The sequence below is a fragment of the Homarus americanus genome, unplaced genomic scaffold (genome assembly GCF_018991925.1).
Source record: "Homarus americanus isolate GMGI-L3 unplaced genomic scaffold, GMGI_Hamer_2.0 scaffold45698, whole genome shotgun sequence".
NCBI lineage: Eukaryota > Metazoa > Arthropoda > Malacostraca > Decapoda > Nephropidae > Homarus > Homarus americanus.
The window spans coordinates 16,198,600-16,270,688 of NW_024735554.1; the positions used below are offsets into that span (position 1 = coordinate 16,198,600).

A 72,089-nucleotide genomic window follows, 5' to 3' on the forward strand; every position below is an offset into this window, starting at 1 on the left:
TTTTTTTTTTTAGAATACATATTGGGATTTAGTTTTTATTCATCTGAAATTGTAATTTTATTTTATTTTTTATTATATTTTGGCCGTAAATACGATTGAAATAAGGATGAAAATTGAAATGGGTCCTAAATTAATTAGGGTTTTAAATATGAAAAGTTGTTGGTCGAACCATTGTTATCGGAGGCTTTACTGTATATGCAGCAAGGACTCCCTGCAGTCAAGCTGAGAGCTGGATGGTACTGTTACTGCGTGGTACTGTACTGTACTTGCTGCTGCTTCGCGTCGCTGGCCCTCCCCCTGCCCTGACTGAGAGTCTTAGAATAAACAAAGCATTGTTTTTTTTTTTAGTATTATGCTAAAACAAACACTCATAAATCAACACAGCTAAAATTACGGGACATGAAATGGTCTGTATACTAGCGATAAGCTGATGTGAGAGGGTGGTCGCACTGGCTCCTCATACCGCCCGCCTCTCATCTGCCTCACTCCATCCCTACCACTCGCCATGCACTTTCACTTTCCTCTAAAAAATAGATTTTCACCCACCTCTAGTGAGTCAAGTCATCCTCTGAAGATGCAGAGCCCAATTCGGCCATGCTGCAGTGCTTCTCTCGCCTTGTTTTTCTGCTCCAGTGTAATTGCTTGCCTTGATTTCGTGGTCTTTGGGGTAGTTAATGATGTAGTGGCTGGCGTCTTGGACATAGTGGCGATGGTTGATGCACGTGGTAGAAGGAGATAGTGTCACACTATGTCCGTTCACTAGAGCGTCAGTGTGAGAACTGAGGATGCGGGAAGGTGTGAGAGGGTGGCGGGCAGCCTTGTAGCATGCTTAGAGAGGCATCTGGTGGGAAACGTTAGGTGCGAAACTTAAAATAGTGTGTATTTCCATATGATGCGCCAGATTTGACTCGCTTAAAATAGGAAAGATTCCCTTTAAATTGATACATTGTCCTTAATTGTGGGTGTCACTTTAAATCTATAATTTTAAATCGTTTCATGTTAAATCGACGTCCTACTGCATTACCATATGGCAATCTGTCACTACACAGTAGACAAACGGAGCTGTGAGGGATGTGCCACCCTTCCTTCTTTCCCTCTCATAGCTAGCTATCACACACATAATACAGCAATACAATATCTCCGTTACCCGGAATCCCTCAAACCTGGAACTCCCAAATAGCCGGAATGGAAATTTGCTCGGAAAAGCATTCCCAAAGCCAGAATTTAAAAAAAAAATTCCGGCTTTGGGAACAAATTTTCTGAGGTAGAAAATCGAGAGCATTTTCTGAAAATGTCTTGAAGAAAGACAAAAGCTAAAGTATTTTGGGTGGGGGTTTAGTGGTCTCATATTACTGACTTTCTGATGGAATGTCAGGTCACCCTTTCTTGGGTAGGGGATTACAGTAGTGGGTTTCATGACCTGAAGATGTCTTGAATAAAGACAAAACCTCAAGTAATTTTAGGGAGATTATGATAAGTATAAATGAGCAAAGTTGTATCCCTTCAACATTATATTACATAACATTTTAAAATGTGGAGTAAGAAAGCAGAAAGGTGTGGGTGATTAGAGAGATGGAGTGGAAAGGAGTGGTAACATGCACCAGTGTTGCCAAGCGATAAGCTCCTCAACAGCTGATCTTTTAATTCACCTCCATGCAGTCACACAACAAGACCCTCACTGTGATGCTTTTTGTCTTAATTCCTGTGTGTGTGTGTGCGTGTGCGTGCGTGCGTGCGATAAATAATAATAATAATAATTAACGGTTTATTGAAAGAGCTTGGCAGCCAGAAGGCTGAAAATATACAGTTACACATTTGGGGAATGGGTTACGAATTACAAATAATATACAAGTAACATAAGTGACACAAATAAGACATATAATAACTAGATGGGGAAAAGCTCAAACTACAGTTCATTTCAACATAGTGACAGTGCAAGGAGTAGTGTTTACTGGGAGTGAATACACTGATTTATTACAAGTTATTGATAATTTTTACAATGGTTGGTACTGGGCTGTTCTTATAGCGATCAGTTCGTGCACGTATGGGCTGGATGCGGTTGTGGTGTCGAACAGCAATTCTCGACTAGATCTCAGGTGGTAGTAGGAGCCGGTGTCGGGATGGTGTAGAAGCTTCTTACCAAATTTGCAGATGAGGTCGTGGTGATGGTCAGTGAGAGTCGAAGGGTCAGTGTGTTGAGCGCTTCTTGATATGTGGAGTAGGAAGGGGAGAGAATAATCCTGCATGCCCTCTTTTGCACTTTTTCTAGGTGTTTACGTTGTGTGGCATTTAGGGAGGAAGACCAGGTGGGGGAGGCATAGGTGAGCTTGGGAAGTATGAATGTTGTGTAAACACTGAGGAGCTCGTGTGCAGGAACTCCGAGGGACTTGAGTCGGCGGAGGAGGTGGAGACGGAAACTGGAGGATTTGATAATTAGTGGGTCTTATGACCTGAAGATGTCTTGAATTACTTTTTTACCTATAAGGTATATACATAATACTATACTGTATTGTACGTGAAGGATACAGGTACAGTATTAATAAGCACAGATTAGTACAGTAACATATCTTTACTAATTAATGAAAAACAAATGAACAATACAGTCTTGTATCATGAAAGACTCAGTGAGGTGACCCTTTGGGGGAGGGGGTGGTGAAGTCACTTTCACCCCCCAATGACCCTTCTCCCTCTGGCTGTGATTAAGGGGGGAGGTGGAGATGTCGACAGCCAGGATTATGAAAGGCAGGGAGGTTTAATATTTTTGCTTATGTGTGTGTGTGTGTGTGTGTTTTTTTTTTTTGAGCTTGCCAAGCACATTGTAGGATTTGAAGAAGTTGATGAAGAGTTTGTTCAGGAGTCAGGTGGTGAGGTGACATGTCAAGACACTTAAACAGCACACACATTAACAGCACTACTAAAGCATTGTCTTATAACATTTTACATTATAATTTATATTTTGAAATTAATTGATACATGATAGCTCAACTGGCCGACATTTGCGCTTAGACAACTGATCAATGAATAAACCAGTGCATAATATGCTAGTGATGTCACAAAGCTTCGAAACTGCAACCACATAAATTATCACAACCTGTACTCAAATGTACTAAATTAATTACTCAAATTATTATGTCTGGTGCAAAATAAGGGATGTTTACTTTTAAATTAATTGATATCTTACAAAAATTACAGCAATGCAAGTTATATTCTCCTAAGTCAAGTCAATAACATTTTATAAGCAAAAATATTAAACCTCCCTGCCTTTCATAATCCTGGCTGTCGACATCTCCACCTCCCCCCTTAATCACAGCCAGAGGGAGAAGGGTCATTGGGGGGTGAAAGTGACTTCACCACCCCCTCCCCCAAAAGGTCACCTCACTGAGTCTTTCATGATACAAGACTGTATTGTTCATTTGTTTTTCATTAATTAGTAAAGATATGTTACTGTACTAATCTGTGCTTATTAATACTGTACCTGTATCCTTCACGTACAATACAGTATAGTATTATGTATATACCATATAGGTAAAAAAGTAATTCAAGACATCTTCAGGTCATAAGACCCACTAATCCACCACCCAATACTGGGTGACCTGACATTGCATCAGGTCAGATTAGTAACGTGACCCAATAATCTTACCACCCAACCTTCATCACAAGTGTTACGACATGATTAGTTATGTATTACATTCAAGTGAGTGAAGTGTCTGCCTATTCTAGGCTAAAGATAACAGGATCAGCTGGATTACAATACAATCGGTCCCTGACTTACGACGGGCTTAGGGACCCAAATCCAGGTCGTAAGTCGAGGAGTACCTGTATATACAGTACACAAGAACACTTGCCAACAGTGCGTAACAGAGATGTGACTGATCGCCCAAGAGGATAAAACTCACAGCTCTATTGACGCCTGCATCATGTTGAGCTTTTTTTTTTAATATATTTATTTAACCAAACTTTTAGATAAAGTATTGAGGATTATTTTCACAAAAAAAATGCTGAGTCTAATGAAAATAGAACTTATTTTACTGACTCCAATATCAAAATTTCTTAAATTTTTTTTTTTATAAAAGAATGGAATTCCCATCACTACAGTATATCATATAGAAATATTTCGTTTAAGGATATCTTATTGGAAACGTTTGGTAGAGAATTTATTAAGGATCATTAGTGTATCAAATTCATCTCCCTATCACAATTAGCCTCGCCTGAGTGAAGAAGGGGTGGGGGGCGACTTACCATGCGACCCTACCCCCCAAAATGGTTTGTCATCTCCTTAGGCCTGCCATTCCCATTGTAAAAAAATTTATTTTTTTTATTTTTTTATTAATTAATAAAGATATGTTTACTGTAATAATCTGTACATAACAATACCTGTACAGGATACACTTCATATACAATACAGGTGCTCCTCTACTTACAAACGAGTTACGTTCCTGAGGCTTGTTTGTAAGTTCATCTTTACTCTTGTAGATACCAAACATATTGTAAAAAATGAAAAGATTATGAATATTTAGTACAGCTATGCCTTTTAATACAGCCTTAAAACCTGGCGCACTCTCTCCTCTTCGGTAATGTTCGTCTTATCTGGAATTATCTTTAAAATAATCCAGTCTCATCCACATTAAACACCATTTGCCTTTTTTTTTTACTAAAAAATTATATATATATATATATATATATATATATATATATATATATATATATATATATATATATATATATATATATATATATATATATATATATATATATATATATATATATACATACACAGTTAACCCTCACTTTACGCGGTCCCACATTCCGCGTTTCCACGTTTACGCGGTGCCCTGCCGGAACCCAGGATGCTCACATTCCGCGGTGCGTGTACCCCTTTACGCGGAGAGCGGCTGGCGAGCCGCGCCATTTTTGGATCCAAACCTCCCGCCATCCGCCATGTTGTGTAAGCTGCGCGAACATGGTGCGCACAAGGTCGCCCAGTCATCAAAACATTACCAGTTCTTCACCCGCCACCCACCACAGCCGGCCCAAGTCAGTGATAGTGATAATTATGGTGAGGATATGGACTTATATGGACTTTGGGGAGTTTGACAAAGAGGCCCTGCAAGCCTCTGTGGTGGATAGTGATACAATTGATACAAGTGACACAGGTGAGGGCCAATAATCTGCCCTCTGCCTCGGAACCAACCGCCCATCCCCGTGTGCCCAGCCATTTTTTCTACAAATGTAAGTGTTAAAAAACCTAATATTATTGATATTTCTCTTAGTTATTAATTGTGTGTGCATACCATCATAAAGTTAAGATAATATTTTTACTACAACATAGTTGTGTGTTGTCAAAAAGTGGAGTTTGGGGATCGGCCCGGACTCCATTTCAATTAATCCCATATGTTATGTTATTCACTTTACGCGTTTCTCACTTTACGCGGGACCCTCCGGGTTACATTAACCGCGTAAAGTGAGGGTTAACTGTATATATATATATATATATATATATATATATATATATATATATATATATATATATATATATATATATATATATATATATATATATATATATATATATATATATATATATATATATATATATATATATATATATATTTATTTATGAATCCACAATGAAAACGTGGTCTTGATAAATCTGCGGGAAAAATGGAGACTCCTTTTCGGCCTTATTCAAAGATCTAGCTAAGGCACTGTTTTATTTATATATATTATATTTATATATATATATATATATATATATATATATATATATATATATATATATATATATATATATATATATATATATATATATATATATATATATATATATATATATATATATATATATATATATATATATATATATATATATATATATATATATATATATATATATATATATATATATATGCTTATAACCATAAGGAAAAAGAAAACACGAAGTTCCCAAACGCTTTCGTGTAATTCACATCTTCAGGGGTGAGTACAAACTAAGTAGAAGTCCAGAACAAGTTATATACAGTATTACCCCGGTTTCACTTTCCGCGATGATTTCTCACTTACGTGGCACCTTGCCAGAACCGGACTTTCACTTTCCGCGGTGCATCTACTCATATACGCGGTGAAGTATAATTCATTTTTTATTTTTTTTTATTTAGCTCATAAAATTCGTACAAATTACCCGGCCAGAATATAATTTACATTGCTGGAATTCTTACAATATGATCATCATTTTGAATATAAACATCATGGATTTTGCATTACACATACAAATTTTAGATCTTATGTAATAATTTGGTTTACACAAAGCAAATATTTTATCTTTTGTGCAAAATATATGAAGTTTACATTCAAAATATTCCCTGACCTGCAAGGAATCCAGAAATTTCAATTATATTATCCTAACTTTAGTCTGAGGTATTATTTATTACTAAAAGTTAAAATCTAGTTTTTTCACCCAACATTTCTCTGGTAGGGAGGGGGGGTGGGGGGGGAGGATTGGGACCGACCGACCCAGCTGGCGTGAGTGTGAGGAGTGGGGGAGGCAAGTTGGGGTACTTTGATTGACAGATAGTGTCGTGAAAAATATTTTTTTTTTTATTTACTGAAGATATTTGTTTTAGCTCATAAAATTCATACAAATTACTCAACCAGAATATAATTTACATTGCTGGAATTCTTACAATATGATGATTATTTTGAATATAAACATCATGGATTTTGCATTAGACATACAAATTTTAGATCTAATGTAATAATTTGGTTTACACAAAGCAAGTATTTTATCTTTTGGACAAAATATATGAAGTTTACATTCAAAATATTCCCTGACCTGCAAGGAATCCAGAAATGTCAATTATATTATCCTAACTTTAGTCTGAGGTATTATTTATTACTAAACGTTAAAATCTAGTGTTTCACCCAATCATTTCTCAGAGAGGTAGGGGCCAGTGAGCTGGGAAGAGGGGGGGGGATTTGAGTCCATTATTTGAATGGACATTAACCTGGCGACTGTATTTCTCTTAAATATTAATTGTGTGAGCATACCATCATAAAATTTAGATGTTATTTTTACTACAACATAAGTATTGTGTCGGAAAAAGTGGAGTTTGGAGGTCGCGCCAGTCTCTATTGGAATTAATCCCATATGTTCTGTTGTTCCATTTACACGGATTTCACTTAACGCGGTACCCTGTGGTTTCAATTGACCGCGTAAATCGGGGTACTACTGTATATATATATATATATACACCTAGACCCCGACTTACGACGGGGTTAGGGACCCAAATCCAGGTCGTAAGTCCGACATGGTCGTAAGTCCGAAATAGATAAAAAAAAAATCTACAATGAAATACAGTACAGTAAAAGTAATGAATAATGATGAATGGATACAGTACAGTGAAAGTAATAAATAATAAGGAATGGATACAGTGTGACTGAGCACTTAACCTTTAATGTAGTCAGCTGAATGCACATGGGGCCCCCATAATTTTCTAATTATACATGGAGACTACATTAACTGGAAACGTTTCGGTATAGAAAATGCGTGTCATTTAAAAAAAAAAATTTATTTTTTAATTTATTTATTTTTTATCTATATCTGAGCGGTCGTAAGTCCCGACGGTCGTAAGTCCACGTAGTCGTAAGTCGGGGTCTAGGTATATATATATATATATATATATATATATATATATATATATATATATATATATATATATATATATATATATATATATATATATATATATATATATATATCCTTTAAAAACAACAATTTAAATTTCGAGCCATTTTTTATATTCCCCTGTGCGGTACGGCAAACAGACGCCACCCTTTCCCCCCTCAGACACCCGCTGCTCCTAGAAGCCTCAGTCCACACGTGCCTACTGTACTGTGATTACCTCTTCTGTTTGTCCTCCCACATAGCTCCGGGATGTAAGCCAGCCTCATCAAAGGCAAATATTACTAGCAAAGACTCTAAACTGACCAAGAGATCAAGGATAGTGATGACCTTAACAGAAAAAAACAGTTTTATTGGACAAGCTCAGAGGTGGTATGAGCTATGGCTCGAGATTTGGCGAAGACTGACAATTCATTTGTGTCTTTTGTCAGAATACAAGTCTTCATGTGGAGGAATGTGGGTGGAAGATGACTGGCCGGCTGGCGAAACTGCGTGGGGCGGGCAGACGCTGGGACAGCAGGGAGAGGCTGGCAATGCAGGTGTTGCCGACCTCAGCGAAATGTAACATTTTTTATATACTTGTAAATAACTGTTTACGTTTTTCCGTTATTATACTACAATATAATTAGTTTCAAATAATGATGTTAGTAATTGCCAGTAAAGTGCATAAGTGATCAGTGTGACCACTGGGCCGTGAGTGGAGAGCATGGCGTGGTTAAGTGCATGACCTACCTGAGCTGTTTGGTGGCCACAGGTACTATACAGTGATTCCTAAAAGCGTATTCGTTGTTTTGGCTTTTCGTGGGGGCTTCAGGAACGTAATTCCCGCAAAAAACACGGGATTACTGTATAATACTTTTTATAATTTATCAGTACTGTACTGTAATGATTAAATAAAACAATGGTAAATTTGGCAATGGCTAAGCTTACCTGCCATCTACCCTCCTCCCAGTGGAGAGTTCTGGGTGAAAAAATTGCCTTATTATTTGGCTTATCTTGTAATTTTGTCATCAAATTGATAATTATACATCGTATTTTTTCTAATGTTTAATATTTTATATTAACCACCATGATGCAACATACCACACACCATATGAGGCTGATCATTGGTAAAAAGGGGAGTACCTGCCTCCCCCCCTGCACCTTGTGTCCTCCCTGCCTGCTCCCAGCCTCCCACCAACTCGCAGTGTCTCACACAAAAGATTATATAAATTATATGGTGTTGGGGTATTAATTAAGGAATAATAAACACTATTGTATTGTTAATGACAGTACAGTAGTTCAATGAATAGTAGTAACAATTGTAGTTCGCTACTATGTATTCATCAAACGATTGTCGTTGACGATGCAATATTGCTTATTTAGTAATTAATACCACAACATCACACCTAGACACCCTAACACCACCCACACACCCCCATATTGTATGACATAAGTTTATGCCTGGTTAACTGTGTGGTGGTGAATTAAAAGATCAGCTGTTGAGGAGCTTTGTGCTTGGCAACACTGGTGCATGTTACCACTCCTTTCCACGCCATCTCTCGAATCACCCACACCTTTCTGCTTTCTCACTCCACATTTTAAAATGTTATGTAACGTAATGTTGAAGGGATACAATGTGATAAGTGTAAGTATAAAAAATACTTTACTTTAGCTTTCATGTTTATTCAAGACATTTTCAGGTCCTGAGCACATAAATACCAAAAAATGCCGAAGTGAACTGAAAAAAAAAAGAGAAGAAAAACAGAAGACAACTCTAAAGGGCAACAGGGGAGGTTAAAACCAGCAGAGGGCAGCTAAGTATTGTTCTTTTTTTCTCTATTTTTAAATAGGTGTAAATCTATACAGTCTGCACCCCCCCCCCCCATAACAACAACAACCGTGAGTATGATATGTGATTAGTGCTGGGGGACGTCGGATATGGAGGATACAGGCCTGACTAATGCAAGGTTTAGGATGATGCAAACTGCCGTAAAGCATGAAGGCTGTTGCTGGTATTGCCCTGACTGCGTAGTCAAGGTGAATGAGGCGATTGCAAGCCATAGGGGAACGAGTTCCCTAGGGACAAATATAGATGAAGCTAGAGCCATGCTGGTTGCCAAACTAGAACAAGTTGGGAAAAAGATCCTTGCTAAGACTGAGGAAGTAGCCGACAGAATGGAGGTGGTTGCGAAGTGGAGTTACGCTGAGGTATTAGCAGGGCCACAGGAGGTGGCGGAGAGTAATGCAGGATCAGAACAGGTTCTACAGCAGCTAGGGACTCAAGAAGTGTGTCGAAAAAATGAAAATTAACGGACTTACTGTTAAGGAAGAGGAGGAACAACGGGAATGTTTCCGGCACAGGAACACTGTATTGTAATAGTTTTTGGAGTCCCAGAGAGCCCGGCGGAGAGAACTGAGAGTAAGATAACACACAATAAGATGCTGTTTAAGAATATTTGTACAGAGGTTCTGAAGATGCCATCAACCCCTCAGGATGTGAGGAGGCTGGGACAAAAGCGTAGGGGGGCGGACAAGCCTCGCCCCCTCAGGATCACACTAGTGAGTGAGGAGGAGAAATGGGAGGTTATTCGGCAGGCAAAAACTTAGCAAGGAGCAAGTCATTTCGGAGTGTATTCATTCCTCCAGATCGCATGGTAATGCAGAGGGAACAGCACAGGAAGCTCTTGCAGGGCTTGAAGCAGAGAAGGGAGGAGTCGAGGAGGAGCGGGGACGGGTGTACATGGGTTGTATTCAGGGAGAGAGTGGTGGAAGCAAGTATGCCGACACAGAGGCGGGGGACAGCAGCGCACCCTCCACCCTCTCTACCCCCTGCCCAGGAGGTGGCACCAGCGCCACCTATCAGCCAGGAGGAGGCGAGCGCCTTGTAAACAATGACATTTCTAACCACACCCTGCAAATACAGTATACTTAGCAAATGCTGCAGCTTCTGAGAGTGGGGGGGGGTTACTACCAAGAGCAGAGACGTTACCGAGAACTAACTCCGGCTTGAATGTCATGTAATTCTGACATGTTTCTTGATAAGAGAGAGGAGTTTGAAACACTACTGAAGGTACACCAACCAGATATTGTAGGAGTTGTAGAACTGTTGTTCAAGAACAGGAGAATCGACCCAGAGGAATGTGAGTTCAGTATTGCTGAAAATGACTCATTTACAAACCTTTCTCAAGAAACTTGTGAGAGGAGTGTGGTTATCTATGCTAGGCAAGACCTTAGAGCCAGCCAGCTGAGGGTACAGGGAGAGGATGTCTTTGAAGAGTCCAAGTGGTGTAAAATTAAACTAAAGGGAAGGGACTTACTTATTGTCGGGTGTATCTGCAGATTCCCAAACTGTGGCCCAATGCGGCAATGTTCAACCCTGGCCACCTCCTTATCATGGGGGACTTTAAATATGGCGACATCGACTGGAGAAACGAGTTCACCCCAAATGACTTGAATAACCCTGCTTCTCTTTTTTAGAAACTCTGAGAGATAATTTTCTGTTCCAGCATGTTAGAGACCCGACACATTACAGATGGGAGCAAACACCCAAGCCACTTGACTTCATCATAACAAACGATGAGGGTATGGTGGCCAAACTGGAACACCTTGCCCCAGTTGGCACCAGTCACCATAGAGTGTTGTCATTCAGATTTAACTGTTACCTAGTTCAAGATAAGGCCAGGCCAAGGTGCAAATATTACAAGGGAAATTACAATGGGATGAGGGGAGAGAAGAGGGGTATCCACTGGCCTGACTCATTAAGACACAAGAACGCAGACACTACGCTGAATATCATGACTAGTAAAGTGACCCATTTGATTGATAAATATATACCCTAGACCAAACCCAGTGCTTCTAGGAATACGAGGGGATCCCTACACATGAACCGTGCAGCGGTCGACAAAGTTGAGAATAAAACCCAGAAATTCAAGACGTGGGTTGGGTCAAACGATGAGCAGGACAGGAGGATGTATGCAAAAGCGAGAAACCAAGCAAAGGCAGAGTGTAGAAGGGCTGAAAAGGAGTTTCAGAGGCTGGTTGCAAGCGAGGTCAAATCAAACCCAAAGGTGTTTTACCGCTATGCCAAGTCGAAATTAAAAACGTGAGGAGGAGTATCAGACCTGAGGCTTGAAGGTGGTAGTTACGCAGATTCTGACCAGGATAAAGCTGAGGCACTGAACAGCTTTTTTCCTCGGTGTTCATAAGAGAGGATGCGATTAACCTTCCTGAGTTTGAGGACAGACGGTTCAACACAGCACTAACCCACATTGTGTTTACAGAAGAGGGTATTAGAAATAAACTGTCAAAGCTAAAGGTCCATAAGAGTGCTGGATGAACACAAGGTCTCCAGTGAATGGAAAGTGGCTTATGTCAGTCTTAGCTTCAAGAAGGGCGATCGTCACTCCACGAATAACTATAGACAGATGAGCCTGACCAGCATAATATGTAAAGTACTCGAGAGTATTATCAGAGCTGCTGCGATGGAACATCTACTATGAAACAACCTTGTAAAGGATTGCCAACACGATTTTATGCCGGGGCGCTCCTGCTTAACACAGTTTTCTCAAGGTATTGGATATTTGGACCCATATTCTGGAACGGGGTGGAAATATCGACATTATTTACCTAGATTTTGCCAAGGCTTTCGACAGTGTATCCCACGAAAGGCTGAAAATCAAACTGGAAGGGTATGGAATTCGGGGAAATGTCCTAGCTTCTTTTTGGCACACTTCCCATCTGAGAAAGTTCCTGCAGGCCTTTGTGACATAATGTTAGGGGGTATATAAAAGAGAGGGATAAATATGTAGCGGAAGTATTATGCACAGGAAGCATACAGTCAACCCTTGCTTTACGCGGTTCCACTTTACGCGTTTACGCGGTACCCTGCCGAAACCGGAATGCTCACTTTCCGTGGTGTGTGTACCCTTTTACGCGGAGAGCGGCGCAAGCAGGGTGCGCACAAGGTCGCCCAATCATCAAAACATTACCGAGTTCTTCACCCGCCACCCACCACAGCCGGCCCAAGTCAGTGATAGTGATAATGATAGTGAGGATATGGACTTTGAGGGGTTTGACAAAGAGGCCCTGCAAGCCTCTGTGGTGGATAGTGATACAATTGATACAAGTGATACAGGTGAGGGCCAATAATCTGCCCTCTGCCTCGGAACCAACCCCCCATCCCTGTGTGCCCAGCCATCTTTTCTACTAATGTAATTGTTAAGAAACCTAATATTATTGATATTTCTCTTAATTATTAATTGTGTGTGCATACCATCATAAAATTAAGTACAGTTGTACCCCACTTAACGCGGTCAATAGAACCCAGAGGGTCCCGTGTTAAGTGAAATCCGCGTTAAGTGAACAACAGAACATATGGGATTAATTCCAATAGAAACCGGCCCGACCCCCAAACTCCACTTTTTGAAGACACATAACTATGTTGTAGTAAAAATAACATCTTAATTTTATGATGGTACATGCACACAATTAATACTTAAGAGAAATAGAGAAATACAGTCGCCAAGTTAATGTCCATTCAAATAATGGACTCAACTCCCTCCCCTCTCACACTACACTGCACGGCTCTTTCTCTCTGAGAAATTTTTGGGGGAAAACCACTAAATTTTAATAAATAATACCTCAAACTAAAGTTAGGATAATACAATTGACATTGCTGGATTCCTTGTAAGACCAGGAATATTTTGAATATAAATGTCATATATTTTGCACAAAAGATAACATAGTTACTCAGAAAAATTTTTTATCTAAAATTTGTATGTCTAATGCAAAATATATGATGTTTATATTCAAAATGATCACCAAATTATAAGAATTCCAGCAATGTAAATTATATTCTGGCCGGGTAATTTGTATGAATTTTATGAGCTAAAACAAATATCTTCAGTTAATAAAAAAAAAAAAAATCTTCAGGACACTATCTGTCAATCAAAGTACCCCACCTTGCCTTCCCCCTTCTTCCAACCGCGCGGTCAGTCCCAACCCTCCCCCCCACCCCCCACCAATCATCCCTTCAAGAGAAGAGTGGGTGAAAAATTTAGATTTTAACATTTTGTATTAAATAATACCTCAGATTAAAGTTAGGATAATATAATTGACATTGCTGGATTCCTTGTAAGACCAGGAATATTTTGAATATAAACGTCATATATTTTGCACAAAAGATAACATTCTTACTCAGATTAAACATTTTATCTAAAAATTTTATGTCTAATGCAAAATATATGATGTTTATATTCAAAATGATCATCAAATTATAAGAATTCCAGCAATGGAAATTATATTCTGACCGGGTAATTTGTATGAATTTTATGAGCTAAAACAAATATCTTCAGTTAATAAAAAAAAAAAATAAATATTCTTCACGGGTAACAGATGGTCGGTCGGTCCCTCCCTCCCCCCCACCCTCCACCAACCGTCCCAAGGAGATGTGTGGGAAAACCAGAATACTTAACTTTTTTGTAATAAATAATACCTCAAACTAAAGTTAGGATAATATAATTGACATTGCTGGATTCCTTGTAAGACCAGGAATATTTTGAATATAAATGTCATATATTTTGCACAAAAGATAACATAGTTACCCAGAGAAAAAATGTTATCTAAAATTTGTATGTCTAATGCAAAATATATGATGTTTATATTCAAAATGATCACCAAATTATAAGAATTCCAGCAATGTAAATTATATTCTGGCCGGGTAATTTGTATGAATTTTATGAGCTAAAACAGGCAGTCAGGCAGGGTGGCGGGTGGGGCAAATCTAAAAATAGCATCTCGAGCCGGACACTCACCGCGTATATGTGGAAAAAATCCGTGTTAATTGAAAGTTCAGCTCTGGCGAGGCACCGCGTATATGATAAAACGCGTTAAGTGAAACCGCGTTAGGTGGGGTAATACTGTAGTTATTTTTACTACAATGTAGGTATTGTATCTGAAAAAGTGGAGTTTGGGGGTCGGCCCGGTCTCTATTTCAATTAATCCCTTATGTTATGTTGTTCACTTTACACGTTTCTCACTTTACGCGGGCCGCCGTGGGTTGAATTAACCGCGTAAAGTGAGGGTTCACTGTATATAGTATACACTTTCACCAATGCTGGCTGTAACTGGTGACAGTGGCGTGACTAGTGTTGGTGAGTGCCATCAAAACAAAGCGGTGGCCCAGGAATTATTTGGCGCTAATTTTAAATTAATTTGTTTAGGAATGTAACTGGATAAAAGTTCCAGAACTGTACAGTAACAACTTAGTCTTTTACTGTTTAATCATTATAAATGTATACAGGGCTGCCTCACTTATCGCAAAGGTTTTGGGCATGAAATTCGTTGCGAATATCAAAATTGCTAATAGTGGAGCAATTTCTCCCATAAGAAATAATGTAAATAGGGAGGATACGGGTATTGTGGTGGTCACGGCCATGAAATTTTAACACTTGTTTTGTTCAATACATATAGAACATAAAATAAGGAAAGAAACAAGTGCATGATATCAAATAAACATCATTAACAAACACTTTGAGTTTATTAGGCGTATATGTTTACAAGTACAGTATACTTTACATGTTTGAGTGTTTGAATGTTTATGTGCGTAGGTGTGTGAGGCAAGTTTTAAACGTAGACTGTTAATTTACCTCTGATGTGCTGTGTTGCTTGCTTGCTGAAGTTGGCTTTAGGGGAGAGGGTGAAGGTTTACTGGGGTGAGAGGAGGCTGGGGTCGTCAGCCACCTCACTCTCATCATCACTGCCAGTTTCGTCAGCCACCTCACTCTCATCATCACTACCAGGGTCGTCAACCACCTCACTCTCATTATCGCTGTCAATTTGCACTGAAAGCTGTTGTTCTCCGCTGGTTGAAGGCTGTGGTTCACTTGTTGAAGGCTGTGGTTCACTTGTTGAAGGCTGTGGTTCACTTGTTGAAGGCTGTGGTTCACTTGTTGAAGGCTATGGTTCACTTGTTGAAGGCTGTGGTTCACTTGTTGAAGGCTGTGGTTCACTTGTTGAAGGCTGTGGTTCACTTGTTGAAGGCTGTGGTTCACTTGTTGAAGGTTGTGGTTCACTTGTTGAAGGCTGTGGTTCACTTGTTGAAGGCTGTGGCTCACTCGTTGAAGGCTGTGGCTCACTCGTTGAAGGCTGTGTCTCACTCGTTGAAGGCTGTGGTTTTACACTGGTCTTGAACAGCTGCCTTATAGCTGTGTTCTGTTTGGATGTACGTGGGGTAGTTGGTGCACTGGGGGTTGAAAGTTTGGCCATGATAAATGCATCAAGAGTCATTTGTTGTGCATTCTTCCTCTTCTCCTCAAGCACCTCGTAGTATGTTCGTATGTCTTTTTTGACATTGCAGATGATAGTGCAACATTAGGGTCCATTTCTAATGCCATATCCATTGCCATCTTAAATGAAGAAATCAGCTTCCTTAGGTTCCATACAGTGAGGAGTTGTGTTGGACTTTCATCTGCATCTTCTCTCGTAGCAAGTCATTTCTTCCTGCTGAAGCCTCTCCAGTTCTATCAGGTCTTCATTGTGAGAGTCGAGGAGGTCTTTTACGTCAGTGTCATCCACTTCATCGAATCCAGCCTTCTTCGCAAGAGTCACAATAGTCTTCCTTATTGCAGGCACCGAAGGGAACCAACGAAGTTGTGCACACACTCGGGCCACAGCTTACTCCATACACCGTTCATGTTCTGTTGTGTTATTGCTTCTCATGAATCACTGTTGTTTTTTATGGCTTTCCTGATGTAGTGCTTTTCCAAAACTCCCTGATTGTAGGTTTCCCTTCTCCACCGGTCCCCTCAATCAGCTGCTCCATGATACTCTGAGTGGAGCGCCTTGAATGTAGTGATGACGCCCTGGTCCATGGGTTGCAGCAAAGCTGTGGTGTTGGGAGACAAAAACACAACCAGTCAACCATAGCTGGTGGATGACCTGGTGCGTTGTCAATCACCATCAGAGCTTTATCATCAATATTATTTTCCTTATTATAGCGACTAATGTTGCCGGACACATAGTTGAACATGTAGTCGTGCATCACAAACCCTGTCACCCACGCACGGTTTTGAGCGTGACTGACAGAAGTTATCTGGAATATACCACCCATAACAATTGTAGTTCTGACTGTAGGACTTCTCTCTGCTGCCTCATGGTCGGCACTAGCTGATTTTCTTTGTATTTTTAGGTTGTGAATTGATATACGTTTCCTAAATCTATCAAACCATTCATGGCTGGCACTGAACTCAGGTACGTTGGGTTTATCTTTAGTTATATCTTTCCACAGGCCTCTTCCCTTCTGTTGAATCATGCGTTGCGATAAAGGTGTTTTAAGGCACTGGGTTTGGTCGTCAATCCACGTGCTCAACATCCGCTCCATACTCTCCATCTCAGCATCACAGAACCCCGTCACCTTTTTAGCCTTCAGTGGTGTTGCAGACCCGGCCATCTCCTTGATCTTGTCGGCGCTTTTAACTATAGAATGCGCCGTGGTGAAAGCATTTTGCTGTCTGCCTCACAAGACCACAGAAGGGCTTGATACCTTGCTCTCAATACATGATACATGTACTTTAGAGTTGCTGCAGTCGGTGGTAGTTTTTCAACCTCTGCTTGAATTTTCTTAAAGAGATGCCATCTAAGTTTTGACATTTCAGTGAAATTCATTTGTGGACAGTAGAGCTTACATACAAATTCTTCTAGACCGATATATAGTACATGTCTGCTGGAGGGGCTTTTGGTCTATTCAGCATCTTGAATGCATTTAGGACCTTTGTGTTAGATTTCATCAAATTGCTCCAACATGTTTTATTTCCTTTGCCAGCAAATTTTTCTGTGCAGTCAGATTCTGTGAAGGCATGGAAACCTGAAAGGCTCTCTGCAATGTCTGGCCCAATCGCATCATATATGGATTTGAAAGAAACAATGTGTTGTCGCTCACCAGTTCCTGTTATCATACTGGCATTTTCTCCCAAGTTGAGGCTGCTTTTATATGCCTAGAACAAACACATCAGTGTCTGGTGACATATGTACAGTGCTGCCATTTTGTTATGCATATATGGCATGAATGATGAGCCATCTGCTTCCTCGTGGTTACTTTTCAACTGTTCAACATTTTTACCATTTGACTGAACACTGTTCTTGTTGATAGCACAAATGAGGTTTTGCTTGATTGGAACAGAAGTATTACTTTGTTTCCTAGATGGTGGTCAGTGATTATTTTGTCTTGTCGTTGCCGAGTAACTTCTTGAGTGAGATTTTAATCTGGATTGAATCTGTGATTTCATAGCTGTATGCTTATGTTATCTTGCCATAACATCAGTTTTTTCTTTATTTGAACGGGTGGCCTACGGCTTAATGATCAAAGACAAGGTGCAAAGCAGCATAACTTTATGCCCTAGCTGATAATGTTTTGATGAAATGGTCTGCAAACTCTGCACATTTTTTGACAAACAGAGATGAAGAGAAGTATTGTGAGGACTGCATTCATGTAACTTCGGGTTGCTTTGAAGGATGATGTGTGTCCTCACCTTCGACACTCCGTGTATCATGCCTCGAGCAATTTTTTCCTCGCTTACTTTTCTGGACAAATACAACCATATATTTTCTTAATCTATAGGTTCCAAGGTTAAAAATGATGAATGGTGTCAAAAATTAACCTGAAATTATTGGACCACTTATTGCTACAAAAGTCCCTACACTATGAGTGGAAAAAGACCATCAAGTTCAGGTGAGAGCAGTGGTGATAAAAGATTCCATAAAGGAAATGCATTGGTCATTAAACTTGATGTTTTAAGGAGTTAACTCCCAGTAACTCTGATCCCACAACCTCACCTCACCACTTCCTGCAGTACTGTACTCAACATCGTTTCTAGTAAGTAAAATTTGAGTGTTTTCTTCATTTATTATCATGTTACATCATGAATGACTCATTGTATGTGGTTAAAATGTCTAATTTCATACATTTTCTCAGTGTGTTTCTGTCACATTTTTGACCCTTGGGAATGTATCAACTTTTATAATGGAAGTACAGTATATGGGAAAAATGGTATTGCGTTAAGGAAAGGTTTTCTGGAATGGAACCCTTTCATCACCCGGGTGATGCCTTTAGTCAATATTATTTATAAGTAGCTACTACTTACTACTACTTTGCTGTCACTCGGAATCGAGTATAACAATCATTGAGCTATGACACAATGATATGAGTTATTAAGGTTATCACCTAGTTTGGTGAGTTCTGAGGTGACTAAAGAGGCCAATGCAGGACCGGCAGGGTCTATCACAGATGTTGCACATGTAGGGGGCTACATCTTGTGCGGGAGGGGCAGCGGCAGTGTCTTTCCGGCGTTGGCGCTTCTCTGCCTCATTATGCAGTAGGGCTAACTCGAAAGTATTGACACCTTCTCGTGTGGTGATCCTTCAAGCGTTACGGTGTGCATTAATCGTCTCCCAGGTTAGGGGCTCTATTTGGCACATTTTCAGGTTTGTCTTAAGACTATCCTTATACATTTTGAGTTGCCTGCCAATGTTACGTTTACTATTCGTTAGGTGACTGTGAAGTAGCTGCTTTGGCAGTTTACTGTCATCCATGCGGAAAACATGCCCAGTCCAGCATAGTTGCTCATGTATAATGGTAGCCTCAATGCTTCTACAGTTGGTGTCAGCAAGAATACTGGCATTTGTTCTCTTGTCTTTCCAGCGAACTCGGAGGATAGAATGTAGACTACAGTATGTTGGCGAAAGTTTTTAAGTGCCTTGAGGTGCCTCCTGTATGTGACCCATGCTTCGCTGCTATATAGCAGTGTGGGAAGGACCACTGCTCGATATACGTGTATTTTTCAAGATAATTTCAGCTCCCTACAGCTGAAGACACTGTTTCGAAGTCTACCAAATGCTTGAGATGCACATCTGATCTGATGCTGAATCTCTTCATCGATGAGCACGGTGATGGACAGGTGGGAGCTAAGATGCCTAAAATGGATAACATCAGAGAAGGTAGTGCCATTAATCTGGATGGATGGATGGTGGAGGTGTGGCTGAACCGGGGGCAGGCTGAAAAAAAATCCGAGTCTTAAGTACATTCACCTCAAGGCCAAAGTGTGCATATGCATCTGCGAGGTGTTCGGGATCTCCTTTAGATCGCGTTCAGTGTGAGCTACAGAGGTGAGATCGTCTGCATACTAAAGCTCAGTAATGGAAGCTGCCGACACTTTTGTTCCTGCCTGGAGTCGTCTTATGTTGAAGAGACCCTTTATCTGGTACTCGATGTCCACCCCGCCGGCTAAATTGGCACTGGGACAAGTAAGGCCGCCAAGATAAAGGAAAAGAGAGTTGGTGCCAGTACACACCCTTGTTTAACCCCTCATTTCAATGGGGAAGCGATCAGACTGGGTGCCATTGTGCAGCACACTGCCATTCATGCCATTGTGGCATTGCCTCACAATGGGGATGAATTTTGGTGGGCAGCCAAAATGGCTGAGGGTTCACCAGAGGGTTTCCCTGTTGACTGAGTCAAAGGCCTTGGTTAGGTCGATGAAAGCCATGTACAGGTCACGATGCTGTTCTCTGCACTTCTCCTGTATCTGGTGGACAGCAACGATTATTTTTGTGATGCCAGGTGATTGTCAAGAGCCACATTGAGATTATGGGAGGAAGTTTTCCGCCTCAGGAAGAAGTCTGTTTAGGAGGACTTGGGCGATAATCTTGTCAGCTATGGACAGCAGCGAGATCCCGCAGTAGTTGCAACATCCTGACTGGTCTCCCTTGTTCTTATAAATCTTGATGATGGAGGAGTCTTTAAGAGATTTATAATTTCCTCCTTTTCCAATACTGTATATTCTCCAGGAGAGAGTGGAGACGGCTGGTAAGCAGAAGTGCTTTATACACCTCGGCTGGGATTCTATCAGGCCCTGAGGATTTGTTATTTTTTATCTGTTTGATAGAAGTAGCTACCTCATCCAGGAATGGAGGATAGCTGAGGTGAGTCTGCTCTGGATGCTGAGGGACCTGCTGGGTAGTCAGGACATCCACATAGGTGTTTCGGTTGAGCAGTGAATGGTAGTGCTCTTTCCAGCGCTGAAGGAGGCCTTCGTAGTCTTTAATTATGTGGTGGCCGTCAGATGAGCGGAGGGGGGCTGTGCCACGAGTAATTGGGCCGCAAAATGTTTTAGTGGAATTTAAAAATTCACTCATCTTCTGCTGATCTACAAATTTTTGTGTTTCACATGCTTTATTTTTAAACCAGTTGTTCTTTAGATTGTGAAGTTCGCATTGGGCCGCTGCTTTCTTCTTGCGGAAGATATTAACTTTGTTCCGAGACTGAGGGTTGTTCTGCCAGTCAGTTAAAGCAGCATGTTTATCATCGATGAGTACATTAATTGCCGGGTCATATCATCAAACCAGTCCTGGTGTATTCTTTCGATCTGGCCAAGGGTCACTCTGCAGGTTTTTGTCATGAGTGTCGAGAATAACCCATTCGGCACTGGGATTTGGGTTATTTGTTGCCGTGATGTTTATGAGCCCGTGTTCAAGCTGCTCTCTGAAAGCATGTGCTACCACTGGATCCTCCAGATTCTTTAGTGTTAAAACCTCTTCTGGAGGCTTGCTGCCTTCGCCGTTTTGGGGTGACGTGAAGTGAAAGCTTGTCTCTGACGAGCTGATGATCGGTGTCCCAGTGGTCTGAGCCACACATGGCACGGGTGATGGGGACATCTCGACAATCTCTTTCGCTGACAATGATGTAGTCAATGAGATGCCAGAGTTTGAATCGTGGGTGTTGCCACGAACCCTTGAACCTGTCGGCCTGCCTAAACAAGGTGTTGGTGATAGTGAGATTGTGTGCAGCATTCTTGCTGAGGAGAAGTAGGCCATTGCTAAATGTCAGCATCTCTGGCATTGAAGTCACCAAGGAGCACAACCTTATCTTCTCTGGGGATAGAGATAGTAGGCAGCTACCAAACAGGGAGGTACTACCGCCTGGGAAGATATTGGAAGCATAATGTGTTGTCTAATGGTAGACCCTGCTGCCATATGGCATCACGAAAATTGTGACCAAGTCGCAGGTTGCTGATCTGTCTTTCTGACTCATTTACACACAATTGCAGGGTCACAATTGTCTCTCTTACTACTGACAACACAACATATATAACCGTACTCACTCTTGATCTGTAGGTTCCTTCCTAATTAAAGTTTTAAGGGTTCTTTTTGACAGACCCAAATTGTATTCAACAGTGTCTTTGTTAGACGCGAGTTTGACGAGGGCATCAACGTTGTCATGTTTTATGAGGCCTATGTAAGAGGGGATCCACAACAGTTTGACCTTGACACCCCGGTCAACAAGGTATGCATATTTGTGTCTGGCTTTAGAGACAAGTGCGTGACAACTTGAGTTGAGGGTGTCAAGGGCAAGTAGTGAGGATAGAGAGTCAGTGATGATGAGACTGTCAGTGACAGTGGTTTCAATGAATTTAATAGCTGTGAGTATGGCAACTAATTCAGTTTGTAGAGTGGATGCTCAGTTGTTAATTCTAACTCCTTTCTCAATTATATTACTGTCAGGTTGAGTCACAACAAGAGCACTTCCAGCTATTGATGAATTTGATGCAAGTAGACAAGTGCAAACAGGCACTAGTTGATCCATAGTTTGCCATGATGAGATGTAACTGCTAGATTAAGGTTAGGATATAAGTACCTCTGGCAGTATGTTCCTCAAGCAGATGTAAACAAGACTGAATGTAAAGTGTGTGGCCATACATATGGCCACACACTTGAACACTACGTCCTCGACTGTGTGCAGATAGAACCTTTTAGGGACAGGTCTAAGCACACTGTGTGTGAAATGGCACAACACTTCATCACTAATGGCAAGATAGCCGACATATTAAGATTGTATCCACTTTTTTGCACTTAGTAACTATATCAGTTCTCATGTAGAGAACTAAATACACAATGTGCTTGAATACTTATCACGCAAATGTGAATAACAAAGTGTGTGGCCAGCCATACTGCCTCACACGCCTGTACTCACGCAGTTGTGAATAAGTTACCCTTTATGTATAGAACTAAACAAATAATGTAATTGAAGTACTGTGTGACATTCAGTGCCATGTATTCTGACCACAGGGGTTAATTATTATGACCTTTTGTAAACTCTACTCTGTAATCGTTTTGCGCTACCACTCACAGGATGAGTGTGGGGTGCACAATAAACTAGCCACTGTATGCGGCAAAATAAAAAATCAATCTTGATTTGTTCTATTCTTTCTACTCCTTTATTCTCATGTGTTATCAGTTGATAATGTAGATCAATATGGTATTTTTCTTTTCTGTTTTAAATTTCTTTTTAACTCGTTATGTTTTCCCCCCTAGGCCCCTTTGTAGGTCGATGACCTGTGCCTAGGTGGTGATTCCCTGTAAAAAAAAAAATAAAAAAATAAAATGTCGAGGTCTACGTAAAAGGCCTCCTTTATGTCATCCTCCTCATCCAGTGTTGGGGCATATGCAATGATTAAAAAAGCATGACGTGAGTAATTCAGTGGGATTCTGAGCGTCATGAGGCGCTCGTTGATCCTAATAGGCATTTCAGTTAGCCTGTGTAGGATGCATTGGCAGATGGCAAAGCCAACTCCATAAATATGGTTTCTTTCCGCAGCAGGCTTACCCTTCCAGAAGGAGGTATAGCCAGACCCCCATTCTGTGACTTGACCCTCATCTGGGAGCCAGGACTCACTAAGGGTGGTTCTCCTTTCAGGACGCTCACTTGTGCCAATAATCAGAAGGGTCCTAACATTCTATGCAGCGATCATTAGAGGTTGTATAGTTTGTTTTTGGTTGGATCTGTGATTTTGATTGTGTTTTCGACCACATAAGGATGACCTTACTGGGCGCAGTTGCCCAGTCAGGTTGGTTTTGTTTAGGCAGGCTATGTTTAGGGTGCCTTTTCTGGCTCCCTCCCCATGTGGGGTGAGCAGAGTGGCTCCTCAAAAGGGCTGCTCAGTCACACAGACAGGACCGTATTGCACTGCTGCCTAGATACAAGTGCATAAACGACCATCTTATCTGTGTCGCCCATGTGCACAAGTAGCGACTAACATCATCATGATCTAGAATCATTAATTATCTTGCAATAAACATTCAGAAAGATAACAATACATATCTAATGAGGAAATCACATATGTATTCCAATACAGTATCTCACAAACTTTTCACGAGATATTTACACGTATGTACTTTAATTAATTTTCATTGAGTTGCAACACTAAGACTTACAAATCATTTCAAAATGATCATCAATCGTTTATCATCTTCATACAATACTTAGATTACTTAACAATCACCATTAACATGGATATTCAAAGACTTCTCTAAACTTTTACATATTTTTGCTGGGGTCAGCATTTTACATCCCATTCTCTAAATCTGCACTCTCTTACATAATTCTATGTCTCATAATAGCATATATTTTGGAACAATAAAAGATTCAGTTTTGACATTAAATTAAGTAAAATCAATTCAATTTTTCTACTCTAACTCCATCTTAAATAGAGGGATACCTATAACTGATATTGTAAAGTAAATATTTCCTGACATTCAAAGAAAAATGGGTAGGTTCTACTTTACACTTTTTAGAACATGTCAATAATGTGATTGCTTTATCCTCGTAAGTGACATGTAATGTAACCATAACTAAATCTCGTAACAAGAATATTAAGTACTGTACAGTATAGTCTGGTTTTACGCGGTTAATTAAACCCCTGAAGGTCCGCGTATAAAGCGAAACCCGTAAAAAAAAAAATAACAGAACCTATGGGATTAATTGAAATAGAGACTGGGCAGACCACCAGACTACCCTTTTTTTCGCCATCGCCGACACAATACGTACATTGTAGTAAAAATAACTTCTTAATTTTATGATGGTTTGCACTCAAAATTAATATACAGTATAAGAGAAATATCAATAATAGTAGGTTTTTTAACACGTTAGTAGAAGAGATGGCTGGGCACATGGGGATGAGGGGTTGGTTCTGAGGCAGAGGGCAGATTATTGGCCCTCACCTGTATCTCTATCCACCACAGAGGCTAGCAGGGCCTCCTCGTCAAACCCCTCGAAGTCCACAACCTCACTATCACTGACTTGGGCTGGCTGTGGTGGTTGGCGGGTGAAGAACTCAGTGATGTTTTGTTGACGGCTAGCATTGATGTGGTCATGATACAGCTTAACATAGGGCTCCTGGCATTTCAACAGATGGTTATTCGACACTTACTAGCGATGATTGACTGGGTCTTTTGCAAGGATGAGCTTCATTCTCTACGCTAACTCGATGATTTCCTTCACATCACCATGTGTTAGTTTCTGCTCTTGTTCTTCTGTAACACCTGGCTGCTCACTGACGTCATCATCTTCCAACATCTCGTCCGCAGTCACCTCAGGTTGCCTGATTACCTCCAGGATGTCCTCGTTGGTGGTGTCGGAGAAGCCTGCAGCTCTAACACTTAGTGCAGCCTCTCATGCATTCTCCAATGCCACAGCAACAGACTGAGCCTCGCCAGCCACCGCTTGCCTCTGCCTCCCACCTGGGATACCCTTCAACATATGCTGCCACGCGTGCCGAATCATTGCCACAGATAGCTGCCCCCTTGCCTCCACCAAGAAATCAATAGTCTTCTTCACGTTAAACAGCTTCCAGAACTGCTTGACCCGAACGTCATGGTCCGCCAAATCTTGTTCATGTTCCTCGTCCTTGCTCTCGCTATCGGTGCCACTCTCTAGGTTCTGCAGTTCATCCTTGGTGTTGGTGTTAGCGGGAACGAAGATCACTTTTACGTTTGGGTGACGATCCAGCAATTGGGGTGAGTGTCCTGGTGCGTTGTCGAGGAGCAACAAAATGTTGAATGGCACATTATTTTCCACGCAGAATTTCTTGATATTGGGAAAGAGACAGTTGTCAAACCAGGAGAGGGACAGACCAGAGAACATCCACGCCTTCCCTGAGGTTAGCCAGTAGACATTTAACTTGCTCATGTCTATATTCTTGTAGGCATGCAGCTTGCGGGCTTTGTGGATCACAGACAACTTCAGCTTAGCGGTGCCAGAGGCATTGGTGGTGAACAGTATGGTGATGCGCTCCTGAATTTTGTGTCCCCGACACTTGCTAACAGACTTGACTACAAAGGTCTTGGATGGCAACTTCTTCCAGTACAACCCTGATTCATCCATATTGAACACTTGGTCGTCGGTGTACTGTCCTTCCTCCTTAATTTCCCGTAAAAATGGGGGAAAATTCATGGCGGCAGCCTGGTCGGCACTTGCTCCTTCTCCGACTATCTCAATATTTGTGATCTTGTTGCGTCGTTTGAAATGTTGCAGCCACCCAGCGGAAGCACTGAAGGGCTTGGTCTCTGCAACCCCCATTTTTCTTGCTACTGCTGCATAGAGTTCCCAGGCGTAGTCCTGCAGTGCCCGAGTGTCGACCGCCATGTTCCTTCTCGACTGACGAATATGTAGCTTACCGACAAACTCTTACTCTTCAGCAGCACCTTATTGTGGCAATATTTCACCAGCGAGGCACCTACAGACTTGGTAATGTTCATGTGTTCATTGATTTTGCCGGCATCCTTCTTGGTAGTGTGGATCGTCGATTCATTCACTCCATATTGTCTGGCCAGATCCACCTGTCTCGAGCCATTTTCTAACTCCTTGACGATCTTGTACTTTACCTCATAGCTTAAGACGCGTCGCACCTTCTTGGGCTTGGGCCAGGTAGTTCAGGGCTTCTCGGGGGTGGTGGGGGTCCAGCGGAAGCCATTGTGTAGAAAGAAAAAACAAAACCGGTTCCTGGGCACGAGTGAATATACGCGGGGACAGTGAGACTGGCGCGGCGGTGGTGGAGAGCGTGGGTGGCAGGGGTGGCAAGGATAACTAGACCAATCACAGTGCCCGGTGGAGGGGGTGCGTGGGTGGTAAGGATACGTGGCCCAATCACAGTCCACGATGTCAGCGATGACGTCAGCTCCCAGCACATTGCCCTGCTGCTCGCCGCGTATATGATGGCATTTACCGTGTAAATAATAATTATCGCTTCTGGGCAGGTGCCGCGTAAATAATAATTATCGCTTCTGGGTAGGTGCAGCGTAAATGGCCGTCCGCGTATAAAATATCCACGTAAACCTAGACTATACTGTACTATAATATGTTGATTGATAACTATTTCTTTTGAATGGCTTCATTACTAAATTATGCAATACTGAACAAAAAAAATTATTTTTGTCGAGTAAGTCAAATAATAATTTTGCTACAGGATCCAAAATGGAGTTACATGGCTAAGCTTGCGACAGATGAGGAACGGTATCAACACACCCGCAAGCTGTGGAAAAGTATTGTCGTGCCAGACCCCAATGTAAATAATACTTACAGTGGTTACTCGAGGCGGTGGGGAATTCAAAGAAATTACTCAGAAGGTAAGGTAATGTGCATAGTTCAACATTATGAATTTGTTTTATATGTGGGATATAATTATACACCTGGAGTTGCAGTTAGAGTAGAACTTTTAATTTTATCTTAATTCTCTTTCCATCCTGTACACATTGTTCATGCATATACCTATTATGGAATAGGATGACCAGTGCAGAATGTATATATCTTCATGTGTGCAGTGGCTCATATATAATCCCCTTCCAATCCAAGAGTGTTTGGATTTCCACTAATTAACTCATTACAGTTTAAATATATAAGGACAGTACCAATCTTTGGTGTAAAAAAGTATAATGACAACCTCTTGAGTAGGTATGGTATAGTACATAGGGTGTATATATATATATATATATATATATATATATATATATATATATATATATATATATATATATATATATATATATATATATATATATATATATATATATATATATATATATATATATATATACATATATATACACAATCAACACCTCAACCCGCAAGGATTCGAACCCATGGCCCACGAGCACATGACTGTGACCGGGGTACGCTAACCGCTGGACCACCAGGATACTAAAAGCAGTCCTAGACTCTGTTATATTTCACACAAAGCCTGTTCAAGGAGCTTATGGTGTTCCCCGGTCACAGTCATGTGCTCGTAGGCCGTGGGTTCGAATCCTGGCGGTGGTAAACAATTTGCCTTCGGCACTCGTGTTTCAGGCACGGCGAGCCTCAGTTTATAGGACGTAGAGCGTTTTTACTGAAGGTTTTGTTGTTCCATTACCCTCAAAAACGTGGGTTGAACTATAAACGAGGAATATCATAAATTAACGATTTCTTGGTCAAAAAATCAGGGTCGACCTATAAACGAGGGGCGTTATAGACGAGTAAATATATATATTTCATGTAGATCCACAATGAAAATGTGGATAAGATAAATCTTGATAAAATCACTCGGGGGGGGGGTGGAAAAGGGAAACAACGGAGCACCTCTGAAGATGTCTTGAATAAAGACGAAAGCTAAGGTACTCCGTTGTTTCCATTTTCCCGTGTGATTTTATCAAGATATATATATATATATATATATATATATATATATATATATATATATATATATATATATATATATATATATATATATATATATATATATATATATATATATATATATATATATATATAAATGTATATATATATATATATATATATATATATATATATATATATATATATATATATATATATATATATATATATATATATGTATTTACACACACAGTAGTACCCCGATTTACACGGTCAATTTAACCCAACCACGGAAAGTGAAAACCGCGTAAAGTGAACAACAGAACATATGGCATTAATTCCAATAGAGTCTGGCCCGACCCCCAAACTCCACTTTTTCCGACACAATACCTATGTTGTAGTAAAAATAACATTTAAATTTTATGATGGTATGCTCACACAATTAATATTTAAGAGAAATACAGTCGCCAAGTTAATGTCCATTCAAATAATGGACTCAAATCCCCCACCCCCCTCTTCCCAGCTCACTAGCTCCTACCTCTCTGAGAAATGATTGGGTGAAAACACTAGATTTTAACGTTTAGTAATGAATAATACCTCAGACTAAAGTTAGGATAATATAATTGACATTTCTGGATTCCTTGCAGGTCAGGGAATATTTTGAATGTAAACTTCATATATTTTGCACAAAAGATAAAATATTTGCTTTGTGTAAACCAAATTATTACATTAGATCTAAAATTTGTATGTCTAATGCAAAATCCATGATGTTTATATTCAAAATGATCATCATATTGTAAGAATTCCAGCAATGTAAATTATATTCTGGTCGAGTAATTTGTATGAATTTTATGAGCTAAAACAAATATCTTCAGTAATAAAAAAAAAAAAATATTCTTCACGACACTATCTGTCAATCAAAGTACCCCACCTTGCCTCCCCCCCTCTTCACACTCACGCCAGCTGGGTCGGTCGGTCCCAACCCTCCCCCCCACCCCCCACCTTCCCTCCCTACCAGAGAAATGTTTGGGTGAAAAACTAGATTTTAACTTTTAGTAATAAATAATACCTCAGACTAAAGTTAGGATAATATAATTGACATTTCTGGATTCCTTGCAGGTCAGGGAATATTTTGAATGTAAACTTCATATATTTTGCACAAAAGATAACATATTTGCTTTGTGTAAACCAAATTATTACATTAGATCTAAAATTTGTATGTCTAATGCAAAATCTATGATGTTTATATTCAAAATGATCATCAAATTGTAAGAATTCCAGCAATGTAAATTATATTCTGGCCCGGTAATTTGTATGAATTTTATGAGCTAAAACAAATATCTTCAATAAATAAACAAAATATACTTACCGAAATACTATCTGTCAATCAAAATACCCCACCTCCCCCCCTCTTCCCACCTGCTCCCTGGGTCCCTCCCTCCCTCCCTACCCCTCACCCCCACCTTCCCTCCCTACCAGAGAAATGATTGGGTTATAACAGTATATTTACATTTTTAGTAATAAATAATACCTCAGACTAAAGTTAGGATAATATAATTGACATTGCTGGATTCCTTGCAAGACCAGGAATATTTTGAATATACACTTCATATATTTTGCACAAAAGATAACATATTTGCTCTGAGTAAACAAAATACTTGCATTAGATCTAAAATTTGTATGTAATGCAAAATCTATGATGCTTATATTCAAAATGATCATCAAATTGTAAGAATTCCAGCAATGTAAATTATATTCTGGCCGGATAATTTGTATGAATTTTATGAGCTAAATAAAAAAATTATGCTTCACCCGCGTATATGAGTAGATGCACCGCGTAAAGTGGGAATTCCGGTTCTGGCAGGGTACCGCGTAAATGTAGAAACGCGTAAAGTGAAACCGCGTAAAGCGAGGGTTCACTGTACTTAGAATTGTTGTTTAGCAGATTCCCCCTTATAACATATTAACAGTTAAATAACTCTTGGGCCATGCTACCAACTTTCCTCACCTAGCAATTCTACTACAATAAATTCTTCCTGTATCTTTGCTTTTATTGACATTGTTCATTCCCTTTGCTTGTAATGTGTTAGCTAGAATTCCTCAAACACGGAAATCGTTCCCAAACCCGGATTTTTCCAGATAATTCCGGCTTTGGGAACTATTTTCTGAGGGGCACATTTTCCGGAAAATTCTGAGAAAATTTTCCCGATACCCAGAAAATTCCGGAGATGGGGGAGCTTTTTATTCAGGGTTAGAGAGTTGAAAATCAGGCACATTTTCTGGAAATTCCAAGAAAATTTTTCTGGTACTCGGAAAATTCCAGAGATGGGGGATAATTTTTCCGGGTTCAAGAGATTATGTAATGGGCAATTTCTGGAACTTATGAGAAGAATTTTCCGTTACCTGGAAAATTCCAGGCATAAGGGATTTTGTTCTGACTTTGAGAAAGTTGTCTCGTTACTCAGAAATCTCTCATTCCCAGAAGTGCTCTGCACCAATTGTTCCGGCTAACAGAGATACAGTACTGTATCACTTTATTCACATGGAGGGGATGTCCTCCCCTTTGTGGAGGAAGCCGGTCTTCTACACAAGCTTTAAGTTTTATATATTAATATTTAAAGTTTTTAAATGAAAGTTTTATATTATTTGTTACTTATATTTTTAGCCTTGCATTACAATGTTTATTTTAGTCTTTTAAGCCTTTATTTTAATTTGGTGACATATGACCTAAGCTGTTCTCCCCCATTGCTTGTATCCACACTGTTCTCTCTCAGGCTGTGCAGATTATATGGACCATTTAATTGTCCTGTGCAAGCGACTTTTGAACTTTATTTGCCTAAATTTCTTTTATACTTGCCCTGATGAATTTTTGGAGGAAATTTGTTAGCCTTGATTTTTGTATGGGAAAAGCTAATTAAATATTAAACATCCAAATTTATTGTGTGTATCAACTCACTGATTACTTGTGTCTGTCATAATGGTGTCAGTGGCGGTAACCTTTGTCATGTGAGGTCATAACTCCTGTCATCTCATGTCTACACCTCTCGGCTTGGTGGCTCCTTTGAAATGTTGACAAGTTGAAACCTACTGTCTGGTTGGCAGCTTAATGTAGAGATAAATTACCTGACACCTGACATAGTTCCTTACTCCCTGGTTAAACTTTTGCATTGAGGTGGGGTCATGCAACACCTGATAAATTCTATTCTTGTCTATGCATAGTACTGTATTTTCCTTCCTGTCAAAATATTTCCTTGTCTGCCAGGCACATGGACATAAAAAATCACTTGCCTGGCCCTTAGTCCAGGCACTGCTAATCTGCACAGCCTGTTCTCTTTCTTTGCTTGTATTTACAATTAAATGCTCAAATACATTCTTTATAGTTATGTTTAAACTATTCCCTTCATCAACATAGACACCTCAAGTACCACAAGGGTCAAAGTATCCAAGAAGCGAAAGCATGAACTGGAGGAAGACAACCCAGAACAGCCACCTAAGAAACGAGCACGTGGCATTTTAGACATTCGCTTTAGTGTCCAACGTTTCAATGAGAGTATGAGCCTGGTAACTCTGAGCTACATGGAGGAACAGAATCTGCAACATCGCAGTAGTTTTCAGTCCTTGAAGTTGGAGAAGACATACAACGAGAAGATCCACCAGCTTATCATGGCTCGTGTAGAGGTTTGTCCACAAACATCGTAAATTCCTGAAAATTTTGGGGGATATGTTCTTGATATGTGAATATATAAATAAATGATCAATATAACTTACAGGAAAATATTGGTTAGGTTCTGGGCTGGGCAGTTGATCCCTTGTGAATGGGAGGAGGAGGATCTCTGTGCTAAATACAATTTTCTGGGTTAGCCAAATGAATAATTAAAAGTGGTTTTCCCATTAGCGAAAGGGTTAAGGAAAACTAGTCAATATTAAAGCCTTATTATGACAGACCTGGATTAACTCTGCATTTCAAAACTTCCATGCCAGAAGAGGCAACATACATCAGTCTTATCTCTGAGCTCGGAACTTAGTGAATGAGAACAGTCCGTGCTGATCAGTGCTTACCGCATATCTCGGCCTATAAGACGGAATTTGAACCATAAAAAAAATAAGCCCAAAGTTAGGGGGTCGTCTTAAGCGCCAGATATAAAATTCTTACCTCTTAAATATTGCGGTTTAGCGTGTCAAGAGTGGTGATTTTAACATCGTAAACCACTCACAAGGTCCTACCACTAATTATTTTATACTGAAACTTACGTTTGGGAAGCTGGATTAAAATGAAGATTACCGGTATATTAAAATAATAAAAATGTATTATAAACCTGTCTAACATACCGTAAAAGAACAATATACCCCGGTAATAAACACAGCTGCTATCATCACCCCCCCCCCCATTTGCCAGTGACAAGAAAGCGAAAGTGACCTTGACTGTGACCACCTGTGGCTATTTTTTGCCGTCCTTGTGTTCGGAGGTGGTCAGTAATGCATATCTGTATATTTACTGATCATAATACTTATCTCCTATAAATAATTCATTTAAAATTTATTTTTTTACAAAGAATATTTAGTAAATGACTGCGTTAATTCTTGAAACTACCAACAGTGGTAAATTTAGGATATACAGTAAATGATGAACAGAAGTCACGTCATGGATTCGGAGTTTGGTCCTTAATGATCACCATAAATGTCTGGTCAACTTACCTACCAGGTATAATGGTAGCCTCCCTTTTTCGCAAAACAAGTATATAAATTAAAGAAAATACTTGCAGTGTGTTTAATATTTTAAAGTATATTATAAATAAATAAATAAACAAATAAATCGACAAATCTATTTCAAGTAAATGGAAATATTTTACTCACACCAACATTAGTTCCAGTTAAATAACTGACGCTTAAGTGAGTCACTAGTGTACACCAGCTGGTAAAATTTGATGACAATACTTTAAGTGAATTGGCCTTATTTTAAATAACCAACCATAAATAAATGCAAAAAGGAAAAAAGATCAAAGGTGAGAAACATTATATTGTATGTATGTTGTGTTGTCAAAGGAAGAGAAACAATTCAAACTCTGCAATTGTGTGTAAATGAGGCAGAAAGATAGATCAGCAACCTAAGACTTGGTCACAATTTTCGTGATGCCATATGGAAGTTGGATCTACCATTAGACAATACTGTACATTATGCTTCCAATATCTTCCCAGGTGGTAGATATCTCCCTGTTTGGTAGCTGCCTAAAATTTTTAGTAATATTACTTTGATACAACATGATAAATTAGACAAACAATGAAAATAAACAAACAAAAGTTATTTACCAAGACCTCTCTGAGAACAGAGATGGAGGGGAGATAAGATGGCTATTTGTAGCCCGTCTTTGTGTAGGAAGTCGACCACACTATAAATAATTCATTTAAAATTTATAATTTTTACATAGAATATTCAGTACATGACTGCGATTCTAAAATATTGTGAATATATATATATATATATATATATATATATATATATATATATATATATATATATATATATATATATATATATATATATATATATATATATATATATATATATATATATATATATATACTTCATTTTTAGTCCATATAACACGCGGACTTTGAACATATAATCAACGACCTCACCAGCAAGGAATCGAACCCTCGACCTACTGGGTGTGACTAGGGAACGCTTACCGGCTAGGCCACAAGGACACTAAAAGCAGTTCTAGACTCTGTTATATTTCACACAAAGCCTGTTCAACGAGCTGATGGCGCCGTGCCTAGCCGGTAAGCGTTCCCTAGTCACACCCAGTAGGTCGAGGGTTCAATTCCTTGCTGGTGAGGTCGTTGATTATATATATATATGTATATATGCAAGTAAATCACTGTAGGTGCGCGTGATCTAGGTGGTTATCAGCATATATATATATATATATATATATATATATATATATATATATATATATATATATATATATATATATATATATATATATATATATATATATATATATATATATATATATATACACACACAGTTAACCCTCACTTTACGCGGTCCCACATTCCGCGTTTCCACGTTTACGCGGTGCCTTGCCAGAACCTAATGTGCTCACATTACGCGGTACGTGAACCCCATTATGCAGAGAGTGTCCGGCGCGACGCTATTTTTAGATTCGCCCCACCCACCACCCGCCCGCCTGCCTGCATGTGCTCCTTGCCTCTCCCTCCTCCTCCCTCCGCTTGGGCAAGCCGCGCGGTAAGGTTGCGCAGTGTGTGTCTTTTTTGCGTTATCACTGACATCATATGACGTATCCGACTGTGATTGGCCATGCATCCCTACCCCCCTCTGCTGCTAGCTGTAATTGGCTTAAAGTATTATGACGTGTCCACCTGGGGGAGGGGGGGAGGGAGGGAGGGAGGAAAGACGACGCTTGACCTAGCCGCGGCAGTTTCATCCCTCCACGCCAGACCGTGTAAACGTGTATCCATTGTTCTGTAAAATGGCTTCCGCCGGACCACCGCCCCCAGAGAGAAACCTTTCCTTACCTGGACCCAGCGGCACTAAGCCAAAGAAGACACGACGTTCCTTAAGCTACGAGGTGAAGTACAAGATCATCCAAGAGTTGGAGAAAGGAACAAAGCAGGTTGATTTGGCGCGCCAGCATGGTGTGAATGAATCTACGATTCGAACAATAAAGAAGGATGCAGCCAAGATAAAGGAGCACATGAAGATCACAAAGTCTACAGGTGCTTCTATGATCAAGTATTTTCACAACCAGGTGCTTCTCAAGACAGAAAAATTACTTGTGAGGTACTTGGTGCGTCAGGCGCGACGGAACATGGCGGTCGACACGCGCTCTGTTAAGGAGTACGCACGTGAACTGTACATTGCAGTGGCACGAAAGATGGGAATTACAGAGCCCAAACCCTTTAATGCTTCCTCTGGGTGGTTACAGAGGTTTAAGATCCGGAACAAGATCACCAATATAAACATTGGTGGTGAAGAAGCGAGTGCTGACCGTGCTGCGGCTAGGGAATTTCCTCCGTTTTTACGTGAGATTATGGAGGAAGGACAGTACAGTGACGACCAGGTGTTTAACATGGACGAATCTGGTTTTTTCTGGAAAAAGCTACCTTCCAAGTCCTTCGTTGTAAAGAATGCCAGCAAGATTCAGGGCCGGAAGATGCAGAAGGAACGCATCACCGTCCTGTTTACCACCAATGCCTCCGGTACCAGTAAGCTCAAGTTATCGGTGATCCACACAGCACGCAAGCCGCACGCCTACAAAACCATGGACATGACCAAGCTAAATGTCCACTGGCTGACCGCACGTAAGGCGTGGATGTTCTCTACACTGTCCCTCTCCTGGTTTGATGACTGTTTTGTTCCCGATGTAAAGAAATTCTGTGAGCGACAGAATGTGCCATTCAAGATTTTGTTGCTGCTGGACAACGCACCAGGACACTCGCCCCTACTGTTAGATCGTCACCCCAACGTAAAAGTGGTCTTCCTTCCTCCCAACACTACGTCTATATTACAGCCCATGGACCAAGAGTTAATCTGTAATGTAAAAGCTGCATTCTCAACAAAAAAATTCAAACTCCTGAACGACTACACCAACACCAGGGAAGAGTTGCGTAACCTGAGTGACACCACCACCGATAGCAAGAGCGAAGAAGATGAGGATCAACAGTTGGCACAGCAAAAAATACTGTTCAAACAATTCTGGAGAGTATTTAACATCAAGAAAGCTGTGGACTTCTTGGTGGAGTCATGGGATCAGCTGTCTATTGCTACAATTCGTCACGCATGGAGACATGTGTTGCATGGAATACCAGGTGAGAGGAGGAGTCAATCTGTGACTGGTGAGGTACAGAATGTTGCAGTAGCAGTGGACCTTGCCAGAGAAGCTGCGCAGACTGTTACAGTTCCAGGCTTCTCCGAGACCACCAACGACGACATCCTGGAGGTGATAATGGAACCTGATGTGACTAACGAGGAGATGGTAGCTGATGATGATGACGACGTCAGTGAAGAGGCAGGTGGTGCGTCATCCCAAGAAGAACAACACTTATCCCATAGTAATGTTAGGGGTGCCATCGAGTGTATCGAGAAAGCCAAGCTCCTCCTTTCCGACGACCCTGACGCAAACAGGTATGAAATCTTCACTACCCAGCTGTTGCAGACTATGGAGCCCTACATCAAGGTGTATCACGACAACATCAACACCAGCCGTCAGCAAAGCATAACAGATTTCTTCGCCCGCAACCCACCACAGCCAGCCCAAGCCAGTGATAGTGACAGTGAAGATGACTTTGAGGGATTTGTCAGGGAAGCCCTGACAACTGTAAGTGACAGTGATGGTGATGCACCTAGTAATGGTGATTCACCTGAGGGCCAGTAACCTGCCCTCTGCCTCGGAACCAGCCTCCATCCCCGTACGCCGACCCATCTCTTCTACTAACGTAAGTGTTTCACCTAACTTTTAGTTTTCCTAACCTAACTTTTATTTTTCCTATGTTAACCTTTATTTTTCCTAACCTAACCTCTTCTATATTACTTGTTTTTTCATACCATCATAAAGTTAAGATAAAATTTTTACTACAACATAGTTGTGTGTCGTCAAAAAGTGGAGTTTGGGGGTCGGCCCGGACTCTATTTCAATTAATCCCAAATGTTATGTTATTCACTTTACGCGTTCCTCACTTTCCGCGGGACCCTGCGGGTTACATTAACCGCATAATGTGAGGGTTGACTGTATATATATATATATATATATATATATATATATATATATATATATATATATATATATATATATATATATATATATATATATATATATATATATATATATATATATATACACACAGTAGTACCCCAATTTACGCAGTCAATTGAACCCACAGGTACCGCGTAAAGTGAAATCCGCGTAAATGGAACAACAGAACATATGGGATTAATTCCAATAGAGACTGGCCCGACCCCCATACTCCACTTTTTGAGACACAATACCTACGTTGTAGTAAAAATTACATCTTAATTTTATGATGGTATGCACTCACAATTAATAATTAAGAGAAATATCAATAATATTAGTTTTTTTAACACTTACATTAGTAGAAAAGATGGCTGGGCACACGGGGATGGGGGGTTGGTTCCAAGACAGAGGGCAGATTATTGGCCCTCACCTGTATCACTTGTATCAATTGTATCACTATCCACCACAGAGGCTTGCAGGGCCTCTTTGTCAAACCCCTCAAAGTCCATATAAGTCCATATCCTCACTATCACTATCACTGACTGGGCGACCTTGTGCGCATCCTGCCCGCGCCGCTTCCCGCGTATATGAGTAGATGCACCGCGGAAAGTGAAAGTTTGGTTCTGGGGAGGCACCGCGTAGATGAGAAATCGCTGAAAGTGAAACCGCATAAAGCGGGGTAATACTGTGTGTGTGTGTGTGTGTGTGTGTGTGTGTGTGTGTGTGCGTGTGTGCGCAAGTGCGCGGCGGCGGGCAAGGCAGTGCTAGTAGTATATGCTATAACGAATCTAATTGGTTCTAGAACCTTGTTCGTTATAGCATTCGTTCGTTATAGGATTAATCCGTTCCAGGCCCCCAAATACAACCACTTAACACTGAAAAATATAATATAAAATTGTAAAAATTGTAAAAAAGTGCATAAATATGCATCTAAACCCCTGAAATAAAGAATATCATTAATATTTGTAATAAAAAAACAATAAATTAAAAAAAAAATTTTTTTTAATAATATTCATTGTAGGAGTTTCGTTCGTTATAGCATTCTCAATTTTATAGGTAAAACCGTTCGTTATAAGAATATTCGTAGTAGGATCCGTTCGTTATAGCATACCCCACTGTATATATATATATATATATATATATATATATATATATATATATATATATATATATATATATATATATATATATATATATATATATATATATATATATATATATATATATATATATATATATATATATATATATATATATATATATATATATATATATATATGTAACCGGTCGGAATTTACTGGACTTTAATTTCTCACTTGACTTGGGGTTTATTAAAAATTAATAGATGGTAATGGCAGTGGAAGCGCCCCTTTGAGAAAAATCCCGAACCAGCACAAGAACACTTAAATCTACTAAACAAAATGAATTGTCTGTGACCCGTGGAAGGATAGCGTCTGTGACTGGGATGAATGAGACACACTGTAAAATTTAGACACTTATATTCCCTCCAACACTACAAACACAATCAAATAATGGTACACCAATATGCGCACCTTTTAACTTAAACTTAAAACACTACTCTGGGGAATAAAAGTTATACATGATATAGAAATTATTAGAAACACAGGCAACAATAAATTTGAAGTATTAAGAAATGTTGCTTGCACCCATGAAACAGGCCTTAAGGGCTTTCACAAAATAATATCAGTCACTTAGGAAATGGTATTAAAAATAAGAAATTAACTACTCTACAATGAATAGGCCTTAAGGGCTTTCAACAAAACAATATCAGTCACTGAGGAAATGGTAATAAAAAATAAGAAATTAAATACTCTACAATGAATAGGCCTTAAGGGCTTTCAACAAAATAATAGCACCCCAACAGATGCACACTTCCTAACCTAACTTAACCACTACTCTGGGGAACAAAGGTTATACCTGAGATCAGAATTATGAAGAACAATTAGATGCATTAAAAGAATCAAATCACAGCATCACTCTGGTTCCACTTAATGGCACAAACATTCAAAAACAATACTATCAAAATTATTTAGGACTATTAAACTACACACGTCAAGATAATATCAGTCTGAGGAATGGTGTTAACTACACCCGTAATAAGGAAGATAAAATGTTCGTCTAGGTATCTCCTAGAGTCCTAGACTCACGGTCTCAGTGTGTGACCATTAATATACTCAGATAGCCTCAGTGTACTCCCAGTGCGTCCATGGGCAGGAAGAGAGTGAGCCAATCAGACCTTGTGCAGTTGAGAGGAGCTTTAGCTTCCCGTTAGCAAGAGGGTTTCACTAAGCGGCTCGGGACATGTGGTGTTGTGAGCCGACGTCAGCTGGGCACCCAGACGGCTAGATTCCCTCAAGAGATCCTTTGGTACCCCGCTAAACAGTGACAGGCCTACTCTGATCGGTCCAATGGCGACAATCGCCACCCTCAATCATCAACGGCAGTCTCAAACGGCAGTCAATGTCTCGCAGTCAAACTCCGGTCAACTCCAGTCAACTCCATTCAAGTGGGTTCTGACGGAAACCCTGAAATGAACTCACTGTTAGCTCTAGTTTACTTTACCACTGCCCTATCTAACCCTGTCTGAGATCGCATGAGACTTACTTGTTATACGGCAATAGCGCAACACAGGTGACTAGGCCACGTGACTATTTCTGTGCCAGACACGCAGGGACGCCTTGTTTTGTATGAATCCTCCCCGCGACTGAGAACCAGCCAGCGTCGCGTCCTCTCAAGGCGTTAGCTTAGGCCTACGTGACATATTTTCCGCCTAACTAATAACTCCTTGGGACACCCGTAACATTATTCAGACTGATAAACGATCTATAATAATTTCAAATTCAATAATAGCCCCTTACTTCATGAATCGCATCATTATTAATTCGGTAAATTACATTTAATATCATATAGGCCTAGTTCCGCAATCTCTCGCTATGAGCAGGCAGCGCTCTCTCCCCTCAGATGACCTTGAACGCTCAGTATCGCTAACGGCGGGGCATTTGAAATTACTCTGAAATTTCTGAATATTACATATATATATACATATATATCTATACTGTATATATATATATATATATATATATATATATATATATATATATATATATATATATATATATATATATATATATATATATATATATATATATATATATATATATATATATATATATACACACAGTAGTACCCCGCTTAACGCGGTAAATAAAACCCATAGGGTACCGTGTTAAGTGAAAACCGCGCTAAGTGAACAGCAGAACATATGGGATTAATTCCAATAGAAATTGGCCCGACCCCCAAACTCCACTTTTTCCAACACAATACCTATGTTCTAGTAAAAATAACATCTTAATTTTATGATGGTACATGCACACAATTAATACTTAAGAGAAATAGAGAAATACAGTCGCCAAGTTAATGTCCATTCAAATAATGGACTCAACTCCCTCCCCCTCTTCTCACACTACACTCACTGGCTCTTCCCTCTGAGAAATTTTGGAGGGAAAACCACTAAATTTTAATAAATAATACCTCAAACTAAAGTAAGGGTAATACAATTGACATTGCTGGATTCCTTGTAAGACCAGGAATATTTTGAATATAACTGTCATATATGTTGCACAAAAGAAAACATATTTACTCAGAGTAAACATTATATCTAAAATTTGTATGTCTAATGCAAAATCTATGATGTTTATATTGAAAATGATCACCAAATTGTAAGAATTCCAGCAATGTAAATTATATTCTGGCCGGGTAATTTGTATGAATTTTATGAGCTAAAACAAATATCATCAGTTAATAAAAAAAAAAATATTCTTCACGACACTATCTGTCAATCAAAGTACCCCACCTTGCCTCCCCCCCTCTTCCAACCACGCCAGATGGTCGGTCAGTCCCAACCCTCCCCCCCACCCCACACCAATCCTCCCTTCAAGAGATGTTGGGTGAAAAAACTAAATTTTATCATTTAGTTTTAAATAATACCTCAGATTAAAGTTAGGATAATATAATTGACATTGCTGGATTCCTTGTAACACCAGGAATATTTTGAATATAAATGTCATATATTTTGCACAAAAGATAACATATTTACTCAGAGTAAACATTATATCTAAAATTTGTATGTCTCATGCAAAATCTATCTAAAATTTGTATGTCTCATGCAAAATCTATGATGTTTATATTCAAAATGATCATCAAATTGTAAGAATTCCAGCAATGTAAATTATATTCTGACCGGGTAATTTGTATGAATTTTATGAGTTAAAACAAATATCTTCAGTTAATAAAAAAAAAATATTCTTCACACGGTAACAGATGGATGGTCGGTCCCTCCCTCCTCCCCACCCCCCACCAACCCTCCCTACCAGATGTGTGGGAAAACCAGAATATTTACCTTTTTAGTAATAAATAATACCTCAAACTAAAGTTAGGATAATATAATTGACATTGCTGGATTCCTTGTAAGACCAGGAATATTTTGAATACAAATGTCATATATTTTGCACAAAAAATAACATATTTACTCAGTGTAAACATTATATCTAAAATTTGTATGTCTAATGCAAAATCTATGATGTTTATATTTAAAATGATCATCATATTGTAAGAATTCCAGCAATGTAAATTATATTCTGGCCGGGTAATTTGTATGAATTTTATGAGCTAAAACAGGCAGGCAGACAGGGTGGCGGGTGGGGGGTGAGGCGAATCTAAAAATAGCATCTCCAGCCGGACACCCTGCGCGTATACGTGGAAAAAACCCGCGTTAAGTGAAAGTTCGGCTCTGGCGAGGCACCGCGTATACGTGAAATCGCGCTAAGCGAAACCGTGTTAAGCGGGGTATTACTGTGTATATATATATATATATATATATATATATATATATATATATATATATATATATATATATATATATATATATATATATATATATATATATATATATATATTTGTGTAATAAATGTCTTTAGTAAGTATGTACAGTAATCTTTTTCACTCAAATCCTAATGAAACACTATTGAATTAGAATACTGTAGCTGGTGTAAACAGTCGGAACAGACCCACCACCGATTGTCTCTCGTGAAGCAAGCTTATAAGTTAAAGAAAATACTTGCAGTGTATTATAAATAAATAAATAAATAAACAAATAAATCGGTAAATCCATTTTAAGTAAATGAAACAATTGTATTTGACACCGACATTAGTTCCAGTTAAATAACAGACGCTTAATTGACGTCACTAGTGTTTACACTACACCAACCGGTAACATTTGATGCCATTACTTGAAGTGAATTGGCCTTATTTTAAAAAACCATGGATGTGTAAACAGCACTGGTCAATGGGATGGTTGGTAAAGGACTACTGGGTCAGTCAGCTCCCATTGGTTAAGTGTCATATTTGGGGTACCGGTCTTATACAGCAAATAGGGCTCAAAAGCTACTTTTTAAATGGACATTTTTGGGGTCGTCTTATACACCCTGTCGCCTTGTAGGCCAAGATATACGGTAGCCAATCTGCATCTCACACTTCAAGTTTTGAATGTTCCTTTCATGCTCGTGTATACAGTGCCTTGGTAACTTTATTTCTCCTTATTTTGAAATAATTTTTGTGAACTCAATTGACCTATACAGTTTCTCCTCGACTTACGACTGGGTTCCGTCCCGACAACCAGGTCATAAGTCGAATTGGTCATAAGTCGAAAAGGCGAAAATAATACATAGAAATTCTAAAATTGGTGTCTCTTTTTCTTCTCGGTACCATGAGAACTCTTACTTTTACGCTTGCCAGACATTTTAAAGGGAATTACAAACGAAAATTTTGTCAGTACATAGCGTGATCACTAACGTCGGGACTCAAAAACACGTAATGTGAAAAATATTTTATACGACCATGGCCATCGTATGTCCGGGTTATTGTAAGTCGAATATGTCGTAAGTCGAGGAGAGACTGTAATACAATAAACCCTCGAAAGTCCAGACCCTTTCCGGGCAAGAAACATTTGTCAAAACAGAACATTCAAATTTACCTCTTTTACATATGCACATACAGTACTAATACATACACAAGCACCTCTCATAGGTATACATGTGATAATGGTTTACTATCACATTCAGTTTATTAAAAAGTAATTCCCAGAGACTGGTAAGTGACAGGGTTTAAGGAAAACTGTGCTTGCTGTTTTGTGTTTTATTATATCTATTAAACTCTATACACTGCTGTACACGGTCATTTGAAATTCCCAGCAGCGAGTGATCCCTTGGGCTCTTTCTTCCTCTTGGCCCCGTGAGTTAGCAATTTATTCCTCCACTTTTAGAATTGACTCACCCATAATGCTGCAATGGGATTGGTTAGTTGTAACTTCAACACACATTCAGCCATAGAAAAATGGTAAGATTACCTGTATAATCAAATCATTCAAACATCACCACCACCACCCCTTTTTTTTAAACGTGGCCTCCAGCCTCCCCCAATAGCCACACCGTCGCTGCCATTTTTTTACCTTAAAATTAAATATCCTAATACAGATGTATCTACCCTAGCTGTGTTGAGTTGGTTGAGCCGCAGATCTATGTGGCATTCAGTGACTGTTGCCTCATTGTCAATATCTACGACTGTTGTTGGTTTTGGGGCCGATGCTCTCGTTCCCCTGAGGCAGAGCAATGTAAACCTAAGCAGAGAGAAGGACAGTCAACATCTCAACCAGGCTGTAACGTAACTTCTGGGCTGCTGCTTCCGTTCAGATAACACCTCAGCGAGTCTGGCATAGAAAAATCTTGCACTTAGTCCCATCCCGCCAGAGGTTGTGAACACCAGAAGAGTGAAGCTGCCCTGATCAACATTCAGAATTCTCTCCCCATATGATTTGATCTTGTCATTCTCGTTCCTCCAGTGTGCAGCATCGAGAGCTAGGTTACGGTGACATGCAGCCATGGGATAAAAAATCCTTATGTTGAAAAAGGCTCGTTGTCCCCGTGTCCAGAATCCTCGAGCACTGGCGTCCACACGGGCTTCATTGGATGTGTTTGGAGTCCTGTGTCAGAAATTCTCACCGTCCAGTGGGAGGAGGGCCGGTTCTATCCTGACATCATTACAGATTTTCTTCAACAAATTTGCTGTGAGATCCCTTACTTCGTCATGCCTCATGGATACGAAGCTCCCCTTTCTTGCACCCCCTGGTGTGGTCGATGTCATGAGAAGAGCCACACACACATTGGGATGGCAAACCTTCTACTGGCCAACCGTACCTTAGAGTATTGGCATGTGTAAATTCTTGTTTATTGAGACTGAAACCATTTGCCCTTATCGGTAACGTAGTTAACCGGTTCGAGGCGCCCACCTGCTGCGCTATAGCTACATTTTTTTTTCAAATTCTCTGGCACTTGCAGCATCAGTTGCTGCAGTTTATCACTTTGGGTGTGCTGTAGTTCTGTCGTAATGGACCGTCAAATCTTGTTTAATTTGCTGGTATCCACCTCAACTGTTGCGTTCTGAGCTATTATGTGGTCGTTGAGGGCTGCCGTGAGCTTGACTGAGTTCTGATCTTCGGTGGCAGCAAGCTCCTCTCGATTAGTCAATCCCATTCGTCCCAGTCTCGGTGGTAATGCAAGGATTGACGTTTCTGCTAGGGTTAAGTGAAGGTGTTTCACTAATTTGGGAATGAAATTGACACTGACAGCTTCTTCCAGAGGGTGGAGGAGGGGACCAATATCAGGGATAGTGTGCATCAGATAATTCCAGCGATGCTTGACTCCCTGGGTGAATGCCGCAAAAGCCACATGTTGCTCTGATTTAGCAATATCCGACAGAGCTTGGATTTCCTTGACCCACTCATTTACCTTTCCCGTTACGTACTCGGTCTTGAAGTCCTTCGTGCCGATTACCGCACCTAGGTGTCGTTGGCCGTCCTTTGTTATTTTGACTTCACTTCCATGAAACACCTCCACTGCCCCCTTACATTGTTCCCTCAGTTGACTGTATGATGGTATCTCCTCTTAGAGTCTTGAAGCTTATTATACAGAGGTCTGATGGGTTCCTGTAGGTGTTTTCAACATATATTGCAAAGCTTGGACATTTGATCTTGATGTTGTGCAGTGTAGCTATGCGGTTGATTATGTTGTATGCGTTGAAAGCGTCAACCAGGAGTACTGCCTCACAATCATGCTGCTCAAATATCTTTTTCATGGTGTGAATGGCAGCTTCCCCTCCAGCCTGGTAGCCAGCACATACTAGTATGTTCCCTGCAGCTGCCCTGACATCATCATTTACCACCTCCATTATGCATTTTCCATTGATCCGTCTCAGCACTTCCCCCACGCCTATAGGCCTACCTCCTGGATTCTTATCCAGGGGAATGAGGTGGCAGGCTGTCAGAGCATGAAGGTGATGGCAGCATGAGGTTGCTAGCTTTCTTGCAAGGGCGGCGATGGCATTGCAGAGATCACTTACTGCACCACCAAACTTGTTAGTGCTGAGGATGACTCTCCAACCGTCTGCATCCAGACCTGAAGGGCCGGCACCTCCCTGAGTCTTCAGTGCCTTTTTCCACACCATTCCTCCTGTTATTTTCTCGAATAGGACAGCATTTGGAGGGATATAGGCACCCTGGAACTACTACTACTACTTCTACTACTTTGCTGTCTCTCAGAATCGAGTATGACGATCATCCAGCTGTGATACAATGATGTAAGTTATTAAGGATGTCACCGAGGTTGGTGAGTTCTGAGGTGACGAAAGAGGATGATACAGGACCGGCAGGGTCGTTTACAGATGTTGCACATGTAAAAGGCTACATCTAGTGCGGGAGTGGCGGTGACAGCGTCTTTACGACATTGGTGTTTGTCTGCCTCATTATGCAGTCGAGCTACCTTGAAAATATTGACACCATCTTATGTGGTGATCCTGCCAGCGTTACGGTGTGGAGTAATCTTCTCCTAGGTAAGGGGATCTATTTGGCACTTTTCAGGTTGTCTTAAGAGTCTATCATGATTTTTTTTTAAATAAAAAAAAATCGATTTACAGTCGGCCCTTAACATACGCGGGGGTTAGGTAACAGAGATACCCGTGAATGTTAAAAATCCGTGTACTTTTGCTGCCCCCCCCCCCCTAAAAAACCCCTGGCCCCCCATGTCCTTATTTACCGTATATACCTGTGTGTAGTTCGAGTTTTTAAGACCAAATTATTTTGCAAAAAATTGGGGGTCGACCTCTAAAAGGGTAATAGTTTCGTTAGGTTGAAAAATATTTACCAGTAACTACCAGTAAACAATGGAAACGACGCACCAACGCACCACCAGCTGTGAGTGTCGGTACAGTCGCCAGGGCAGTCTCTTGCGTCATCATAGCTAGCCCAAAGTAGCCAAATCCATGGTATGGTATACACAGGACGATGTAAAACAAAGTATTCATTTGTTAAAGTTTATTTATAGATACTGTACATAAATTTTTGTTCATTACATTTGAAACATCAATCTTTGTTAATTAAATTTGATACAAAAGAAAACTACGATACCGTAATTTCATTAAAATATTACATCACAAGTATATTTTGCCTTAACTGTGACTGAATGAATATATTCTCAGAAATAAATATGGAAATGTAATATTTTGGCTGAAATGACGTACATATTACTGTACAGTGGAAAGTGGGATAAAATTATGAAAACAATGACTTTCGCTTTCTTTCTTTATTCAAAAGATTTTACCGTAATCGTTTTTCGAATGGTTTTCAGTTAAAAAACTGTCGTACGCGTACTGTATTACAATAATATTCTATCCTATGTTACGACCGTGTCGTATTTTTTCTATTTTTTTTTATATATAACATGCTCCCATGTTTCATATTATTCCTGTAATGATGTGTTAAATTTATATTATATATTCTAGTCACCTTACCCTGTGTTGTTAAGGTTTTAACTGTCATTATTTGTTCAAGCCCATCTTGTTTCTTTATTTTGTATTGTAACCAGCATTCTTTGTTCTCTAACGACCATCTGCATCGTTAAACGACCCACCGGCGGGTCGCGTGGCGGGAGCCGACCTTATATATAGGACCCACCAACTGACTTGAGTCAGTTCAGTCCTCTTGTCATACAGTCACATCCTTTGAGTGTCACTTGTTACTTATACTTAATTTATTTGTGTTGTTCCTGTCGCCACCAATGTGGTATATCTATGTGAGTACCTATTTATGTCTCTGTGTCCATCAGTATTTGCTTAGTTGTATTCAAGTAATTCAGTGTTGTTTCACGTTAGTTAATTTCAGTGATAGTTTTTATATGTTTATGCAGTGTTAACGTAATCCAATGCTTTATTTTTATTCTTTTGATGTTTCGATGTTTTGTATCACTTGTGTCTTAAAAGTTTCGATGGTGAATCAATTTGTTGTGACAGCCTACGAGGCTCTTTATTGTGTTAATATTTAATTAATTAAATTCTTAAAGGTTTACTTTATTTATTTTTATTCTCTTTTAATTTACTTCACTTTTTTGTTTGGTTACGCCTAGAACCTGGATATTTAAGTAAATTAAGAGACGGTGTAACAGTTTTGGCGACCTTGCCAGGATTCACTAACGACATTTTGACACTTGTGATTTTTTTTTCTAAGCATGCTGATGGATTTGTTTTGAGGCATGGTAGGACTAACAATGGTAATTTTGTGCGTAATAATTTTGTACATGACAAGAGGAGATGGACTCGTTCGCCACCTAATGGGGCGTCCTAATTTTCTAATTTAATTGTAGTTTCTGTGGAAAGCCGGGTCATAAGGCGTATTTTTGTTGGACAAGGCCGCAGCCAAATAAGGTGAAGCACGAGAGGTTGCAGTTTCGGTTCTCGCCTCACGAGACTTTGATCTTTTCCAGGAGAGTTTTGGGAAGGACCCAGACGTTGGTACCTTTCGTCCCTTTTTGTCACAAGGCACGGTAGAAGTTGACGGTGTCGAAACACCAGTCACTATTTTGAGAGACTCGGGTTGTCACCAAACTCTCATCAAAGAGGGTGTTGTTGCGGTGAGGAAGACTGACAAAACGTCGTTTTGGGCGCCCTTTGGGGTAAAGGTGCAGCTCCTTTGGTTTTTCAGGTATAGCTAAACGTAGCCGGTGAGCACGAGCTGCCTGTGTTAGTACGTGTCAAGTCTCCTTGTTGCTAAAGAGTGGACCTCATACTCGGTAACGATTTGCTGCAACAGCTTGAAGATATGCCCGGTGTTTTCCCTTGTGTGCTGTGACTCGTTTTTTGTTAATGACTAATGATCATAATGTAACTCCTGATGTAGATAATTCACTGTCCTTAGAAGGACGTTTTGCTAACCCAATTGCTTCCCAAGACATTTCTTCCGCAGTTAATGCTGTGACCGGGAGAGTTGCTTTAATAGCTGCGCAAGAGCAAGAAGTTTCTTTACGGCTCTTGTTTGACCTGGTGTCCGATCCTGCCAATGATTCAGGCCCTACCACGAGATATTTAAGTCAAGACTGTGTTTTGTGCTGCCGATGGCTCCCACCGACTTTGTCAGAGGAAGACGCGGACTGGGCGTCTCTCACTCAAATAGTCCTCCCACACACTTACAGACAACATGTTCTAGCTCTGGCCCATGACGGTCGCTTTTCTGGACATCAAGGTGTCCGAAAGACGTTCAACAGGCTGGCCAGAAAGTTCAATTGGCCAGGTATAAGGAGAGATGTCACTAAATATTGTAAGTATTGTCATTTTTGTCAAAAGGTAGGCAAAGCCAATCGGGCTATTCCACCTTTTCCACTTGTAAGAGTACCTCACGTACCTGAGCTCTTTACAACAGTACAGTGTGATATTGTAGGCCCTCTGCCTAAAACTTCTAGTGGGTTTGAATATTTATTTACAGTCCTTAATACCTCCACTAGGTACTTGTATGCTGTACCTCTTAGGAAAATTACTGCTGAGGCCCTTGTTAAATGTTTGTTTGACCTGTTTAGTCGCTTCGGTTTGCCGTACCATGTTCAAACGGACGATGTTTCATATTTTGTAGGAAAAGTTTTCAAGGAAGCCCTAACAGAGTTGGGAATAGTTCATTGTTAGGTAGTAGTGAAGAGAGCATTAATGTATTAAGTTTAGTAGATGTTAGAGAAAGTGGGATAAAATTATGAAAACAATGACTTTCGCTTTCTTTCTTTATTCAAAAGATTTTACCGTAATCGTTTTTCGAATGGTTTTCAGTTAAAAAACTGTCGTACGCGTACTGTATTACAATAATATTCTATCCTATGTTTCGACCGTGTCGTATTTTTTCTATTTTTTTTTATATATAACATGCTCCCATGTTTCATATTATTCCTGTAATGATGTGTTAAATTTATATTATATATTCTAGTCACCTTACCCTGTGTTGTTAAGGTTTTAACTGTCATTATTTGTTCAAGCCCATCTTGTTTCTTTATTTTGTATTGTAACCAGCATTCTTTGTTCTCTAACGACCATCTGCATCGTTAAACGACCCACCGGCGGGTCGCGTGGCGGGAGCCGACCTTATATATAGGACCCACCAACTGACTTGAGTTAGTTCAGTCCTCTTGTCATACAGTCCACATCCTTTGAGTGTCACTTGTTACTTATACTTAATTTATTTGTGTTGTTTCTGTCGCCACCAATGTGGTATATCTATGTGAGTACCTATTTATGTCTCTGTTTGTGTCCATCAGTATTTGCTTAGTTGTATTCAAGTAATTCAGTGTTGTTTCACATTAGTTAATTTCAGTGATAGTTTTTATATGTTTATGCAGTGTTAACGTAATCCAATGCTTTATTTTTATTCTTTTGATGTTTCGATGTTTAGTATCATTTGTGTCTTAAAAGTTTCGATGGTGAATCACTTTGTTGTGACAGCCTACGAGGCTCTTTATTGTGTTAATATTTAATTAATTAAATTCTTAAAGGTTTACTTTATTTATTTTTATTCTCTTTTAATTTACTTCACTTTTTGTTCGGTTACGCCTAGAACCTGGATATTTAAGTAAATTAAGAGACGGCGTAACACCTATCATTAGCCTTATAATCCCACAACTGAAAACCATTCGAAAAGCGATTACGGCAACATCTTTTGAACGAAAGAAAGAGAGAGAGTCATTGCTTGCGTCACAATTTTATCCCACTTTCCACTGTAATACGTACATCATTTCAGCAAAAATATTTCATTTCTATGTTCTCAGAAATAAATGGTAGTTTTGTTGAAACGTATTGTACAGTATTTAATATTAAAATGCAAAAATAGCTATAAAAACAATTAATACACCCGTAATGTACTGGCTGGCATCTCCACTCGTCCCTGCTCCGGCGTCCAATTTCACCTCACCACTCCTCCCAACTCACTCCCTCCGCACCGTCACTACTGCCGACAACAAACACAAATGTTTTGTGAATAACTGCACCTCCACTTCCTATGTACAGTACTTGTACTGAACTGTACTGTGCTGTGCATTTTTATAAACAATAAACATGGCAAGAAAAGCTATTAAAAAAAAGAGATAAGAATTTCACTTTACTGTACCGTACCTCTCCTCGGCGACAGGGCGGGGGTCATCTTGCTCATCGTCACTCAATTCCATAACAGGTGGTGAAGTGGGGGCGACTGTGGATTCAGCTGCTTCCTCACTGCCGCCAGTGATTGATGGTGTTAAATCTCTCCTTTGGTGATCAAAGAACATGGTGATGGGGAGTTGTCGTCTCTTTCTTTCATTTCTTCCATGATGTTTTTGTATGGAGCGAAAACGTCATCCATCCCTCGCATGAATTTCAGGGCACGCACCATGGAGGGGTCCATACTATAGGCCAGGTTTTTCAGTGCCTCAATATTCCTGGTCATCTCCCCCAACTTCTCCAACGTTATTTCTTGGTGCTCTTCCTCATCCTCTTTCCCTTTCGCTTCCTCTTCCTTGCCTGAGTCTACTAACTCCTGTAGATCCTCCTCGGTGAGCTCAGTGTCGTGCTCTTCAATTAGCTCCCTAATCTCGTCCTCTGCCATGTCCCGGAAGCCTTCAGCAGCCACTTTCCTTGACAGTGCCAGGGTCTTTCTGAATATTTTCATTAAAATCCATCAAAATCATTTTCCTTGTCATCGTCTTAAGCACCAAACAGCTCCTCCCAGTCTTCTCCTTGAACAGGGCTAGAGGGTACGTGTTTTTTGAATCGTTTTCAATTAAAAAAATGTTACAGCACATGTATATTTTACCTAAACTGTGCCTGAATGAATATATTCTCAGAAATAAATAGTAGTTTTGCTGAAACGTGATGTATTTCAATGTAAAATAGGATAAAATACGTGACGAAAACAAAAGACTTTACCTAACCTTCCAATGTTCAAGAGATGTTACTCGTTTTTTTAGTAGTTTTCGGTCAAAATACTCTTATATTAGTGATATTCTATTCATACTGTGCTTGATATAATACATTCACGGAAATGTAATATTTTTGCTGAAATGACGTACGTATTACAGTGGAAAGTGACGAAAACAATGAGCTTCACTTTCTTTCATTCAAAAGATGTTACCGTAATCGCTTTTCGAATGGTTTTCAGTTAAATAAACTGTTGCATCACAAGTGAATTAGGATAGAATATTATTGTAATACAACAGTTTTTTAACTGAAAACCATTCGAAAAGCGATTACGGTAACATCTTTTGAACGAAAGAAAGCGAGTCATTGCTTTCGTCACTTTCCACTGTAATACGTACATCATTTCAGCAAAATATTACATTTCCATATTCTCAGAAATAAATAGTAGTTTTGCTGAAACGTAATGCATTTCAGTGTAAATTAGGATAAACTACATGAAAACAAAAGACTTTACCTAGCCTTACGATGTTCAAGATATGTTACTCGTTTTTTTAGTAGTTTTCGGTTAAAATACTCTTATATTAGTGATATTCTATTCATACTGTGCTTGATATAATACATTCACGGAAATGAAATATTTTTGCAACTACAATGCTGATGTCAACACAAGCGTGGTTACAGCGAGACTGACTGAGTGAGGGAGAGCTATGCGTGTGTGTGTGTGTGTGTGTGTGTGTGTGTGTGTGTGTGTGTGTGTGTGAGATTGCGGGAGCGGGCGGTGTCCCGTGTGAGGTGCCGCGCGCGAGTTGAATGGCGCGCGATTTGAATGTACTTCAATTACTTCAATGTACAGAATATTCCTCCGGCGGGGCAATCCGCGTATTTGCGAATCCGTGAATGCTAAACCCGCGTATGTGAAGGGCCGACTGTATTTGATTTAAATTGTATTTTTTTATTTAAATCTATTTTTTTTTTACTAATTGCATCTAAATAGTATTTTTAAACCATAAAAACAGTATTTTTCAACCAAAGCTTATTCAGGATAATAAACAGAAAATTGGCATTAGATATTTATGCAGTAGATGTACCAATGGAATTTAACACAATAATATTCTTTTTGTAAAATAAAAGAAAACTGGTAACATATCTTACATTTGAGTGCACAAATCCAAACGTAATAATGAAATTTAACATAAATGCTCTTATAGGATTACAGTGTTTCAAAAATTTATAACTTAACTTCTTCAAGTCAACAGAATAATATTCTCATTTTGTAAAAAAAATAATACAGTAGTACCCCGATTTACGCGGTCGATTGAACCCACAGGGTACCGCGGAAAGTGAAATCCGCGTAAAGTGAACAACAGAATATATGGGATTAATTCCAATAGAGACTGGCCCGACCCCCAAACTCCACTTTTTGACGACACACAACTATGTTGTAGTAAAAATTTTATCTTAACTTTATGATGGTGTGCACACACAAGTAATATAGAAGAGGTTAGGAAAAGTAAAGGTTAAGTTAGGAAAAATAAAGGTTAGGTTAGGTAAACTAAAAGTTAGGTTGAACACTTACGTAAGTAGAAGAGATGGGTCGGCGTACGGGGATGGAGGCTGGTTCCGAGGCAGAGGGCAGATTACTGGCCCTCAGGTGAATCACCATCACTATCAGTCATAGTTGTCAGGGCCTCCCTGACAAATCCCTCAAAGTCACCTTCACCTTCAATGTCACTATCACTGGCTGGCTGTGGTGGGTTGCGGGCGAAGAACTCGGTAATGCTTTTTTGACAGCTAGTGTTGATGTTGTCTTGGTACACCTTGATGTACGGCTCCATAGCCTGCACCAGCCGGGTATGGAAGACTTCATAGCGGTCATCGTCATGGTCATTGGAAAGGAAGAGCTGTAATTTTTCTGCACACTCAATGGCACCCTTAATATTACTATGCGTTAATTTGTGTTCTTCTGGGATTGACGCACCACCTTCCTCTTCACTGACATTATCATCTTCCAACATCTCGTCGGCAGTCATTTCAGGATCTCTGATCACCTCCAGCATGTCTTCGTTGGTGGTCTCGGAGAAGCCTTCAGCTGTAATACTGTGCGCAGCTTCTCTTGCAAGGTCCAATGCCACTGTCACAGACTGAACCTCACCAGTCACAGGTTGACTCCGCCTCTCACCTGGTATGCCATGCAACACATGCCTCCATGTGTGACGAATCGTAGCTATACACAGCTGATCCCATGCCTCCACCAAGAAGTCTACAGCTTGTTTGACGTTTAATTTCTTCCAAAACTGTTTGACGAGAACTTCTTGAGTCACCACCTCTTGTTCCTTGTCCTCGTTGCTTTTACTCTCGCTGTCGGTGTCACCCAGCTTACGCAACTCATCCTTGGTGTTGGTACAGTCGTTCAGGAGCTTGAATTTCTTTGCCGAGTATGCAGCTTTAACATTGCAGATCAACAACTGGTCCATGGGCTGGATTAATGACGTAGTGTTGGGAGGAAGGAAGACCACTTTTACGTTGGGGTGACGATCCATAAGTAGGGGCGAGTGTCCTGGTGCGTTGTCAAGGAGCAACAAAATCTTGAATGGCACATTTTTTTGCTCGCCGAATTTCTTCACGTCGGGAACGAAACAGTCATCAAACCAGGAGAGTGACAGAGCAGAGAACATCCACGCCTTGCGTGCGGTCAGCCAGTGGACATTAATCTTGCTCATGTCCACGTTCTTGTAGGCGTGCGGCTTGCGGGCTGTGTGAATCACCGATAACTTTGGCTTACAGGTACCGGAGGCATTGGTGGTAAAGAGGACGGTGATGTGCTCCTTCTGCAACTTCCGACCCCGAACCTTGCTGGCAGACTGGACAACAAAGGTCTTGGTAGGCAGCTTTTTCCAAAATAGGCCGGATTCGTCCATGTTGAATACCTGGTCGTCAGTGTACTGCCCTTCCTCCATAACCTCACGTAAGAACGGAGGAAAATCTCTTGCCGCCACACGGTCAGCACTCACTTCTTCACCACCAATGTTGATGTTGGTGATATTGTTCCTCTTCTTAAACCTATGCAGCCAACCAGAGGAAGCATTGAAGGGTTTGGGCTCTGCAATTCCCATCTTACGTGACACTGCTGCGTACAGTTCACGTGCGTACTCTTGAACGGCTCGCGTGTCCACCGCCATGTTGCGTCGCGCCTGACGAATCAAGTAACTCACCAGCAAATTTTCCACCTTTAGCAGCACCTTGTTCTGGCAATACTTGATCATTGAAGCACCTGCAGACTTTGTGATTCTCATGTGCTCTTTGATATTGGCTGCATCCTTCTTAATAGTACGAATCGTAGATTCGTTGACTCCATGCTTGCGTGCGAGATCAGCTTGACGTGTTCCTTTCTCCATATCTTGAATTATCTGGTATTTCACTTCGTAGCTTAGGGAACGTCGTATCTTCTTTGGCTTAGGGCGGCTGGGTCCAGGTAAGGAAAGGTTTCTCTCTGGTGGCGGTGGTGGTCCGGTGGAAGCCATTTCACAGAACAATGGATGCACGTATACATTGTGTGGCCTGGAGGGATGAAACTGCCGCGGCTAGGTCAAGCGTCGTCTTTCCTCCCTCCCTCCCCTGGGTGGACACGTCATATTACTTTAAACCAATTACAGCTAGCAGTGGAGGGAGGTAGGGATGCATGGCCAATCACAGTCCAATACGTCATATGACGTCAGTGATAACGCAACAGAGACATGCACTGCGCAACCTTACCGCGCGGCTTGGCCAGGCGGAGGCAGGAGCAGGCGGGTGGGGCGAATCTAAAAATAGCGTCGAGCCGGACACTCTGCGCGTATATGGGTAGATGAGCCGCGGAAAGTGAAAGTTTGGTTCTGGCGAGACACCGCGTAAATGAGAAAACGCGGAAAGTGAAACCACGTAAAGCGTGGTAATACTGTACTGGTAACAAGTTTATGTTCTTACATTTGTAGGATTATAGTGTAGGGTATTAAGAATTACCAGTAATAACTTCAAGTCAACACAATATTCTCATTCTGTAAACAACAAAAATTGTTCAAAACATTTAAATTAGCTTAGTTGAACATTGAAATGCTTATGTACTGTGACAAGCTTAGATGCCTTTTCCTTTCCTAGGCGATTTCTTACCTTTGAGTGTACAAATCCTTATGTGGAAAAAATTCTCTTAACCCCTCCTGATGATGCAACAGCTGTAAATAATTGCCTAGGAACATCCATTACATTTTCTGTCATATCATTGGCAAAATACTGCCACCAAGCAAGGGGTGAGAGAGATTTTACAACATCTTTACCAAAATAGACCTCTTTAAATGGTGCACTTCTTCCATGGAAGGAGATTAATGTTGAAAGGCAATGTGGAAGAGACTCGCACACATACTGTTCTGCAATGTCTCGCTGCTCAGGAGTCAGATGTCTGCCCTGATACCTTGGATCTATCACATTAGCTAGAAAATGGGCAGGTGTCAATGCTACTTTGATTCTTTTTTCAAAATTATCCATATCCTTCTTATCTGTTAAATACTCCTTAATATCAGTTTTCAGTTTTACCCAGATTTCTACAGTATCACTTAATAGGGTATGTTCTCTCTGGACACAGTCCAATGCCACAGCAATAGGCTTAAGTCTCTCTAAATAGTCTTCTGCAGTTCTTTTTAATGCCTTATCATTAACTTTCCTTTCAATGTCTTCACTATTTTCTTTGCACACTTTGACAAGGGTCTCCCAGTTCTTTAAATAAGATTCAATAGAATCTGTCACTGTGTTCCATCGTGTGTCTGATGGCATTACTAGCATTGTTCCTCCTGCTCTTCTATACAAAGATCCTGGGATGTGATGATTTCTGAAGTGCTTAATGAATTCAGTAATGTACTCCTTAATGTTCTTGATTTGCAGGTCTTGTGAAAGCAAATTTAACAGGTGTGCAGAGCAACCATATGTTAAAATGGATTTATCTTGTCCGAATTTACTTCTCATTTTTGCCACATTAGCAGCATTATCTTTTACACAGCTTCTTACTGCGCATCCAAATTTGTCTTCACACTTTTTTGTAGCACATTCAGCTAATTTCAACAGATATTCAGCTGTGTGTCTTGATTCTGTATCTATAGAGTCAACAAGATAAATACGGTTGTCCGCTGTTAAAGTTATACATACTATAGGCTCATTATGGACATTACTCCATCCATCCATGGCCATGCAAACTGTTTTCCCACTGAGTTCTTCTGAATAATTCTTAATCACTGAATTGTAGGCTTGATCCAAAAGAGACCCTCCAATTTGATGTCTATTAGGTGGAACATATGCTGGTCTTAGCATTTTAATCATCTTGATAAACTCTTCGTGCTCCACTGTTCGGAAGGGTGAATTTGTTGCATATATATAATTAGCAACTTGCTGATCCAAAGTGACTTTTTCAGACTTAGTAGTTTTTATCACAAAACCAGTTATGCTTCTTTGTTCCATAGAACTACCCCTCTTATCTCTCTTAAATGGTGAGGGAGAAGGAGCATCTGATATATCTTTAACTAGAGATGATAATGATGAAGCTTTTGAAAGTGAGGTGCTTGGATGAGGTGATGAGAAAACAGTTATTAGTAAAAAAATCATTTTGATTTAAATCATGATTTTTTTACTCTGATTTAAATCGATTTAAATCATTTGATTTAAATCATAACAACCCTGCTTAAGACTATCCTTATACATTTTCAGTTGCTCGCCAGCATTATGTTTACTATTTGTTAGGTGACTATAAAGTAGCTGCTTTGGCAGTCTACTTATGTCCATGCGTGTAACATGGCCAGTCCAGCATAAATGTTCATGGATAATGGTAGCTTCGATGCTTCTACAGTTGGTGTCAGCAAGAATACTGGCATTTGTTCTCTTGTCCTCCCAGCGAACTCGGAGGATGGAACATAGACTACAGTATGTTGGTGAAAGTTTTCTGGTGCCTTGAGGTGCCTCCTGTATGTGACCCATGTTTCACTGCCATATAGCAGGGTGGGGAGGACCACTGCTCGATATACATGAAACTTTGCAGATAATTTCAGCTCCCTACAGCTGAAGACATGGTTTCGGAGTCTGCCAAAGGCTTGAGATGCACATCTGATCCGATGCTGAATTTCTTCATCGATGTCTGTGGTGGTGGACAGGTGGGAGCCGAGATACCGAAAGCGGGTAGCATGAGAGAGGGTAGTATCGTTAAGCTGGATGGATGGTGGAAAGTATGGCTGAACCAGGGGCAGGCTGAAAGAGAATCTGAGTCTTACATACATTCACCTCAAGGCCAAAGTGTGCCTACGCATCTGCATAGGTGTTCAGGATCTCCCGTAGGTCGTGTTCAGTGTGAGCAACAAGGGTGAGGTCGTCTACATGCTGAAGCTCAGTAATGGAAGCTGCAAACACCTTTCTTCCTGCCTGGAGGCATCTTATGTTGAAGAGATCCCTTTATCCAGTATTTGATGTCAACCCCTCCGGCTAAATTGTCGCTGGCATGAGTAAGCAAGGAAGCCAGAAAATGGAAAAGAGAGTTGGTGCCAGTACACACCCTTGTTTAACCCCTGCTTGGATGGGGAAGTACTCAGACTGGGTGCCATTGTGCAGGACTTTGCTGTTCATGCCATTGTGGAGTTGCCTCACAACAGTGATGAATTTTGGTGAGCAGCCAAAACGGCTAATGGTCCACCAGAGGGCTTCCCTGTTGACCGAGTCAAAGGCCTTGGTTAGATCGATGAAAGCCATGTACAGGTCATGATACTGTTCTCTGCATTTCTCCTGTATCTGGCGGGCAGCAAAGATCATGTCAGTGATGCCACGTGATGGTCTAAAGCCACATTGAGATTCTGGGAGGAAGTTTTCTGCCTCAGGAAGAAGTCTGTTTAGGAGGACTACCGATAATCTTGCCAGCTACGGAGAACAGCGAGATCCCACAGTATGACCGGTCTCCCTTGTTCTTATAAATATTAACAATGGAGGCATCTTTTAGAGCTTGAGCCATTTCCTCCTTTTCCCGTATATTCTCCAGGGGAGAGTGGAGACGGTTGGTAAGCAGAGGTCCTCCTGCTTTATACACCTCGGCTGGGATTCCATCAGGCCCTGAGGCTTTCTTATTTTTCATCTGTTTGATGGCAGTAGCTACCTCATCCAGGGATGGAGGATAGCTGAGGTGGGTCAGTTCTGTATGCTGAGAGACCTGCTGGGTAGTCAGGAAATTAGGTGTTTCAGTTGAGCTTTGAATGATAGTGCTCTTTCCAGCGCTGAAGCATGCCTTCATTGTCTTCAATCATAGGGTTACAGTCGGATGAGTGGAGGGGGGCTGCGCCACAAGTGGTTGGTTGATAAAATGTTTTAATGGAATTGAAAAATTCGTGCATATTCTGCTGATCTGCAAAATTTTTGTGCTTCACATGCTTTATTTTTAAACCAATATTTCTTTAGATTGCGAAGTGCCCGCAGGGCCTCCGCTTTCTTCTTGCAGAAGGTATCAGCTTTGTTCTGAGGCTGAGAGTTGTTCTACCAGTCAGTTAAAGCAGCACATTTTAGGCGCTCAGCGTCAATAGAGGGTGAAGCGACACCCCGGCCAAAATGCATTTTTTTATGGATATCACTATTTTTACCCTTCCTCTACATGTTGGCATTAGATGTAACCCTCTAGCTAGAAAAGAAATATGGTTGAAAGTCCTTCAAAAATAAGGTGTGATTTTGCCTCAGGCCTGGAGCTATGTATCTGACTGTGCACTGAGTTCCAGAAAATGGCAACATCCCATCCAAAGCGAGAGGAGCGTGATCCAATGACAGCGCGCCTCCCTCGGACCATACCCTCCAAAGCAGCCAATCACAATGGATTTCCCCTTGCTACGTCACAACTCCTCAGCCAATCTGCACGCCCAGATGCTGCCTCCTCCTTAGTTTTGGCACGTATTTTAGCATCAGGAGGTTAAGTGTACATTCTACTGCTTTTTTTATATAACTTTTTGGCAGGTGTAAGAAGTGCTGTGCAATATCTGCTAGATATTAGAGCAAGACTCGAGTGATGGCAGGCCTTCTGGTGTGGGTTCAGGAGCCCATTATTCCTGAGCATGTGTTTGATGCCAGTGCTCACATGGACACCCCAGTAATGCTTGGTGATAGTGATTTTGGTGGTGAATTTAGTGTTGATTATGGCAATACAAGTGCTACTGGCATTGGTACAGGTCACGTGCATGATTGCAGAAAAATACCATACATGACGTTATGAACCATTGGGAGATCTTTTTAGAGAATATGATGACTTACCTGTTGACAATGAAAGTGACTCACAGCATGATGAAAGTGATTATCATAATGACAATAACACTTTGAACTTTGAACCTGTTTGTAGATGTTTATTTTCATTCATAAAAGTGCTTGAATTACTTTTTTGGGGCCAAAAAAAAAAATTCCTATGGAACGCATCTCCAGTTTTATAGTGGAAGTCAATGGGAAAATAGGTTTCGCGTTACAGAATTTCGCGATACGGTCAATTTTCCAGGGACGCAACCATTCCGTAACGCGGGGGATGCCTGTATTAGCCTACACTAATACAAATTTTTTGCAGAAAAATGCAATTATTGTTGTTTGAAGCTCAAACAACTGTACATCGCGGGTAGTTATTCTCATTCAACTTGCGATAAAATAATGATTATTCACAGTACTAACTTCCAGTTTTCACAGTTTGCTAGGAGAGGGATTGAGCTGCACGATAAAAAAAATGAACCGTCAAGCTTAAAAAAAAAATTATGGTTGTTTGAACTTCAAAAAACTTTAAACGCGTATTTCTCAGCTTTTTGAATTTGGCCCTTCACCTTCTGATGCGGAGTGCCTCATTTATCATCGACGAGTACATTGATTGCCGGGTCATTTTCATCAAACCAGTCCTGGTGTATTCTTTCAATCTGGTCGAGGGTCTCTCTGCAGGGTTTTGTCATGACAGTGTCGAGAATATCCCATACGGCACTGGGATTTGGGTTGTTTGTTGTTGGGTTGTTTATCAGCCTATGTTCGAGATTCTCCCTGAAAGCATGTGCTACTGCTGGATTCTACAGATGCTCTGTGGTAAAACCTCTTCTGGAGGCTTACTGCCTTTGCCGTTTTGGGGCGATGTGAAGTGAGAGTTTTGCTCTGACAAGCCGATGATCAGTGTTGCATTGGTCAGAGCCACACATGGCACGGGTGATGAGGACATCTCGGTGATCTCTTTCTCTGACAATGATGTAATCAATGAGCTGCCAGTGTTTGAATCTTGGGTGTTACCACGAACCCTTGAACTTTTTGGCCTGCCTAAACAAGGTATTGGTGATAGTGAGGTTGTGTACAGCACACTTGTTGAGGAGGAGTAGGCCGTTGTGATTACACTTACCCAGTCCATTTCTCCCTATGGTTCCCTGCCATATGTCAGTATCTCTGCCAACTCTGGCATTGAAGTCACCAAGGAGCACAAGCTTATCTTCTCTGGGGATGGAGGTTAGCACTCTGTCGAGGTCGGTGTAAAACACCTCCTTGATGTCATCCTCGGCATCCAGTGTTGGGGCGTATGCACTGATGATAAAGGCATGATGTGAGGGATTCGGTGGGACTTGAACCGTCAAGAGGTGCTCGTTGATCCCAATAGCCACTTTAGTTAGCCTGTGTAGGATGCGTTGGCGGATGGCAAAGCCAACTCCATAAATACGGTTGCTCTCCACAGCAGGCTTACCCTTTCAGAAGAAGGTATAGCCAGACCCCTGTTCTGTGAGTTGATCCTCGTCTGGTAGCTGGGACTCACTAATGGCTGCGGTTCTTCTTTCAGGACGCTCACTTGTGCCAGTAACCAGAAGGGTCCTGACATTCCATGCAGTGACCATAAGAGGTTGAATAGTTTGTTTTTGGTTGGATCTGTGATTTTGATTGTGTTTTCGACCGCATAAGGATGACCTTATTGGGTGCGGGGTTGCCTAGTCAGGTTGGATTTTTAGGCAGGCTATGTTTAGGGTACCTTTTGTAGTCCCCTCCCCATGTGGGGTGAGCATAGTGTCTTCTCGAAAAAGCTGCTCAGTCACACAGACAGGACCAGACGGCACTGCTGCCTAGATCCCAGTGCATAAACGACCATCTTGTCTGTGCCGCCCATGTGCAAAGTTGTGACTAAAGGCTCCCGGCAGTCATCCTTGCCTGTCCCCGTCGCCACTCGCCCATCGCCATAGAACTTTTGGGGGTATAGGGGTTTTGATGATGATAAGTATGATGAGCTGAATGATGGCTGTGCATGTGTTGATTTATGTGGTGAGACAGGAGTAAGGTTGCAATCACACATCTTGGCTATCCCTTCTCCTGATCCAGTGGTGCAAGTGTTGCAGTGACTGGGAAGAGGGAGAGTTGCAATGGACTGACGAGTGCCCACTTTGTTGGGTTTTGTCTTCGTCCGCCGGATGTAGTCGTTGGGTTCCCATGGTGGTCACCTTGATCCCCAATATCGCCATTTGGGTCTTTTTGGAGCTCTGTAAGCATGTTTGCCTGATGCGGGCCTCCACAGCAGATTTTTTGTTTGGGGTTTACTGCGGTAGCCTTAAACCTACCAAGGTTAATCCGCAAGGCAGCGGGACAACTGGTGGTAGGCGCCCGGATGTGTCCACATGCCAGGGGGCCTATGTGCTGGTCTAGCCTGGGCCCACAAGGCACCCAGTTACTGTGTGTTCCCATGAGGAGGCACAGCAGGAGTCTTGACGGTGAAGAGGCTGTGTGCTGGCAGGGGAAGACTTATGCAAGTTGCTTCCCTGTTCGCCATGAGGATAAGCCAGCGGCGGTAGCTGAAAACGAGAGGAAGCAAGCAGTGCTTGCACATTAACACTAACATAATGCTGCCACACTAGATGCATTTCACCACCCCGTGCACACACACACATCATTGGTGAAACATACACCATAAGAGGCTGATCACACATGAATATAATGAATAACTAAAACAAACATGAATGTGGCAACAAATAGTCCCACCCTCACTACCACCAACAGGGAAGAAATTATCTTCTGATTCAATTGCCATTTTGTTTTAAGTCAAATTAGATATCTTTTTTTCCATTATTTTATACTGTATGTTATATTATTTATGCTGAAATATAAACCATAATAGGCTGATCATAAGAGAATTCTGTAGAATAATGAATAAATAAAATCAAACTTGCAATAGTGGCAACGGCCAGTCCTCCCCCACCCATCTACAGCACATTTACACAAAGTGTCATCTTGTGCCTATTAGTCCATATATAATCTGATGAGACTACAGTGGTCCCTCGGTTAACGAACGGTTCGATTAACGAAATTTCGGTTAACGAATTAGCTCCCATAAGGATCTTCAATTCGGTTAATGAACAAAACTTTGATTAACGAATCCTTACGACAAACACGTTTTCTTGTGAGCATCAGCTGATCGGCTAGTCCGCCAATACAGTAATCGGTTCTGTGTTTACATTCGTTTCCGGTGGAGTAAATATCAAGAAGGTTGTGCTCTTTAATATTTTTGCATTTTTTATATTAAAATTATTATTCATTTTAAAATTTAGTTAACATATTGATAATAAATGCAGTACAGGGAACTAGTTTTTTGTGCGCCCATCAGCTGCTTGACTCACCCTCCAAAGCGTCAGTTTAACTTTGTTTACAGTGGAGGAAACATCATGTTTGTTGCTCTCTTGAATACAGTGGTCCCTCGGTTAACGAATTACCTCCCATAAGGATCTTCAATTCGGTTAACGAACAAAACTTCGATTAACGAAATCCTTACGACAAACAAGTTTTGTTGTGAGCATCAGCTGATCAGCTGATGAGTTAGTCTGCCAATTCAGTAATCTGTTCTATGTTTACATTTGTTTCCAGTGGAGTAAATATCAAGAAAATTGTGCTCTTTAATATTTGTGCGAAAGCAACAGTTCACCACGCCTGGATGCCACTATTCCCACATCTTGCCAAGTTACAGGATAACCGCTAGCGACAGGAAGATCTCTGGGAGACAGTTCAGTCAGTCCAAAGTATCCTAACCCCTGGCCCGTGAGATGATGATGTGGTGCTTAATAAGATACGAGGTCACTACCAAGAAAATTATAACAAGAAAATAAATGACCATAAACAAGATCTGATCATGCGTTACTTGAGCCGTAAACAAGAAGAAACTAGGCAAGTGATTGAAGCAGTTGAACATGTAGAGGTGGAAGATGAAGGGGAAGAAGATCATCATGACCAAGCTAGCCTGCCAAAGGACTTTTATTTTGAAGGCTTTGATCTAGTGGTGGCATTGGTAGAGGAGGGGGGCGACGTACGTTAGCATTCCTCCCCCGTCTCAGATACCAGCTTAGCGTACATTAAGCTCCTCAACTTTAATTTTCAGGTTGGTTTTCTATGTTTATGTTGCTTAACTAATTATTCATTCTCTTTCAGCTTTAAAATATTGGTTATATGTGGATAAAATAGGAAGAATTTGAGACTTTGGGTGGCCCCTTGGTACCAATTAGGCTTTTACCCATTGGATTAAGCTTTTTGGTTTAGCGAGGTTTTTCGACACCAATTAGTCGCCAAACTGGAGGGTTTACTGTATGCTCTCTAAAATGAAATATTTGCTGTTCCAGTGAGTGGAGACATCATGTACTAATTTTGAACATTGAACAAAGAGAGAACGCATTTATTGATCCAAAATATTTAATATGTTAGAGTAAATACGACTGCTAGTTGCTTTCCAAAGCAGTTTACTCACAGTAAGATCTGCCATATGTTTAATAATGGGAATGGATAGTAACAGCAGTATCAGCTGAAAATTTACCGATATCAATACTCCAAAAATAGGCCCATACCACCGATACTTCCCTACTATAGTATGATGAAAATTTCTTCCTATATGTGTAAGTGACATAAACATGAATAACTCGCTATTCACAACCCTGTTTACCCGTAATTGATGTTTTAACGCCTCTATTCGATATTCACAAAGCATACCCTGCTTATTCACACATGAAAAATTGCGAAACCCTATAGTAATATTTCAAACTGGGCGGACTAGCTGCAGCTTTCATATTCCGACGTAAGGCCAGCTTCACCCCAACTGGGCTAACCTTTGAGGTGCGTTGTTATTTTTCAACTCCTAATTTAGAGTAGAGATACTTATTTTTATTCAGTTTCATTTACTTTGTTATATGCACACAATTGTTCAACAGAATGTGCAAAATAAAAAATATACATGTATATATTATCATAAGGTAAAAAATATAAATATAACATATATGTCCAGATAGTTAGTGTGTAATCTTAGGAGGAAGCAGGAGAAAATAAAAAGTGATTATCATAAGGTCAAAAACATAAGAGATAATCATGTCTTACATCCTCTTACTTACGGTGGTGTGTGATCGTGGGAGGGGAAGAGCGGGGTGTAGGAGGGTGGTGGTGGTGTGAAGTAGTGGTAGATGGTGATATTGGGAGTGTGGTGGTGATGTGAAGTAGTGGTGGATGGTGATATTGGGAGTGTGGTGGTGATGTGAAGTAGTGGTGGATGGTGGTCACCGGAGTGTGGTGGTGGTGGTGTGAAGTAGTGGTGGATGGTGGTCACGGGAGTATGGTGTTGGTGGTGAGTGTTGTTGTTGGCGGATGTTGTTGTTGTTGGTGGTGGTGAGTGTTGTTGTTGTGATAGCTGTTTGTGTATCACATTTAATTGTTTGAAATAAGTTCTGGAACTATAAGTGACAGGGCCTGATGTAAACACTTCTGGTTTTTCTCTATTGTCGAAGCAGTTATACACACAATTATATATATACAGGCTGTATATTTGGCTTTGAGAGAATGTATTGTGAATTCTCTCCAGTGAAGTGTTATGAATATACAGTATTACCCCGCCTAACGCGGTTTCACTTAACGCGTTTTATCATATACGCGGTGCCTCGCCAGAGCTGAACTTTCACTTAACACGGATTTTTTCCACATATACGCGGTGAGTGTCCGGCTCGAGACGCTATTTTTAGATTTGCCCCACCCGCCACCCTGCCTGACTGCCTGTTTTAGCTCATAAAATTCATACAAATTACCCGGCCAGAATATAATTTACATTGCTGGAATTCTTATAATTTGGTGATCATTTTGAATATAAACATCATATATTTTGCATTAGACATACAAATTTTAGATAAAAAATTTTCTCAGAGTAACTATGTTATCTTTTGTGCAAAATATATGACATTTATATTCAAAATATTCCTGGTCTTACAAGGAATCCAGCAATGTCAATTATATTATCCTAACTTTAGTTTGAGGTATTATTTATTAAAATTTAGTGGTTATCCCACACATCTCCTTGGGACGGTTGGTGGGGGGTGGGGGGGAGGGAGGGACCGACCGACCATCTGTTACCCCGTGAAGAATTATTTTTTTTTTTATTAACTGAAGATATTTGTTTTAGCTCATAAAATTCATACAAATTACCCGGTCTGAATATAATTTACATTGCTGGAATTCTTATAATTTGATGATCATTTTGAATATAAACATCATATATTTTGCATTAGACATACAAATTTTAGATAAAATTTTTTCTCAAATTAACTATGTTATCTTTTGTGCAAAATATATGACATTTATATTCAAAATATTCCTGGTCTTACAAGGAATCCAGCAATGTCAATTATATTATCCTAACTTTAATCTGAGGTATTATTTAATACTAAATGTTAAAAACCCTGGAAGGGAGGATTGGTGGGGGGTGGGGGGGAGGGTTGGGACTGACCGCGCGGTTGGAAGAGGGGGGGAGGCAAGGTGGGGTACTTTGATTGACAGATAGTGTCGTGAAGATTATTTTTTTTTTTATTAACTGAAGATATTTGTTTTAGCTCATAAAATTCATACAAATTACCCGGTCAGAATATAATTTACATTGCTGGAATTCTTATAATTTGGTGATCATTTTGAATATAAACATCATATATTTTTCATTAAACATACAAATTTTAGATAAAAATTTTTCTCTAGGTAACTATGTTATCTTTTGTGCAAAATATATGACATTTATATTCAAAATATTCCTGGTCTTACAAGGAATCCAGCAATGTCAATTGTATTATCCTAACTTTAGTTTGAGGTATTATTTATTAAAATTTAGTGGTTTTCCCCCAAAAATTTCTCTGAGAGGGAAGAGCCGGCAGTGTAGTGTGAGAGGGGGAGGGAGTTGAGTCCATTATTTGAATGGACATTAACTTGGCGACTGTATTTCTCTATTTCTCTTAAGTATTAATTGTGTGCATGTACCATCATAAAATTAAGATGTTATTTTTACTACAACATAGGTATGTGCCTTCAAAAAGTGGAGTTTGGGGGTCCGGCCGGTTTCTATTGGAATTAATCCCATATGTTCTGTTGTTCACTTAACGCGGATTTCACTTAACGCGGGACCCTCTGGGTTCAATTGACCGCGTTAAGTGGGGTACAACTGTACTTTAAGAGAACACTTAAGTTACGTGTTCACTAGTGGCGAATCCTGACCTAAGATCTTGAGCGTGCTCTCTATTTTTTAGAGTGGGGGGTGCTGTACCTAGGTGGTTTAACATTCAATACTATTTTTAGATAATATGATACTAAAAGCTTTCAAGTAGGCCTTTGCATGCCATTGTATTATTAACTTCGCCTGCTACCTATTCTCTCATTTAAATTGATCATCAAGCTGATGATCAATTCTCGTTCATCCAAAACTATTAAGTTGCAGAAAACAGTTTATTTGATTAAAAGATTTCTCATGCCTAGAAATAGCCAATGACAAAGTGCAGTATTCAAATTATCAAAACCAGTTTTCGACCATACACTGTGATCAGTTGAAAAGAGCAAACACGGCCAGCAGAAGAGTTTGTTTAACTAATTTGAGCCGGTCAACCAATGCGTGCTTTCGTACTGCGTGATATTAAAATGCCTAACATATTCTTTGTTTTTATCTGTATGCTTCTTTGTAAGTCCTTGAATTCGTGGACATGGTCTACGTTTTCCTACGATTTCAATTTTCTCGGAAATGCTTCTTCTCTAAAATGTTTTTTCCAGCAATTCCTTAACTAAACAAGTGTCCTCTTCTACCACAGTTTCCATCGCAAGTAGAATATTTATAACACTATAAGTCTATAACACTCGGGTAGCAGAAGCACCACAACACACACGAGCGGAAGAATGTAAACAACAAACACGACCCACACGGATTCGTGGGTGGAGCGACATTGATGCTCCACGGCCCGGCGCATCATATCTGCCATTTCACCGTGGTATGACTGACGTCAGTGAGCTGGTCACGCAGGCTTTCATCGAGGTGAAACAGCACCTACCATGCCTCTGTCTTACCTACCATGCCTCTGTGTCACCTACCATGCCTCTGTCTTACATACCATGCTTCTGCATTACCTACCATGCCTCTGTCTTACCTACCATGCCTCTGTCTTACCTACCATGCCTCTGTCTTACCTACCATGCCACTGTCTTACCTACCATGCCTCTGTCTTACCTACCATGCCTCTGCATCACCTACCAAGTCTCTGTCTTACCTACCATGCTTCACCATCATCTATGCCTCTGTCTTACCTGCCATGCCTCTGTCTTGCCTACCATGCCTCTGTCTTACCTACCATGCTTCAGCATCACCTACCATGCCTCTGTCTCACCTACCATGCCTCTGTGTCACCCTACCATGCCTCTGTCTTACCTACCATGCCTCTGTCTTTACCAGCCTCTGTGTTACCTACCATGCTTCAGCATCACCTACCATGCCTCTGTCACCTACCATGCCTCTGTCTTACCTACCATGTCTCTGTCTTACCTACCATGTCTCTGTCTTACCTACCATGCCTCTGTCTTACCTACCATGCCTCTGTGTTACCTACCATGTCTCTGTCTTACCTACCATGCCCTCTGTCTTACCTACCATGCCTCTGTCTTGCCTACCATGCCTCTGTGTCTCACCTACCATGTCTGTCTTACCTACCATGCCTCTGTCTTACCTACCATGCCTCTGTCTTACCTACCATGCCTCTGTCTTACCTACCATGCCTCTGTCTTGCCTACCATGCCTCTGTGTCACCTACCATCTCTCTGTCTTACCTACCATGCCTCTGTCTTACCTACCATGCCTCTGTCTTACCTGCCATGCCTCTGTCTTACCTACCATGCCTCTGTCTTACCTACCATGCCTCTGTCTTACCTACCATGCCTCTGTCTTGCCTACCATGCCTCTGTCTTACCTACCATGCCTCTGTCTTACCTACCATGCCTCTGTCTTACCTACCACGCCTCTGTCTTGCCTACCATGCCTCTGTGTCACCTACCATGCCTCTGTCTTACCTACCATGCCTCTGTCTTGCCTACCATGCCTCTGTCTTACCCCATGCCTCTGTGTCACCTACCATGCCTCTGTCTTACCTACCATGCCTCTATTTACCATGCCTCTGTCTTACTCCACCACGCCTCTGTCTTGCCTACCATGCCTCTGTGTCACCTACCATGTCTGTCTTACCTTCCCATGCCTCTGTCTTACCTACCATGCCTCTGTCTTGCTACCATGCCTCTGTCTTCCTACCATGCCTCTGTGTCTACCCCACCATGTCTCTGTCTTACCTACCATGCCTCTGTCTTACCTACCATGCCTCTGTCTTACCTACCATGCCTCTGTCTTCCTACCATGCCTGTCTTACCTACCATGCCTCTGTCTTACCTACCATGCCTCTGTCTTACCTACCATGCCTCTGTCTTACCATGCCTCTCTTTTCACCATGCCTCTGTCTTACCTACCATGCCTCTGTCTTACCTGCCATGCCTCTGTCTTGCCTACCATGCCTCTGTGTCACCTACCATGTCTGTCTTACCTACCATGCCTCTGTCTTACCTACCATGCCTCTGTCTTACCTACCATGCCTCTGTCACCTACCATGCCTCTGTCTTACCCTACCATGCCTCTGTCTTACCTACATGCCTCTGTCTTACCTACCATGCTTCAGCATCACCTACCATGCCTCTGTCTTGCCTACCATGCCTCTGTCTTACCTACCATGCCTCTGTCTTACCTACCATGCCTCTGTCTTACCTACCATGCCTCTGTCTTACCTACCATGCCTCTGTCTTACCTACCATGCCTCTGTCTTACCTACCATGCCTCTGTCTTTTCATGCCTCTGTCTTACCTACCATGCCTCTGTCTTACCTACCATGCCTCTGTCTTACCCTACCATGCCTCTGTCTTGCCTACCATGCCTCTGTCTTACTACCACATGCCTCTGTCTTACCTACCATGCCTCTGTCTTACCTACCATGCCTCTGTCTTACCTCACCATGCCTCTGTCTTACCTACTGTGCCTCTGTCTTACCTACCATGCCTCTGTCTTACCTACCATGCCTCTGTCTTACCTACCATGCTTCTGTCTTTACCTACCATGCCTCTGTCTTGCCTACTACACTCTGTCTTACCCACTATGCTTCAGCATCACTCACCATGCCTCTGTCTTACTCCACCATGCCTCTGTCTTACCTACCATGCTCTCTGTCACCTACCATGCCTCTGTCTTACCTACCATGCCTCTGTCTTACCACAGTTTTGCTCACATGCCTCTGTCTTTACCTACCATGCTTCTGTCTTACCTACCATGCCTCTGTCTTACCATGCTCTGTCTACCATGCCTCTGTCTTACTTACCATGCCTCTGTCTTTACCTACCATGCTTCTGCATCACTACCATGCCTCTGTCTTACCTACCATGCTCTGTCTTACCTCCACTACTGCTTCTCTGTTACCTACCATGCTCTGTCTTACCAACATGCCTCTTGTCTTTACCTGCAATTGCCTCTGTCTTACCTTACCATGCTCTGTCTTACCTACCATGCCTCTGTCTCACTCTACCATGCCCTGTCTTACCTACCATGCCTCCTGTCTTCACCTCACCATGCTTGTCTTACCCACCATGCCTCTGTCTTACCACCATGCCTCTGTCTTACTCACCATGCTCTGTCTTGCCTACCATGCCTCTGTCTTACCTACCATGCCTCTGTCTTCACCACTATGCCTCCAGCATCACCTACCATGCCTCTGTCTTATGCACTATGCTTCCAGCATTACCTACCATGCCTCTCTGTCTTACCTATCATGCTTTTCAGCCTCACCATGCTCTCTGTCTTACCTACCATGCCTCTGTCTTACCTACCATGCTTCTGTCTTTACCTACCATGCCTCTGTCTGCACTTCCACCATGCCTCTGTCTGCATCTTCCACCATGTTTGTAGCATCACCTACCATGCCTCTGTCTTACCTACCATGCTCTGTCTTGCCTGCACCACCTCTTGTCTTACCTACCATGCCTCTGTCTTTACCTACCATGCCTCTGTCTACCTATGCTCGCATCACCATGCTTGTTCACCACCATGCTTCAGCATCACTTACCATGCCTCTTCTTGTCTTTTACTTACCATGCCTCTGTCTTACCTACCATGCTTTCAGCATCACCTACCATGCCTCTGTCTTACCCCACCATGCCTCTGTCTTACCTACCATGCCTCTGTCTTACCTACCATGCTCTGTCTTACCTACCATGCCTCTCTGTTCACCATGCCCAGCACTCTCAACCACCATGCCTCTGTCTTACCTACCATGCCTCTCTGTCTCACTTCCGCACTATGCTCTGTCTTACTCTACCATGCCTCTGTCTTACCTACCATGCTCTGTACCCACTCATGCCTCTGTCTTTACCTGCACCATGCTTCTGTCTTTACCTACCATGCCTCTGTCTTACCTACCATGCTTGTCTGCACTCACCATGCTTCTGTCTTACCTACCATGCTCTGTCTTACTCACCATGCCTCTGTCTTGCCTACCATGCCTCTGTCTTACCTACCATGCTTCAGCATCACCTACCATGCTCTGTTCACTCCACCATGCCTCTGTCTTACCTTACCATGTTTCCAGCATCACCTACCATGCCTTGTCTTACCTACCATGCTCTCTTTCTACTTACCATGCTCTGTCTTTACTTCACACATGTTTCTGTCTTACCTACCATGCCTCTGTCTTGCCTACCACGGCTTACGCATCAGTTTCTCTGTTGTCTTACCTACCATGCCTCTGTCTTACCTAATAATTTCTGTCTTACCTACTATGCTCAGTATCACCTACCACACCTCTGTGTTATTACCATGCCTCTGTCTTACCTCCACTATGCTCTGTCTTACCTACCATGCCTCTGTCTTGCACCTCACCATGCTTCCAGCACTCACCATGCCTGTCTTACCTACCATGCCTCTGTCTCATCACCTACCATGCCTCTCTGTCTTACCTACCATGCTCAGCATCACTTACCATGCCTCTCTGTTCACCTACCATGCCTCTGTTCACTGCACTATGCTCTCTGTCTTACCTACCATGCCTCTGTCTACTTACCATGCTTCAGCATCACCTACCATGCTTCTGTCTTACCTACCATGCCTCTGTCTTGCCTACCATGCCTCTGTCTTTACCTACTCATGCCTCTGTCTTGACTTACCATGCTTCCAGCATCACCTACCATGCTTCTATTTACCTACCATGCCTGTCTTACCTACCATGCCTGTCTTTACCTACCATGCCTCTGTCTTACCTACCATGCTTCTGTGTCACCTACCATGCCTCTGTATTACCTACCATGCCTCTGTCACCTACCATGCCTCTGTCTTGCACTATGCCTCTGTCTTTACCTACCATGCTTCTGTCTGCCTACCATGCCTCTCTGTCTTACCTCACCATGCCTCTGTCTTACCTACCATGCCTCTGTCTTACCTAGCCTCCATGTCCCTCTGTCTTACCTACCATGCCTCTGTCTACCTACCATGCCTCTGTCTTACCTC

At 41.0% G+C, this 72,089-nt stretch overlaps 1 protein-coding gene across 1 annotated transcript; it reads left to right on the top strand.

Annotated features, from left to right (window-relative positions):
* The first annotated feature begins 25,090 nt into the window (after nt 1-25,090).
* On the top strand, nt 25,091-59,175 carry LOC121871557. Its single transcript, XM_042374001.1, has 3 exons — nt 25,091-27,112; nt 31,549-31,814; nt 58,984-59,175. The coding sequence occupies exons 1-3, from the start codon at nt 26,872-26,874 to the stop codon at nt 59,173-59,175; spliced, it is 699 nt and encodes a 232-aa protein (XP_042229935.1). The 5' UTR covers nt 25,091-26,871.
* Nucleotides 59,176-72,089: the final 12,914 nt, after the last annotated feature.

Bases quoted from the DNA above. Each gene is read 5' to 3' on its own strand.
- LOC121871557 (XM_042374001.1), top strand. From the start codon at position 26,872: ATGGCTTCATTACTAAATTATGCAATACTGAACAAAAAAAATTATTTT. The intron at 27,113-31,548 runs GTAAGGTAATGT...TCATCAACATAG, and splicing joins TCAAAGAAATTACTCAGAAG to ACACCTCAAGTACCACAAGG. The intron at 31,815-58,983 runs GTTTGTCCACAA...ACTGAGTTCCAG, and splicing joins TTATCATGGCTCGTGTAGAG to AAAATGGCAACATCCCATCC.